We start from the raw sequence: 72,089 nt of genomic DNA, 5'->3' as shown, positions 1-72,089 counted from the left end.
GATTCACTACAAAAACGCTCACGAAATATTTCATGCTGCCGACTAATATTGTTTATGTAATCCCTACATTTATAGCAAACAGAAAATCTGTTTTATTCATAAAATATTTAGATCTATTGATTCAGAAAAAGTAAATTTCCCGTGATGAAATATCAAATCGGAACAGTTGGCAGTCCTTTGGTCACATCATGAAAAAGTAATTTCATTCACGAAAAAGTACTAACACTTAATAATATTAAATAAAAGAAATAATTCAATATTGTCATTCACATAATATTAAATAATAAATTATTTCTACATTAATAAAAATAATTTCATAAATAATTATAAAATTATATTCAATATAATATTATTGGTATATGAATGAAATTATGTTCAATATAAATAAGAATGAAAATACAGTTTGTTGAAAACATTAAGCCTGAAAACATTTCAATGTCCCACAATTTACCAAAATGAACATGAATTTTGAAGTTCCGTGTATCATATAAAAAAATAATTCGAACAGCGAAGAGATCTGAGCTAAACTAACTCCATAAGCGAAGAAATCTTCGCCACAATTATTTTCGAACTGTCCCCCGTGTACACCCCCAAACACAACAATGAGAAGCCCGCTTGTCTATCATGGAAAGACAATAACCCGTGTATGTGTAGACCAAAATTTAATTAAATGTATTTTAAATTTCCCTTTATTTCATATTATATTAAATTATTATAACTGACATGAAGCGAACAAATATTCGCTCAAATGACTTGCCGGATCAGTAGGCAGTTCTTTGTTTTGTCACATCATGCAGAAATTATATTTCATCATTGAAAAAGAAGTGTGTTTTTGTATAAAACCCTATAAAGAAATCATTTCATATCTATGGATTCAGTAAAAGTATTAAGCCCGTGATCACATGTCAAATCGGAACAGTGTGCAGTATTGATGTCACATCACAAAAAGTAATAAATATTATATTTTAATAAAGTATTTATATTATATTAAATATTTCATTACTGATAAAGTATTGTTACAATAGTGTAATGTTACCATTTTATTTTATTAAATATTATTTCTATATAGATAAGATCTTATATGTTAAGAAATAAGTATAAATTTTTATTAGATATACTATTATTTCTATATGAGCAAAATCATATCGAATATAATTTACATTTAAAATATCATGAATTAAAGAAATTCATATAATTCAATTATAGCGTCAGACCAATTTAATCAAAGACTTGCAAATGACATGCAACGAATAAATCTTCGTAAACATATTAACATTATTTTTTTTTTCAATTTTTAAACACATGAATTCATCTAATTATAGATGAAAAGAAGCGAACATATATCCGTGTTCAGTGAAAATTTGAATTTACGAGCAATAATATGAAGCGATTAAATCTTCGCTCGAATGAATTCTAAGTGGACGTACATGTGAAACACACAACCCTTACATGAGAAGACACTGTACACCGGATGTAAGTACACCAACGCTTGTATGTGAAGACCAAAATGATGAATGAATAGTGGGAGGAAAATACACGCCGCGAATATATCTTCGCTACAAACCATTTTTCAATTTCTATCCCGTTAATCACATTTATTTTTTATTTATAAATCATTACTGACATATTTTCGTACCGTATATCATATCTTAAAGTCATCATTACACATCGAATCGGACTAGTCTTCAGTATTTTAGACAGGAAAAATCATTCATAATTTATATATTGTTAATTAAAAAGTTTAGGTGCTGTTTGATCTTGGTACACTTATTATCGAAACCAAAAATTTATAGAAATAAAGGCTGAATACTCCGGTCATAAATCAAAAAATTACATTTAATATACTTAACATTATATCAAATATTAAATTATTCATACATAACAAACATTATATTTATTACATCAGTGTAAAAGTAAAATATATATATTGTTATTTATATTTGAAGAAAAATAAATGAAATTAAATTCACAGCTCAATTAAAAATGAAATTATTAAAATGAAGCGCCAAAAAATTTTGGACATGTCAATTCAACTGTCACAAAGTCTGAGGCTTTGTGACCACGGCAAGTCATTTCCACCGCTACCATCGAATCAAATGTCATTCCTTTAGATTGGATACGATCTGTTAGATTGGCAGATCGAAGATTTGTTCGCTTATTCAGCATTGAGAAGCAAATAGTTGTTCATTTTGTGGGAATTTTTTTTCAAAGAATGTGAAACAAGAAAGACATGTACTAAGCGAAGATATATTCGTACATTGCGGAGTTCTGCACGAATACATCCTCGCCTATTCTAGTATTTTTCTTTTCATAATGCATAATTACTTTTCACACTACAAGAGCGAATATCGCTTCGACTCGTACGAAGTTCATGAGAAACTCCTTATTCATGTTTGTGAAAACCGATACGGCCTCATGAAAATACATTCACACTAACAGTGCACTTTGCAAAGTAAAACATCTGAAGCCCGAATTCGGCCGTCATACACCCAGGTTATTCTACCATCTGACCTAGCGCTGTCGTCTCCGGCATTTCGACTACGAATCCATTTCTCTTCCGGTTAGTATCTTCTGCTCCAGCGAAAATGGTAAGAATTGTTTACGGTTGCATGCTTGTGTCTATTTCGTTTTCTTAGTTTAGGTCGTTCGAATATAAATGTGACTATAACATCTCAGAATCAGGATTCCGATATGCAAATAGTTCCATATACTGAATCCACGACGGAAGTGAACACACTAAGGTAATTACGCGAATGTTACAATTGTACAAATTTGACTATATTTGGATTAGGGAAGTAATCCAATTTGCTAATGATAATGTAGTGTTCACCAAAGGAAAAGAAAACCCGATGCATCAGGCACGCCCACGACACCACTGGATATTCTGGCCAACGCGGCGAATGAAGCACTTAGTGAGAACCAGGTTAAGAAGAAAAGAAGAAGGACTCGTGACCCTGATGTCGATTTCAAGAGCAAAACCTCTCCATCGTCACTTCATCACCTGATTAACAGGTTATCTGAAGAACAGAAGCAGGCTGTGAGGGACATAGGATTTGGTTCCCTTCTGTCACTTCGCATATCAAAATGCCCACTTCAATTCTCACGGTGCATTATGAGTCTATTCAATCCCAGAAGGAGGAGCCTCGTCCTACACAGTGGAGAGGAGATGCAGATTGATGAAGAGGATGTTCAATGTGTATTGAACATACCCAGAGGTGAATTAGTAGTGGCAGAGTGTTTAGGAAATCACACGGACGACAAGGTGTACAAGGACCATCTCACGGCGTGGAGAAGGAGATGGGGATTCGAGAACAGTGGAGGTCCTTCAACCTACCAAATGCCTGACAAAATTCTACAGAACACTGAAGGAGACAGTAACTTCAAGATGGACTTCGTGGTGTTTGTTGTATCTAGTTTTTTGTGGACATCCCAAAATCCACAGTGCAGGTAAACCCAAAGAACCTAGCATTGATTCTGTGATCTCATTTAGAACTTCAATATCATCTTAAATGGCTTGAGTCACTACTTTTTTATTTTCAGATTCAAAGTACTGAAATCCCTCCAGGATGTATCTAAAATCAAAGACTACAACTGGTGCAAGTTCACGTTAGACGGGCTAGTCGACAGTGTTTATAAGTGGAAAGAAAAGAAGACATCCTATTTCCATGGACCATTAACCTTTCTTTTGGTGAGTGTAGAAATCTATTTGCTGGAGGTTGTACATTCATAATTTTTTGATGAGTTTGAACGTAACATATATTTGTTCATGCTAATGTATCAGTTGTGCTACTTGGACCGTGTGGTTGAGTTCAAGGTAAACAGTCAGATCTCAAGGAGTTTTCCTATTTTAGGATGCTGGGACGAGAAGAAGATGTACGAAAGGGTTGAGTATGAGGCTGCACAGGGGGGGTTTGGACATGGTAGGGTGGTTGCTCGCATAGCCATTCCGAATGAGCAACCACCGATGCAACAAAATGTGCAGCCAACACCACCACAATCTGGAGATGACCATCCAACTGAGCATGCTCCAATTACACAAAACCTGGCATCATGTTTGAGGAAGGTTGCGGCCGCTGCAGAAGAATTGGCACAAGGGGCTAAATATCTGAATGAGATGCACCAGATAAATGCCATGGAACTTGTACAGTCTGCATTTGAGCCATTGGCCACGGTACTAAACTCCAATGCAATCCTGAGGGAAGGCTTACAGCGGAGTCTGGACCAAAAAAAAAAGCAGCAGCCTAGAGGAAGTGGCATTAACCCCAACACAGAAGCCACCACCCAAGCGAAAGGCAACACCCTTCCTACCAACAACCCTGCCAACACCAATCCAACGGCCCCATCGAACAAGAACACATTCACCCCCACCACCGAAACAAAGACAAAAGCCAACCACCCACCAACGGCGCCATCCAACAAGAGCACCCTTTCTCCCAACATCCAAAAAAATATCAACGCCGACAACCAAGCCAAATCCAACCCCCTTCCTCTAAACACCCTAGACCACACACAAACCACCCTCACACCAACACTCCAATCCCACAAGAACCCCATTCCACTCAAAACAGATACCAAAACCCCAGCCCCACCCCCTCCAATGGCACAAGCCAAAGCCAACCCCCTTCCTCCAATCAAAACCACACCCCCTCCAATGGCACAAGCCAAAGCCAACCCCATTCCTCCAATCAAAACCACACCCCCTCCAATGGCACAAGCCAAAGCCAACCCCATTCCTCCTCTCAAAACCACACCCCCTCCAATGGCACAAGCCAAAGCAAACCCCCTTCCTCCACTCAAAACCACACCCCCTCCAATGGCACAAGCCAAAGCCAACCCCATTCCTCCAATCAAAACCACACCCCCTCCAATGGCACAAGCCAAAGCCAACCCCATTCCTCCTCTCAAAACCACACCCCCTCCAATGGCACAAGCCAAAGCAAACCCCATTCCTCCACTCAAAACAACAGCCCCTCCAATGGCACAAGACTAACCCAAAGCCAACCCAATTACTCCCAAAACAGAAACCAACACGAACACCAGCACTCCAACCACCCCAGCCTTGCCTCCTACCCAAATTATCCCAAAAAAAGAGGAAGCAGGACCTTCAAAGGCCTTAAATGTCCAAAGAAAAGCCCCCCGAAATTTGAAAACTGATTGGTTAACCGATGTCATCAAAACCGAAACCAACAAAAACTCCCCTTCTTTGGCGATAGTTAAAAAGGAACCTGAAGAATGCATCTCCAGTCTACCACCGCCACTTCAAACGGCCTCTTCTTTGGAGATAGTAAAGAATGAACCTGAAGAAGGCATCTTCAGTCTACTACCGCCACTTCAAACTGGCTCTTCTCGTCCAAACATGCAAACGAAAGAATGGCTTAAAGCATTGGACTTGCCTCCAGCTTTGAAAACCCCACATTTCAATAAAATGTTTAGGGATAAAAAGAAACTAACAAACTTTCAGAAGATTTTTGTGGGTTTCGTATTTGCTGGAGGACTTGATCCAAGGTAATGTTTCCTGCAAATGCTTAATTATTCCTAAAAAATAGGAATTGTACACCATTTTGAAACATGTTTTGCTGTTTTCATGCAGTGAAATGTTATTTATTGCGGATAACCTATGTCTACACGTGACGCGCGGGGACATGCTTACAATGGATGATCAAACCTGGGTAGACAGTATGATTATTGACGTTTGGTCATACATTTTGCACGACCTTTCTAGGAAAAATGTAAAACGTCGTTACAAGAAGATTTTCTACACAACCGTGCTCACCGTAAGTTGTACTAGCACTGTTATTTATCAATTATGTTATTCTTGTGAGACTAAAGACTGCTGTAAACAGATTTTTCGTGAAGGTGGGATAACTACCCGAGACAAATTCAATGACAGGTTCTGTCTAGAAGCTCGGGCTTTCCAAATTTCGAAAATGGACCTCTTGGAAGTGGACCTCGTAAGTACATCTCTGGGTGTGATACCTTATAATATCATTTACCACTCAGTTCAAATCTAATCTTTTTTAATTCTATCCACAGTTGTTTTTCCCAATCATTGATGACAGACATTTCTACCTGGTTTGCTATAACTTCATACAAAGGCAATTTCAAGTAATTGATAACCGGCACTCACCTATGCAATCGCCCTTCGAAAGAAGATATAAGAATGCACAAATCTTGGTATGACACTACAATTAAAATTTAAAATAGTTCAATTTTGGAATTCTAGTAACAATAAAATACATTACATAATGTTGTTTGTAATGATGTATCAGGCTGACTACATTCAACAATATATGAACGACGTAGACCCCGTTCTTGCTAAAAAGTATGGCGGTTTGGAAAAGATTTGTTTGAAATTGCCATGGCAAGATTCAAAGAATTACACTGACTGCGGCATTTTTTGCATGAGACACATGGAGACGTATGAAGGTGAGGTGAAGGGGTGGAAAACTGGATTTGGCGTTAAAAGAAATGTAAGGAACCAAATAAAGACATTGAGGATGGAATATTGTTGGCGTGTCATTGGCTCGGAGCTAAACAAGGCCAGGAGCAAGGTCTACAATTCCTGCCGTAAATGGATAAGTCAATGAATTAGGAACTGTATACATATTGTGTAATTAAATTTTACAAAGAATTTTAGTTCACATGAGTACAATAATGTACTCATAGCCAGATGGGGTAATTAAACTATTCCTATAATTGTAATGATTTATTGTTACAATAAAGAATATGTTGTGTAATTTCAATTCTCAAAAATTTTTACTTCACATCTTCACACTAATAAACATGTGTACATGCAGATTATTTTTTATGAAATTTGATTTTCAAACACTTGTTCAATTATGTGTTAAATGAATAAATTAAGTGAAAGAAACATGAGCCGCATAAATATTCGTTTCAAAGACCTTTTCTTCATAAAATATATATGTGAAGCCTCGAATTTCATGAAAGAAATATGAAGAGAATAAATATTCGCCTCAAATACATATTTAGGCTGAAGCGAATACATATTTCCCTCAAATTATTGTTCATGTAAAGCCACCATCTCATCCATGAGAAGCGGGATGACTTGTCATGTCACTGCACTTACCCCGACATGTAAATACCAGTTTCAACATAAAGATCAATTTCATCAAACAAATATGAGGAGAATAAATATTCGCCCGAGACACGTGGTGAGGTTCAAGCGAACACATATTCGCCTCAGTTTTATGTTTCATTTTCTCCATTTGTAACTAAAAGGATACTTAATATTAGTTGATTGGGGGCGAATAAATATTCGATTGATTTTGGTGTTTTTAATTTTTTAGAAATGAATTAGTGTGGTCATTCATTTGGTATTTCATAAAACTTCGCATGCATACATTCGACCTTATTCTTGGTTTCAAATCCAACATACATACAATACTATATACATATCAGATTTCACATGAAACTGGAGTTCGATAGTTGAGATGACAAAAGAACAGTGAACGGAGTATTGGCGTCCATGCTGAAACTTTTGTCCCATTGTTGAGGAGTTGAGAACTGAGGAGTTGTCGTTGGCATTGCACTTGATGGCTGGAAAGGAAGATCAAATTTATTTAAAAGTATGTTATTATATGAATATTAATAACACAATTATTAGTAAAGAAGGTAAGACAGCAACTTCATACCGGAATATGTGATTCACTAGTTATTCTTATTGATTTTCTTTTTCTTGAGTTCTTCTCCAGTCCACCTTTCCTTCTCTTACCAGACTTTGTTGGCTTCTTGGTTTTGATTCCTTTCGCTTGAACAGGGGCACCCGCGGCAGAACATGATACACCGGTTGGTGGAGTTTGCATATTTATACTCTCCTGTAATTTTTTATCCACAAACGTACACTAGCTAAGCATAATTTCCCTGACATGCTTATAAGTGTCATCTCTTTCGGTTGCCTTGGTAAATAAATGCATTGACAACCCACACAAATCTCTGTATCTTATGTTATGAAGTTCACTCGGATCAACATTACTACTGTCCACGATGGGATCAGTTCCCAATATTCCATCTTTGGCGGTTCTTGTCCACCTCTTCAATATCAACGCCGGAGGAATCTTCAACACGTCAATCGTTGTGAAAATCTTTAGGATGTGAGCACACAAAATCCCTCCAAATTCAAATTTACAGCAGCTACACTCGATATTCTTATCATCATTCTTCTGAACTGTAACTGTATGAGAGCATCTCCTAGTGTGGGGTGTTACCTTATATTTTCTGTGTGTGTCGACATCCTCTAACATTTCTACACCACAATCATGCGACATAAACCATTGTTGTTCAAAGCACTTAAAGACCTCTGGGGTGTAAACTTTGCAGGCATCCTTTAAGATCAAAACTGGATAGTTAAGACTTGGTTGGCTGGTAATTGATTTGAAATCAGCCTTCAACACATCATATCTTCTTTCATCGAGTAGTCTTTCAAAGTGTTTGAAAATTTCTAAATACTTGTGTTTGTAGGAGCAGTACCTTTTCAACATACTGTTCATACTCTCACTTCTCTGTGTTGTCGTCATATCAGCACAAAACATTTGTCGTCCATAGACTAATGCCCACTTTCGCCTGATGCTAAACATGCGTTTCAACCAGTCGTTGTTTTCAAGCCCGTAGTTTGTCAACATTTGATTCCAAGCTTCAACAAACTCTATCTCTTCTTCAAAATCATATATACACGAAGAAAAATCCTTAGAAAAATCTCTGAAATTATGGAACACCGAGCTAAGATGTATGGCTGCATTTTGAAATATGTGCCAAATACAGAGACGATGATTTGTTTCGGGCCATGTAGACGCCAAGGCCTTAGCCATGGACGCGTCTTGATCTGTAAGAATGGTTTTTGGTTTTTTCTCATGCATAGCTTTGGTGAAAGTCTCAAACAACCAATCAAAAGTCATCGCAGTTTCATCGTATAATAGAGCTGCTCCAAAAAGAATTGATTGTTTGTGATGATTGACACCTACAAAAAGCGCAACTGGACGACCTTCATTATTCTTCTTGTATGTGGTGTCAAAACTGACCACGTCTCCGAAGTATGAATAATCGGACCGCATGTTGGAATCACACCAAAAAATATTCGTTATCAAATCGTCCGCATCAAGTTGAAAAGCATTATAAAAACCAGGATCATTGGATTGTTTTTTCTGCAAATATTCTAATACACCCCCTGTTTCCCCAAAATTACACTCTCTGGTTCTTTTCGTGCGCAGGTAATTTTTGTAATCCTCAGGAAGAAAACCTAGATTCTCCCTTCCACCGATTTGTTTAGACATTAGAGCATGTGATGACTTAGGAGGAATTCCCACGTTAGTGGCCATCTCGATATGTAAGCCTGCAACTGCAGAAATATTCCTATGGCATCTATACAGGTGAGTTTTCTTTGGACTTGCAAGAGGATGACTATGATCACTAATAAAATTTACCACTAGGAACTTTCCATTGTCTGCCCTCTTTATCCTCAATTTCGCTTCACAACAGAACCGAGTCACAGAACGTCTACGTTTCACATAGACATCACGTTTGTCCTTTCCCCGTTCACCCTGTGCACTACAACAAAAAACTCTATCCAGTATTTTACCCTCCTTGTCTACATGTTTTGAACTGCGCCTTATACCAAATCCTATTAGTTTAGCGTATGCTAAGTAGAATACGTAGCCTTCTTCTTCACTCTCAAATTCTCTACCTAAAAGTGGAATTAAGTTGGCTTCGATGTCCTCCAAAGGTTGGCCGTTTGCATCGAAATTCAATTGACGACGACAAGTAGCAGATTCGCTGTTCAATTTGAACACGTGGAAAATAAAGGTTCAACTAACCAGAACTTGTAGATTATTGGAAAATGAAAACAATATAAGCGAAGAAAGCTTCACTTCAACATTATGGAGATTGTAATATTAGGCGAATATAGTTTCGCTTTATAAGATATTATCTAAAAATATATTAGTGAAGAGATCTTCGCTTACATGTGCACTAAAAAAATTGGAGAAGTTAAACAATGTTACCTTAAATCATTAATATCATTCTCGTCCATATCATTCTCGCTGATACGTATTCCTTCCTGATAATCAAACAGAACAGAACATTTCATGTCGAGTATTCAAAAAACATAGAAAAGGTTGGGACGAAAAGTAAAGAAGGTATAGATGACATTCAAAAACATACCATTTTATAATTTAGGAAGATGGATTGATATTATAATGTAGTCTCCGGCGAAGGAGAGGTCGATGGTAGACAATGTAGTATAACTCCGGCGAAGAAATGGTTGTACAGGTGAGAGAGAGAAGAGTACAAACTTTGTCTAGCTTAGCAGCATGGCTTGCTGCATGCAGCATTTAATGAAAAGGTGACAGGTGTTAGGTGGCGGTGAGGTGACTTGTTAAAAAAATTATTTCATTTTAATAATTAATTGACAAAAATTATTATGAAATAAAATTAATAAATCAATCAATCAATCAGTAAGCGAAGATTTCTTCACATTATTATTTTGACAATTGTTTTAGAAATATTATTTTGACAGTAGTTTTAAAAAATATTAATTATTTATCAAATTTATACTTCAAGTTATACATTATTTCTTAATGTTTCAAGATTTAGTTAAATATAAGGCTGATGTTTTAAAAAAAAACAATTCGAAGAACAAAAAAGATAAATCTGAAATAAAATATGACATTGAATTTTCAAGAATGCAAAATATTCAAATATTCAGTAACAAATTCAACCAACACATGTCTATTACAAAAACAAAGGCTGCAAATCACAAGCAGCAATGGATTCTAGCAAGCTTGTGTGAGGAACACCAAACACATCCAAATATGTCTTTAGAGGATTCTCTGCCTCAAATACCCAAACAAGTTCATTAACATCGTGCCGAGACTTGTCGTATACAACTATAGTTTTGTCGTCCTCGGGCTCGACAAATGGATTCTCCATTTCTTTAGTTGTACCTCCTCCAGCAATTACAAACCCCATAAGATCCAGTTTGTAAGCCGGGATGAATTCCCCTGCAAATATGAAGGTGTAACTGTCGAAGAGTTTCGGCAGCTGAAAGAAAATACAAAACATTATTAGTAATCATGGACAATTGAATATCATATGGAGGAGTAGGAATAAGACAAAACTTACATTGTTCAAATACCGCATTCTGCCAGCTCTTGGACCGCCCACAGTCCCATGATTATCTCGCTGCACCTCGTATGGTTCCTCGTCCACGTAACAGTTAAATCTGATTGATGATTTTATCCCTGTATAAAAGCAATAGGTGTTTTTAGTTTCATATATGTGAAAATGAATATTGAGTTAACAGTAAAGGGTTAAGAATAACAGAGTCTCACAATCAATGGTAAGGACCCAACTCCCGTTCAATATGCCCTTCAATACTTTGATAGTGCGACCGCATCCACCATTAGAATCGGTGGATGCTATGACGTGGGTCACATCGTCTCGCCACCTCATTGTCACCGTGGCACCACATGTGTTAGCATATTGTTGCATCAAGTGCTGTTTAAGAACAATCATAAGTATTTCAGTTAAACAGGATGAAAACTTAAACAATATGGAAAAAAAAAGAAATGTCACGAAGAGTACTATCTCTTCACTTGTTAATTGATTTGGGCATAAAATCCAGTCTTTGCCAAAGTTTTGGACGGATGCTGAGGCGGTTGCCTGCACGTGCATGAAAAAAAAACGGTCTTTGTTAGTATGTACTAGGGTTTCATGGAAATAATATCCCAAAACCTAACACTAGGTAATTTTTCCTAAATAACATTGATTTACAGTGAAGGTGACATTTTGAGAGTAGGATTTCCTAAAGATTAAAGAGACAACAACATCACATAACAGAATCTAGTGTAGTAGTTGCATAATCCTAAATATGAAAAGTTACTATTCAGGAATACGTACCATTGTGGAGTCGTGAAGATGTGGATTCAGGTTCGGTCGACGGGGAGCCGGTTACGAATCGCCGTGAAAAGGAGGCAGGAAGAGAGAGAGATGAATCGGGCGGAAATGATTATAAAATAATCATATTAGGGGGTATATATATTCATGTAACCGGGGCGAACATGTCTTCTTTCGAAAAGCGACTATTCATTCCATGGAACATGACACAGGGACCAGGGGCGAATAAGTGTTCTCTCGAGAAGCGACTATTCAATCCATTTTACATGGAACATGGTCTAGGCGAACAAATATTCTCTTCCAGCAAAAAAAAATTTAAATAAAAAAAAATTAATGAATTAATTGAAGCGAATATTATATCGCTGCATGTCATTTTAAATTAATTGAATTAACAGTTATTAATAAACGGAAATAAAAAAACAAGAAAAAAACTAGCCAGTAATTGAGGCGAAGATTTGTTCGGTTGCTGCATGTCATCTTCAATTAATTGAATTAATATTTAATAAACGGAAATATAAAATCCATGTCAGTTTGGTCTTTACATAGACGGGTAAGTGTCCTTACATGGTAGGCAAGCGGTCTACTCATGGGTGGGTATGGGGGTTTTACATGAGGTTTTTATTAGAATTAATTCAAGCAAATATATCTTCGCTCATGAGGGTCTCCAGCCAAAAAAAATGAAATAAAAAAAAAAGAAAAAAACTAGCCAGTAATTGAGGCGAAGATTTGTTCGGTTGCTGCATGTCATCTTCAATTAATTGAATTAATATTTAATACATGGAAATATAAAATCCATGTCATTTTGGTCTTCACATAAACGGGTTAGTGTCTTTCCATGGCAGGCAGGCGGTCTTCTCATGGGTGGGTTGGGGGGTTTACATGAGGTTTTAATTAAAATTAATTGAAGTAAATATATCTTCGCTCATGAGGGTCTCCAGCCAAAAAAAATGAAATAAAAAAAAGAAGAAAAAACTAGCCAGTAATTGAGGCGAAGATTTGTTCGGTTGTTGCATGTCATCTTCAATTAATTGAATTAATATTTAATACATGGAAATATAAAATCCATGTCATTTTGGTCTTCACATAAACGGGTTAGTGTCTTTCCATGGCAGGCAGGCGGTCTTCTCATGGGTGGGTTGGGGGGTTTACATGAGGTTTTAATTAAAATTAATTGAAGCAAATATATCTTCGCTCATGAGGGTCTCCAGCCAAAAAAAATGAAATAAAAAAAAGAAGAAAAAACTAGCCAGTAATTGAGGCGAAGATTTGTTCGGTTGCTGCATGTCATCTTCAATTAATTGAATTAATATTTAATAAACGGAAATATAAAATCCATGTCATTTTGGTCTTTACATAGACGGGTAAGTGTCTTTACATGGTAGGCAAGCGGTCTTCTCATGGGTGGGTATGGAGGTTTTACATGAGGTTTTTATTAGAATTAATTCAAGCAAATATATCTTCGTTCATGAGGGTCTACAGCCAAAAAAAATGAAATTAAAAAAAAAAGAAAAAAATAGCCAAGTAATTGAGACGAAGATTTGTTCGGTTGCTGCATGTCATCTTCAATTAATTGAATTAATATTTAATACATGGAAATATAAAATCCATGTCATTTTGGTCTTCACATAAACGGGTTAGTGTCTTTCCATGGTAGGCAGGCGGTCTTCTCATGGGTGGGTTGGGGGGTTTACATGAGGTTTTAATTAAAATTAATTGAAGCAAATATATCTTCGCTCCAGAGAGTCTCGAGGCAAAAAAAATTAAATACAAAAATTAAATAAAAATTCCTAGAAAAAAAATGAATGAATTTATTGAAGCGAATATTATATCGCTGCATATATTTTTTAATAAATTAAATTAATATTTAATAAACGTAAATATAAAATCACTGTCATTTTGGTCTTTACATAGACGTGTAAGTGTATTTTCATGAACGGCAGGCGGTCTTCTCATGGGTGGGTATAGGGGGTTTACATGAGGGTCATTGCAACGGGCGTGTAGATCTTCGCTCCAATCGCATCTCACCCTTCCCTCGGACACGTTGCCCGGAGTGAAGATATCTTATTTGGGTATCATATGATTATTATATTATTTCCTGGCGTTAACAGGCGCTTCCGTTAACGGCGTCTTGTGTGAACCCGGGCCTAAACCCGGATTCCGGATACTCCCTCCCTCCGTCTCCTACCCAGATTGATTTATTATTAAAATAATAATGCTGCAATCTGATTGGTCCGCCACAGGGGAACACGGCAATCGGTAGCAGAAGATCTGAACTGTACTCATAGGTACACGATTTAAAATACCCGATTCTTTTTTCTCTCATTTTTTTTCTTATTTTATTTTGATTTTTGGATCTAATAAAGTATTTAGTTAAAAATCAAGGATAAACATTTATATGGTATGTTTTCGATAAATTTAACTTAATTGTAGATAAATATATTTTTAAAACTTAAGGCTGGTTCATATAAGGTTATTTAAAAATTAAGAAAGAAATAAAAATGAATTGTGATGCTTTTGAGTAGGCAGTGATTTTTTTAATAAAAAAAAAAATTAAAATGTATTCATATATATAAAGAAATAAATAAAATAATGAGTAGTGATAGGGGATCTATATATATATAATGATGTTTAATTTCAAAAGTGTCCGAATTGTCGGATCGAGAGTTATGGTTAATTTGGAAATATATATGTGAGAATAATGAATACTTGGTTCGGATTGTGGGTTGACTCGCCCATAAACTTAGAACGATTAAAAATAAAATTAAAAATGATATAGGTATGTTTTGAACTTGCAACTTAACTAGACAAGTATAACCCTTCAACTAGAGCGGTCAGACGGACCAACCCATGGCAGGGCGGGCCTACCCACCAAAACTCATCGTTTGACAGATCAACGGTGGGCCGACCCACCATCCCGGTGGGCTGAAAATTCTCAACCCACCCAACCCAAAGTGGGTTGCGGGTTAGGCAGATCAGCCTACTAGTTGTCTCACTACAAATAAAAATCATTAATAGTTCTAGAAAAGAAGAGTTAAGAACATGATCAAATAGTCATAATATACACCAAACAAGAGTCTTGTCTATCATTTCACATTAATTGTCCAAATAGTTCAACAAAGTAACTAAAATTTGAAAATTTGCATAAAATACAAATTTTAGGTAGGATAAGAAGAACCGGATATCAACTTTGTAGTGTCATTTAGACTGTTGCAGTACTGCTTGGGAGAGAAAAAAAACTAGGGTTATGCGGCATATGTTTATAAAGCTATAAATCATATTAGATTTTTTTTTGCCAACCCGCGGGCTGACCCGTGTATGCCTGCGACCCGAGCGGGCTGACCCATGTAGACCCACTTCCAAATGGGTTGCTAATATTTCAACCCAACTCGTCTAAATTGTTTGGCAGGGCGTGTCAACCCAATGGGCCTAACCCAAATTGACGACTTTACATTTAACCAACTATGCTAATAAGACTTTATATTTAAAATTCAACACCAAATTTGATGAAGCGGGACATTTTAACAATATAAGTTCAATTTTTAACTAACTAATCATATATATATAATGATGTTTAATTTCGAAAGTGTCCGAATTGTCGGGTGGAGAGTTGTGGTTAATTTGGTTATATATATATAGAGAGAGAGAAATGATTAGGTGAGGGAATGACTTGATATAATCTTATTCGCTGAATCAAATAATTTTTCTCTTTTCTCTCTTTCCTCCCACTTTTATATTTTCCAATCAATGAAGGTGATGTCAAGTCATTCACTCACCAAATTATCTCTCTCTATCACTCCTCATATATATATATATATATATATATATATATATATATATATATATATATAATATAAATGTGTGTGTGAGAGTAAATGGAAATGATTTATTTGACTGAAGTAAAGTGTAAGGTCACATATTAGAGGTCGATTATTGGGGTGGATAAATGTGGAATGAGATGGATGGTTAGCCAATGTCGGGTTGTATGTGAATGATATTGGTTAAAATTTGCAATGAAATTGGTGGGTGGGTAATTAGAGTGTTTTATGTTTTATTTAATATATTATTCGTGATTTATTAAAAAATTTAAACATTGAAATACATATTATTTTAAATAAAATATTATTAATTTATTTTTTAATATTTTTATCCGTGTGCATCGCACGAGAATCTTCATAGTTAAATTAGAGAGGGAATAGTAATTAAAATGATTGTGGTGATTTGCGATAAAAAGTGTGAAGAATCGGTCAATAAGATTGCGTCAAGGATAGAGATGACAATGGGTACCTGTATATTCGATACCCATGGGTATCCGATGGTCAGGTTTGGATATTTTAAATCGGGTTCAGGATCGGGGGATGGAGAGTGAAAATGATTACCCGATTGGGTTCGTGGTCGGGTATGCAAAGTGTGCAAAACTAAGTCTAATACCCAAAATATTAATATTAAAATATGGAAACAATACTAGATTTATCATTGAGATTGTGGTTATTTAACGACAGTTAGTTTTTGCCGATTGAAACTGATTCCATGGAGTGTTGAATCTCATCGACAACTTGAAGGTATAGTTCGATCTGACGGTTACCGTCGAAAATAGGTCTTTCACGCACCTCCTCCAATGCCGTTGAATCACACCTTAGTGTATTATCATCACGGCTGATTCCAAATTTACATCATGATGTGAAATTCCCAACGGTTGAAACACCTCCACTAGGGCTAATTCAATATTCTTCAATATAAAAGACACCAATATTTCGAAAAGAAACTTCTCCACCGGCGATGTTCTATTAGGCTTTGTATGACGACGGTGCTGATTCTGGCATTCGACTGTTGTTGTATCAGAGTTTTGGGTTTATAAGTATGACTCATGTATAAAATTATTTAAATAAAAAAAACTTACATGTATAAATGATATGGCAATAATTTAAGTCACGAACTTTTGAATAAATATAACATAATTTACAAGTTCATGGATACAGACAATAGATTTTTAAATGGTGGATAAAATTAAGAATTAGTGGAACCGCATGAATAAATTGAATAAATATAGTATTCTTGCCATTCAAATATATATATATTTATTAAAGTTTGAAATAACTTTTAAAATTCCACATTATTCCACATTTACATGAAATATATTATTTATGTTACATATACCTACACTTCAGTACTCCAACATCATTTTTTTTTATTTTTTCTATGACTCTTAATCTTTACTTTTTTACAAAATGTGTTTTTCATTATATACTCATTCTTCACTTTTTATTTCTCGTACAAAAAAAATGAATAATTTAACTCCAAGTATAAATAGTTCTTATTTTATTGACGAAATTTGAGAACTTCTTAATATCTAATTTAAATCATCGATCGTATAAGATTATTATTAGGTTGTGTTTATCAAATTTAGATTTATTTTGAATAATATATTTATTTTGTCTTCAAATTAAATTATGGAGGAGGCGAATGGGTAACAACATTGTTGTTGCCTTAATATACAAAATCTTTGTCTATAAATGGAATAGAGTAAATCGTTGTCGTTTGAGAATGAAGTTGAATAAAATAATTTTAAGGCGAAGGTAAAAATTTTGTCCGCAATAAAAATTAAAAAAATAAAAATGGTTATACCGTGTATAAGAGAAATTTGTATTTATTTTTAACTCAAATTAACGGTTTTATAATATTTTTTAATGATTTAAATATTTGTGGCGTAATTTAAAACAAAATTTAATATATAATGAGAAATTTTAAATAAAATTAAATATAGAAAGAGAAATTTCAAATAATATATGAAGATATTTCAAATTTAATTAAATATATAAGAGAACCAAAATTATACTTTGATTAAGAGTGTGAATAAATTCGATCATAAATAAATCTAAATGGATTGATAATTAAATAAAAAAGCTAAATAGAGCTCAATAGCTGGGTTGACTGGTACAAACTGTTCATAATTAAAATTTAATTTATATATATATATATTAGATTCAAGTATAATCTTTCACTTAGATTTTATCATTTCAAATGGATGATTTATGGCAACATCCGCAGCATCTCTACCACTAAAGTGGATTGATGATGTATGGCAGCATTCGCAACATCCTCTACCAACACTTTGGGTGATGTTTCAACTTGAACATCTGCAATTTGATTATCTTTGGCAACATTCGCAGCATTCTCTACCACCACTTCGAGTGATATTTCAACTCGAAGCTCTTAAGATTGAGGTTCTTCTATAGGGGGTGCCATTGTAAGTAATTGTGAATGACATCCCTGAGATATTGATTTGTGTTCATAACCTCGTACAAGACATGGATGAACGAATCAAACAGGACAGATGGGTTGACTTCCTGTTGTTATGATGATACTGCTACATTTACCAACATTTGTATTTCTTTTGCTATATTTTTTTAGATCTAGTCATGTTCTGTGCAGATCTAGTCATATTCTGTGCAGGTCTAGCAATAGTGTCTAATGCATTTTTAACGATGAAAAAGGTTAATATCTGAAACTCATCCTTTCTAATTTGATCCCCCTCCACATTATCTGTCACATAATCATCCACATGATCTGTCACATGATCATCCTCATGTTCATCCACATGATCTTCCACATGATCATCCACATCATCATCAACATGATTTGCCTGATGATGATCCACATGATCTAACACACGATCTTGCACCACATCTAGAAGTGGAATGCGTCAAACATCCCTTCCATATCTGAATTCTCCTCGTTTCATTTCCATCTGAATCATACTAAACAGCTTATTGTCATCCAACATGATAATATCGGAAATTTTCGTTCGTAAAGTAGTTGCCGTTTAGGGTCCACAACTCTATTCATGTAAAACAACTGAAACAATAAACAATATGTTAAAACATTTACATTAACATTTGAATAAAACACTGAATTAAAGTAATAACAAAAATTATTCACAATGAAAAATGTATGTGGTCCAATGAAATGACGTTTTTCATGCATCGTCCACTTCTAGCAGCTTCAACTAAGTCTTTCATTGTGGATTTGTACCAATTTATGTTTCGGATATTATAGACGTCAAAAAAAGATTTTATGATTTTAAACCTACACTGTATATTTTGTGAGGTCTATAGAAAGCTGCTAACAACATAGACTACAAAGTCTATCTTAAAATTATTGCCAGCTACTCTATTGTTTAGAACCATCTCTAGCATTACAGTTTTTCTTGGATCGGAACTATTTTGTTTCATTCCCCATCGTCTCCTCCACTGCCACAATCGTTGATCATATTCGAGGAACTCTATATCGTTTTCAACGAACTCAACAATTTTAATTACCCCTCTATGGATTCCTAGTACACAATGAACATCATCTTCTTCAATTTTGACTTTCTCGTCATTCCGTAGACTGATCGTACAATTACCGATGTCAATGTCAAATTTGAATGACCTGACAAGGTGTCGAGAGATTTTGCTTGGAAATTTTGAAATATCAAGTGTAAGAAGCACTCTGAAGCTTATGGCCTTCACAACCTCTTTTTGTTCTTTTATCAATTGTTAAATTAGTTTGAAAAGACCAAATGACAAAGTCCTAGTCAAGAAAATGTTGTGTTCAGATTTTCTTGGGGAGGAGGGAGGTGAGGGAGCGGGAGATGAGGGAGTTGACGAAGCAGGAGATGAGGGAGTTGACGAAGCTGGAGATGAGGGAGCGGGAGATCAGGGAGTTGAGGAAGCGGGAGATGAGAAAGCAGAAGATGAGAAAGCGGGGGGTGCGGTTGCACACCCTTCATCATCAGTTGTAGCAGTAATGAAAAACAATGACAAATCTGATGTCGAGGACCGACGACGGTTCCTTTTATATACTCTACAAAAAAACAAACATATAAGTGAAGCACGATTAACAGATATAAAAGTGCTGAAACTAAAATTTCAAGTTTTATTTACAATGTTAGGGACCAATTGGTCCATAACATAATTTAACTAATTCAAGTTCATAACTAAGTTCATAACTAACAAAGAGGTATCATCTTCTCCAAACATAATTCAGCTAAGCTTTCAATTTCTGAATTTCAATTATTGTATATATTTACTATACTATGTTCTAAAATGGGGTTAAGTAAGATAGATAACAAGTTTTGCAGCCTTTGTTCAGTTCATAACTTCTTAAAATAAAAATAAATAGAAGACAATAATACTTTTTGGAATACTTATTGATCCAAGACATGGCAATGTTAGGAAGACATTATTTCTGAACATCACCATGTTAGAGAGTAATTGTTCCCGAACATGATCATGTAAGGGAACAATTATTCCAGGACATGACCATGTTAGGGAATAATTATTCCAGAACATGGCCATGTTAGGAAGTAATTATTCTCAAACATGGTCATGTACGGGAATAATTGCTCAAGTTCCTAACTAAAAAGGAGGTATCATCTTCTCCAAACATAATTCATTTAAGCTTTCAATTTATGAATTTCCATTACTGTATATATTTACGGGATAAATGATAAATTTAGTACTCTTATTGAAGAGATTTTTCAAATTTAAGACTCTCTTCATTTTTTATCATTTAAAGAACTATTGTTATAATATTTTGTTATATTTAATACTTCGTAGTAACACTGATGTTAATTTATATATAATTCTGTTAAATTTCTTAAAGTTTCATTTAATATTTACTTTTATTTTAATATAATACAATCTTTTTTTCTCTCTTTTCTCCATTTCACTCTTTCAGCACTCGACAAATTCGCCCGTCCTCTCACCAAATTTAGCCACCCAATTGTGATTCTGATTTCCTCCGATGGGTTCCGATTTGGGTATCAGTATAAAACCTCGACGCTGAAAATCGACCGCCTAATCAACAGCAGAACCGAAGTTGTCCGATGTTTGATTCCAACCTTAACAATCCCGAACCACCATCAATTGTTACTGGCTTGTATCATGCCTTTCATGGAGTTATCAACAATTATTCATTCTAACACCGTTCTAGAGAGATAATTTGAGGACAAAGAGATGTTCTTGAGTGACATCAAGTTACCAATAGAGTCGGGTAATTCTCCAACGAGTTCATTTGATGAAAGATTCAAGAGTTGTAGGTTTTCTAAAAGAGTTATCGAAATGGGTATTTTACCTCTAAGCTTATTGCTAGAGAAATCAAAATGGGTAATGTTGAAATGCCATTGTTTCGAGAGAAACCCAGATAAATGCGCTTGTGAAATTGTCATATATTGGAGTTGTTTCATGTTTGCGAGAGGATGACGGTCCGTTGGAATTGACATAGACGCCGAAGGTTAAATTAGTGACATTATGTAGGCGACTTAACCCAACGTCGGTGAGTCGTTGGAAACCGTTAAAGCGTGTGAAGGAACGGAGATTGAGAGCTAGTTTGATAGGGAATTAAACAGGAGCTATGGGAGAAAGAGAAAAAAATATTATATTAAAATAAAAGTAAATATTAAATAAAATTGTAAAAAAAAATAACGGAGTTAAACGTGTTAATATGAAGTGTTAAATATAGCAAAATATTATAACAATAATTCTTTAAATAACAAAAAAATTAGGAGAGTCTTAAATTTGATAAATCTCTTCAACAAGAGTATTAAATTTATCATTTATCTCATATATTTACTATACCATGTTCTCAAATTTCCTAACTCAAAAACAGAAAATATAAACGAGAATAAAAACAGTTTTAAAATATTAAATCAAGTTTCCGAACATGGCCGTGTTCGGGACTAATTGGTCTCTAATATGACCATGTTCTAGACTAATTGGTCCCTAATCGACCATGTTTTGGACCAATTATTAGTTTTGTCTAATAAACTAATAACTCAAATTTCCTAACTCGGATATAGAAACCAGAAACACAATTAAATACAGTTTTAAATATTAAATCAAGTTCTAGAACATAGACATGTTCAGAAAAACCCTAACTATAACTAAAAGAAACTTACCTAGTGTTGGACTTGGATGTAGTTGAATGAATCTGATTCTCCTGAAAAGTAAAAGTAAAATGATTTTAGGGTTATAGTTGTTCGCTAACATTGTTGTTCGAAATTGATTTTATGACTTACCATTTTCGAAGCTCAAAGGGAATAAGAAATCGCCGAAGTCGAAAATTACAGAAGATGGAAGAAAAAATTGCCGAAGTCCGAAGTCACGAAAAAGGGAAGAAAAAATCGCCCAAGTTTCAAGTCGAAGAAGAATGAATGATTCAAAAATGGAGAAGAAATCGTCGAAGTCGAGGAGGGGAAGAAAGAAGACGACGGTTCAAAAATGGAGAGTTTTTTCTCTCTCAACCATCCACCGTTACTTTTTTTTTTTCTATCGGTGGCAGCCAGGTGTGGCATTGCTGGAATCATTCTATATGCGGAAACTTATACTAAAAATCATATATGAGATTATTCTATTTGGGCGGAGAAATTGAAGAATAAAACAAATAATAAAGAGATTACAAAATAAGAAGTGGTTTTTAATTTTATTCATCAAGTTAGGAAATTAATGAGACTAAGTTATATATATATATATATATATATAATCTAGAAAATAAAATATAATCTCGAAAATATATAATTTTTGTTCCCTAATTAAAATAAAAGGTAATCAAACTTTAATTATCTTTAATAATTAAATTAAACTTGTTTTTGACACTATAAAATAATTAATTGATTGTTAGTATAAATAAAATATTTAATTAAAAATATAAATACTAATCTCAATAATATATAATTTATTTAGAACTTATATTTGTTATTAATAATTTAATTTATTTATTTTTCAAAACAAAGTTAAGTATAATTTGGGAATGAAAATTGTGTCACTACATTATTAGTTGAAAAGGGGATAAAGAGTGAGAAGCGAGAAAATTTATTATTTTATCAACGAATTAGATTGCGCCACGTAATTCTTTCTCAAATTTCCCCACTCAAATTCTCTCCCCAATTATTTCTCAATTTATTATTTGACAATAATTTTATACAAAAGAACAAAATCGATGGAACCTTCTTTTTTTGTCTAACCATTTGAGATTTTTTTTCATCGATTTCAGTGGTTTGATTGAACATTTCGGTGTACAAATTTATCAAACCCATATATTACAACCTTAATTTTGCTTTAATATTTAAGAGTATTTTCAATTGAGTTATCCAATAAATAATGGTTAGTTATAATGGTTTTTATACACACTGAAACAAGTTAAATAAAATAATATTTTAAAATATTACTTAATTACATATACACAAATTTATTACGACATTCTTAAATTTTGAGTTCTTAACAAAAATTTGAGAATGAGAATAGTGTTTGAGCGTGAGACCATCTCCAATGATACTAAATCCATTTCTTCTCCTCCAATAGAACATTAAACTTAAACCTAAAATGGGATTATACCATCTTGTCTCTTCAAACAAAAATGGCATATTATTCATAAACGCATATATTTGAATGAAAATTCAAAATAAATCCATGAAGTTTAATAATTGTTTGATTTGGATATTTAATTTTTTCATATTACTTATTTTGAACATTTAATTTGGTCCTTTAATTTTTATATTTAGTTTTGTATATAATTTGTTTATATGATTAATTTTTTGTTTTATTTTTTATATTTATATTAATATTTTTTTATATATCATAAATTTATAATAATAAATAATATTGATAAAAAACTAAAAAAAATAAAATAAAATAATTATATTTCTTAAAAATACATACACGTAAAAATTACATTTTTTACTATAAATAAAAATACATCTCTTATAATAACTTTCTTCGTGTGATATAATTTACGTTTATTTAATAATATTTAATTTGTTTTTTTATGTGTATAAATTATTAATTTTATCATAATTTCTTTAATGATTGTGGGTTTGAGAAGGTATTAAGGTTTAATTTGTAAAATTGATAAATATATAAGTAGTTATTAAAAAAAAGTTAAAAAGTTAGTATAAAATATAATATTTTAAAATATTCTTTTTAAGTTAAAAAATTAAAAAATATTGAAAATAGATTCTTATTTGGCGTGACATTTATTTCATTTTGAGTTTGAAAATAAATATATGAATTAAAGATGGTGTCAAAAAATTATTATTTTTCTTTTGTTGTCATAACTGTTTATGACCTTCTTTAATGTTTTTTGTGTTCAAATTAGACTATTTATGACAAATAATATTATAACTTATACTAAACTATTTTATATATACATTCAAATGAATTAATGTTCTCAAATCTGGATTAAAAATGTATTTCTAAAATAGAAAACATATCTTAAGCTAATGGAATTTTCAGATCAAAAATAGAAAGTATTTACATTTTCAATACATTCTTAACTAAAGATGAATCAACAATAACAAAATGATGCAACGCTAAGAAAGATTTCATGCTTATAAACAAGCACAACAAAATTTCCAAAGAAATGGTGCAAAACTTTAGTAAAAATTACTAAAATAATACAGCTGATAAAACTTTACAATTACATCATCAACATAATAATATCTTTCACAATAGTGCAACAACTTACTAATACAAAACCTCTTCATCATCATCAAAGTTAGCAATGATCTTCCGATTGAGACTCGTAAAACTCAGTCGGGCAAGGCGACATAACCTCCTCTTCGAGAAACTGCACCACTTGTAGCATCGTCGGCCTCCCCTCAGGATTCCCATCAGTGCACCTAACCGCAATCTCAACCATTGCTTCAACCGTTTCCTCATCAACATCCAAACAATTCTTGTCCACCACATCATCCATTCTATTCTCTCGAATCATTGTGTTCATCTGAAAATTCGACAATCACATTATATTATACATAGCTACACTAAAAAAAGGAAGAAAAGTCCATTTAGCACCTACCCATCCAACAACATTGAGTCCTCGTTTGACAAACATTTGATCTGTGGGACGCTTTCCTGTCACAAGCTCCAACAACAAAACTCCAAAACTATACACATCTGTTTTTTCAGTCGCTCTTCCACTTTGTAAATATTCAGGTGCCAAATAACCGAAAGTTCCTGCAACAACAGTCGTGACATGGGCATCCTCATCAACCAAAAGCTTGGCCAACCCGAAATCAGAAACTCTAGGCTCCATATTCTCATCGAGTAATATATTGCTGGACTTCACATCTCTATGTATTATCCTCGGAGAACAATCATGATGTAAATAAGCCAACCCTCGGGCTGACCCAACAGCTATCTTTAATCGAGCATTCCAATCCAACAACTGGTCTCCTTGTCCTAAACAAAGCCAATGACAAAAAATTAAAAGGATATTCAATAAAAGACTATTCTTTTTGCATGAAACTTACCATGTAATAAATCATCCAAGCTGCCCAACACATAATAATCGTAGATTAGCAGCTTCGAAGTAGGATTTCGACAATACCCTCTCATATTCACGAGATTTATGTGTTTGATGCTTCCCAATATCTCAACTTCCCTCTCGAAAACTTGATCAGAACCTTCACGACCACGATCAATCCTTTTGACCGCAAATGTGCCACAATCATTCATGACCATCCTGTAAACTGTGCCGAACCCTCCAGACCCGACAATGTCTTCTTCACCAAGACAGTCGAGCTTTTCTATGATTTCAGACGATTCATATGGAAGGTCACCATGAAATGTAATGAGTTTGGTGCCTGTCAATCAAAACAATTCATTCAAAACACTAAAACATACATGATGTAAAGTGCATAAATTAAAAAAACATGAATCATTATCTTCTTTTTTACTTTTATCTTGATGAACTTGTTTTTTAACTTCTGTGTATTTCTTGACTGCCCTTTCTTTCTTTGACATAAACCAGAACCAAAGGAATATGATCACAACTACAAGTAAGACCGCCACTATCGATAGAACAGCAATGAATGCTCCTTTGATGAAATGTGATGGCCGCTTCGAAGACACTGTAAAATAACACAATTTTGTCAGGTTTCACAAAGATTCATATTTTTTCCAAATAGGACAATTATTTATTTAGTATACAAGATATGAAAAAGGAAAGAAAACTTTTAAGAACCTGAAGGTTCGACAGTTTCATGAGGAAGAACAGCAGGGAAACCTAACGATGTTCGACATTGTTTGAGAACTTGTCGACCGCATAGATCCACATTACCGATAAACCTAAAGCATTTGCCAAACAACATAGACAATCTTTGTAAAAAACCTTCAAACCAAAGCTAAATTATGATTGAATCGAATGGAACTTACGAATTGTCCCCAAATGTACTCAAAGCTCCTATATCAGGAACTTCACCAGAAAATGAGTTTGAAGATAAGTTCCTGAATCAAGTACTCCGACATCAATTTTAATCCTTAAACTACACAAAATCATCAATGAAAAGGAGAAAAATGAGTAATTACAGATAGCGGAGCTTTGTAAGACGCCCAAGAGACGAAGGTATTGCTCCCCTCAATGAATTGCTTGACAAGTCTCTACATAACCAAATAAGATCATGTTACAATTGTGTAATGTGAAAGATGGGAAAAATCAAAATCTTACAGAATGGTAAGTAAAGAAAGATTCCCAATAGTTGATGGTATTCCTCCTTGAAGAAAATTAGCTCTCAAATACCTACAAATTTTACAAGATCATTTCAGATAATCACCAACAAAGAGGAAGTTTAACAAGATCATTCATACTTACAGGGCTCTCAGCTCTGTACAATTAGAAATTTCATTAGGGATCACACCATGCAAGCCGTTCTGATGAAATGCCCTGTTTTTTATAACCCAAAAAGATTCAAGAACAATTGATTAAATCTAATAATGTAATGGGGAGGAGGGTTTGTGTTGTCTCTTCTTACAATCTCTGTAATCCATTCAACTTCCCAATGCTAGGAGATATAATCCCTCCAAGCTGCATGTAAGGCAAATTTCTGTACATCCACGATTCATCAATTACAAGATCTAAGTTAAGATCCAAAATCGAGTATTGAGAGAAAGAGAGAAAGAAAGAAAGAACATACATTGAGTTAACCCTTTGGCTATCAGGGTAACAAGTAATACCAGTCCACTTACAAGGAGATTCATCGGAATCTCTCCAATCACTAAGAAGATTATTGCTATCATTCAAAGAACTCTTAATTTCCAACAAGGAAATTCCTGAAAAAGGGAAATTTCAGCTAAAACACATACGCATTGTCGAAATCAAACGAGGGAAAACAGAGAAATTTACCATCTTGAGTAAGTGCGAAAGATCTGCTTAGGGATAAAACCAGAATGGGTAAGAAAATCCAACCCAATGACTCCATTTTCTTCACGAAGCTCGATCTGGCAACAGGGTTTTGCTAAAATAGAAGTGTAAATGAGAAGTTTACTTATTTTCTGGTCAGCATTTTGGAAAAAGGTGAATGAATGGAGTTTGAGTGGAACCCTGATGATGATGATGATGATTATGGAAGTAAAGAAAGATTGTAAAAATGATGCCCCAGAAGAACAGTGCATCTTCCCGCCTGGATTTAGGGCAAAATTTGAATTTTTTTATATGGAAAGTTGTGCAGGACATAGCCGTTTACAGAGAAATAATCAGACATAATGTACTGTCTAATCATTTATGGCGATTGTGAAACACTTGCTCAATTTAGAGACAGGGAGGAAAGATTTAGGCCAATGAGGAGTCGAGTATGGAGTTGTTTTGTACTCGAGGGAGAGTGTGGGAGGATTGGGGAAAACGACGAATAGGGGACACTGCCCTAGCATCTGGCTTTTTATTAGAGATCTGTTTGTTTGTTTGTTTTGTAGCTAAATACAGAACAATTTTGTTGGGTTTTTTATGGAAGAATGAACTTTTATGATGTGGGTTTTTCTTTTAATAAGAAATTATTGGGTTTTTAAGAGTATGAGTTATTGAAATTCATTTTGAAAATAAATGGAAGAGGAACTTGTTCATAAACATAATATGTTTATTAAATCTCATAAGAAAGAGTGATGGGAAATAAAAGGTAAAATGTCAATATGTTGTGAAGATTGCAATACCATGAAAAACACTAATTTTGTTTTGTTACAGGATAGAAAAATAGGAATTTGAAAATTAAAAGCAAATCAAAATGACTAGTTACTTTGAATCATGTGAAGAGTGAGACATTGTGAAAATACTAAAGTTTTGATATAAAATGGCCATGACTTGCTTAAAATGGCCAAGACAAAAGACAAACAAAAATTAATCATTAAAAAAATATATAAAATGGCTTATCCAAGCCAAGATGACTGGAACTTTCGTAATAGCTAAGTCTAGCTTTTTTCTTTTTATTTTCTCTTATCAAATTCAATCATAACTAAATATTATTTTATTAAATATATTATCAATTAATCACACAATTAATTTATTTTTTTGAAAATGATCTATATATATTTAAAATGATAAAAAAATGTTTAATCATGCGATCACAAAGCATGACATAAAAAAATTAATACTCAATAAGTTATTGAACTCGTAAGTTATCGAAAATAACGATTAACTCTCTAACTGAATCTACTGGTTTTCCAGAACGAATCTCAAAACATTATAATAATAATATTATGAATGATATGTATCGAACGACTACGATCATTGAAAATTCGACAATTTCTCTCAAACTAGATAATCCACAAAAAATAATTTGGATGATAACACAAATATGTAGGTCTATCGTATCAAGCACATCAATTCACACTTCCAAACAACTACCAATGAATGCGGGCATCACTCAATTAATCTCAGTAATACTCTATAAAAGACGTTAGATGTTAGGATTTGTATCTTCCAAATTCGACCTGTTTGAAACAATCTGTAAAAAACGTAAGGACGAAGAACACAAGAAGATATAGATTTATAGTGGTTCACTCAAATTGAGTTACGTCCACTTCAGCAGCCACCGGATTTCACTATGAAGAAGAAAAAAGAATACATGGTTTTTGCCTCACACTTTTTCTCTCTAGAATTCTGTTTTATTTTTGTAAACTCTTAATTATCACATATTTATAAGATAAACATTCAGATAATAAACCTAAATAACTCTTGGTCAGGCCCAAGCCTAAAACCAAATACAAATTCAATAAACTCTAATTAACAATGTAGAGTTTATTATAAGTATATGTTACATAACTCAACATTAGATACTAGTCACGCCTCGACAATACAATAGTAATTGAGTTGTTGATTCAACCTCTCGTGACACATACGACTAACCATAATTCAACATTTTTTCATACACATATTAAAAAGAAAGCATAATAATAGTTTCCCTACAACGAAAATGAAGAAAATACATCCTGATAAAAATTAAGAAAACATTATAATGAATATGAAGAGTTCTAAAAATGTTACTTTAAGTCTAAATCTACAAAACTATTAAAAATATGGTGAGTTTATCTTTGTCAGTTATTATGATCGTTTTGAAGTATTTGGCATATTTCTTCGAAGTTGTTGCCACGTATGAAGAGCTAAGAGCCGACGAAAGTTTTTTAATCCTCTTAGGATGTGTTCTGATTGGGGCTTCTTTTCCTACTACTAATACTTCGAGTGGTGTTTCAACTTAAACCTCGCGGGTTGAGGTTTTATGGAAACCACCACCACCTTGGGTGGCGTTTTAACTCGAACCTCTACAGGTTAAGGTTCTACGGCAACTGCCACCATCACTTCGGGTGGTGTTTCTACTCAAACTTCTACGGGTCGAGGATCTATGCCAACCACAACTTTGGGTGGTGTTTCAACTCAAAACATTGGAAGTTTTTTTATTCTTCCTCTTATGATGTTGTAATCCCCGAGAAATCCCTTCTATAGTTTAACACGTGTTTGGAGGACACATGGCAATACGGGAGAACCCAAAGTGGCTCGAGGTTCGATGGTTTAAACATTGGTTTGCATGACAGACATCTTCTTAAAATAAAACATATTATATTGAAAAGATTTTGATAGTATTTGGCAGTTTTTAAAATTAATTATGTAAAAATAATTAATTTTTATTCAAATTTTAATAATATGAGAATTTGTTATAATCAAGTGACGCTTTAATTTGAAATCCGATTTAAATTAATTTAATAAAAGTTATTTATTTGAATACAGATTCGTTAATTGATTTTTAAAAAATCAATAAAATATGTATGTGTACAAACGTATTTTACACTAGAGTTTCGTTTTTGGTTCGAAGATTGGTGATACTAAAAAAGGACTTCCGCGCTTCATCATCCATACACATATGAAGACGATATCTACTTATAAAGTTGACTTTTAAAAATCTGTTATATCACATTTTAGTTTTAACCAATTATTCTTTCGGGCCTAGTCATGTTTCTAAGTTAAGCGTTATTTAAAGTATTGAAATATCAATATTTAAATGATGGTACCTGTTGCGGATGACAACTAGGGTGGAAATACCTAAAGATATTTAAACACCAAATAAACCCTTGTTGAAATGTTTTTGTGGAAATATTCTAAAAATATTTAAAATATATTTTCGAATTTTTCGAATTTTTCGAATTTTTAGAAAATGATTTGGAGTCTCAAAATTACAAAAATAATTTTGGGTTTTAAAAAGTGGAACCAAACAGGCCTTAGGATCGAAGTCATAAGGCTTGGTTCAATTTTTATCGATCGGGTTCGGAGACCCTCGATCTAGGTTTAGAAACTCCCGGTCGAGGTGTTAAGGACTCTCAGTCCTTAGCTAATCTTACCGGTCTAGGTGTAAAAAACATACCGGTCTTGGACTAGCCTAGTGCTAGGTTTCTTGGTCCTAGACTTGTGAGCTCTTGGTCCTATGTTTGACCTCTTGGTCCTAGGTCCAAATTTTATCGGTCCTAGGTTAATTTTCTTGGTCCTTGGTCGATTTTCTTGGTCCTTGGTCTCGGTCCTCAAGAACACAAGAGTTCATTTTTTTAAATTAGTTTTTTTAGCTTTGATTTTTTTTATCCAAAAGCTTGGGTAACTTCACCAAGTTCCCAAAAACATGGTGATCGTCATCTCAAGGTATGGATCGACCTGGATAATGATCAATTTGTTCAAAACAGTTTTTGATCAAAAATCGGAATTTTAATTTTAAGGTTGTTTTGAAGTGAAAGGAGCAATCCAATATCTTTCTTATAACACATATACTTGATTGGTACAAAAAACAAGAACACTGGCGGTTTGTTTTGACCAATTTAAGAAATCAAAATTTTCATATTATTTTGAATGTTTTGATTTTGATCAAACATGATCCAAATGGTTTCCCAACATCATTACAATCATGTTGAGAAGTTTTCTAGGCTGTGATTTGATCGAATTAACCCAAGAACAACAAACCCGTTTTTCTGATTTTAAAAATTTTAATTTGAGTTTTTGTTTGTTAGACTCATTTATCAATTCTATCCTATTTAGATAGTTTCTAAATGATCCTAGAATCAATATTCAATCATAAAATCACATAAACAATAAGCATACAAGCTTCTGTAATTTTAAATATAACAATTTCAAATACAAACTGTGAATATGAATTCGAGAATGATAGGAACATTACTAAGGATTGGACAACACTCATTGATCCTTATGGAAGTTTTTTAGATACACAGATCCAAGTTTAGAGCCTTAAATAAAAATTTCGAAAAATTCAAAACTTTAAAGCCCCATTTTTACTAGTGTAAGGGTTTATTTAAAATTGATTTTTTTCACTCTTTTTTTTAGTTTTAAATTTGATCTTTTTGAATACACAAAATATTAAAATAAATATGACAAATATTTTACCAATTTTAATTAATTTCTTTTTTATATTTTTAGGTTTTAAATAAATAATTTTCTTGAGATGAAATGGATACAACAATTCATTAAAATTATTTATTTTTGTCTTTAAATTTTTCTAAAATTATTTTGAGACATCATGGGTACAATATTTATCTCAAACAATTTTATTATTTTTATTTTGGACTTAACCCTTAATAAATTTGATTAATTAATACATTAATTAATCATAATTAACTGTTTTAAATAGGTTTTTGGCCATGAGGTTAATTACTTTGATCTTATTTATTAAAAATAATTCAAAATAATTATTTTAATATTATAAATTGGGATATAAATTTTTAGTGCTTACAAAGTGCCTCTCTCGAATAAAATTTGAATACAACAAACTAGTTTTTAAAAACATTAATTCGAGTATGACATCTAACACTAAGTTATCTTGTCTAATTTATAATGAGAAAGTTAGGAAAGATAAAACCTATAACGTATTGTCGTTGGAGTGACCTACTGATGTTGTGTGTAGCAGTTGTCGAGGTACTTCCCTGTTGGGTTTTATCTTCCGGGTAAGTAAATGTGTCAAGGTTTTCTATTATGAAAACATGTTAGGGTTTTCTATTATGAAAATAGGTTAGGGTATAAATATATTTTTGGTATTTTTTTCTTAACATAGTAAGGTTGAGAGAGAGTGACAAATTTAGGGTTTTTCTAGTTCCTTATTTGTTTTTGGCTGATTTAGAGAGAGAGAGATGTTAAGGGAGTTTTTTATTGTGGAGTATTCCAATCATTCCTAGTATAATCACTTATTTCATTTGAGAGCATGGAATTAAGTTTCTATTATTGACATTTCTTTGATTTAGTGAAACTTATCCCTCCCGTTGACGTAGATCGATTTTAAACGAACCACATATATTGTGTTGTTATTGATTTGTGTGCTATTTCATTTCTTAATAAATTTGTTATTCGTCATAGACGATTTGAAAACTGATTTGTTACGAGTTTGATTTCTAAGAAGATCCGTAGTTTTAATGTTGCAAAACCTAACACTCCTAACGTTGTTTTTATGGAAATCATTTCCCTGGTGTCTTAATCCTAACAAGGATGATTTTTATGTAACCTATTTTTACAGTACTTGACAAAGTATCCGTAAAATCCATAGGATAAGGGTAATCATAGGTATTGAAACATCAATTCCTGTCTGGCATGAACATCAACAGATAATTCATGTTTTAGTCATATACAAATGGCTAAAGAGTTAATGTTATGGGATATGCAGGAAACATAAAAGTTTTAGTAACATTTCATATAAGTTACTAACAAATAACTTTTTAGGGTGATCATAAATATATGATCATGGTATCGTTAATGTTTATTGCGGAAGTTAACAAACTTTCTGTGAAGATTACTCATAAGTGAGGTTGAGAATTATCATGTATAAATGATCGTGGTGCTATCAACCGATAGGCTTTCGTATCAGGGATCAGGAACACAACATCAATGAGGTATCTATTGGAAGATAGGATTTTGAACGGAACCGGTAACATAAGAGTATTAGAGAACATTAACTTTATTGGGTACCTATCGTGAGATAGGATTTCGAACGCAACTTTGTGTGATTACCTATCCGAAGATAGGATTTGAACAAGATTATATACAAATAATCGCTGTGCTCAATAAACAAGGCTTAAATACCTATTGAGATATAGGGTTTGGAATACATATTCAGATGATAGGGTTTCTATCTGAGTACCTATCAAGAGATAGGGTTTAATTGAGTGCGCAATTAGGAAATAAGATTTGGTTACCTATCAAGTGATAGGGCTTTGTTCGAGGACCTATGGAGTGATAGAGTATGGACAAATCATATACGAAATAACACATTTTTTTTTAACACATTTTTTTTAAAATCAACACCAATTAACATTTATTTATTTTTTAAATAAATAAAAATGCCAACAACCTAGTTGTTTTATTCATAATTTCTTCAATCAGCCATTATTTTATTTTTCAAATCATCATCTTATATATTATATATATATTCTTTCTTCCTTAGTGCTTCACCTATTTCTCGTCTTCTTATTCCACTAAAATTAAGGCATGTGATCCTTAACAAATTGATTAATTAGATCTCCACAAAAAAAAAAAATTTGAAAAGTGACCTTGAAAATTAACGTAGCCCATCAAATTTTTGGCGTTGGATAATGGAATGCGATTGAGAGATAATGATGGATATTTTTGACAAATCACCAATTTATTTTTGTTAAATATGATCATGATATGTCAAGTCATAAATGTGACCTAATCTAGTTGAATAAATGTGACCCAACATTCGGTTCAAAAGATAAGAATGAAATTAAGGGTATTTTTTTTATAATAAAAATGTTATCATTTTTTCAATACCACTAACAAAAATTAGGAATAGACCCACTAAAAAGGAAATAAAAAAAAAACATTAAAAAATTTCAGAAAAGCAAAAGGACTAAAGACGTGCCTCTACTTTCTCTCCAACGTGCCCAGCCACAAAACTAAAATAAATAAAAAGAAAAGGATGAATCTTTTTTCAAAATAAAATAAAAATAAATGAATTAATTAATTAAAGAAAGCTAATAATATTATTGATACAACATGTAAATAAATAGAAAAGGAATAATACAACAGAATTGGTTCTCATTTGATTGTTAAAACTTGATCCCTAAAATCTCGAGGGCTAGTTTGATTGCTACAGAACTGTCATCGTTCAATCGCAGAAATTGAACAATAAAAGCTAACAAAAAAAACAAAAACATAAACAACAATCAAACACATCCAGCCCAACTACTATGTTGTGGATGTTTTTTGATCATATGTTACAACAAACAGGTTTCCCATGTTCTTGTAACTTGTTCCATAAACACATCATCTGTCTTGGAGATTGATAATGTGCTGTATAATATTCTTCAATACAACCAAATTGACAGAATTTCAAACTGTGTACATATTCAACTGATCTCGTCGAGTTAAACTTCTCGACCCACATTCCCATACTCACATCTTCCATCTTAAACAGCTGCAAACCGTAGTTCATCGTGATCAGTATACTGTAATTGATGTTTATATATGAAAATGGAAAATGGAAACATGTATTACCCTCAATCTATGACTTTCGTATTCGGATATAATGAAGTCTGCGATATCAGATGATACGATGTACCCCGGGCCATTTGCATAAGGAGGGTAATCTGCTTCTGGCCATTCCTAAAATTAATTCCATGTATAAACAAATATGAGTTAGGATTATTTGAAAACACCATGAGCTGGAATTGGATTTGAATGAAAAAATGTTGAAAATTTAATTGAAAACACTTCATTTTCATTGGAATCACAGCAGCCAACTTATAGCATAAATATAACGAAAAAGAAAACAGAGTAAAACTAAAGATCACCTCAAATGTCACGGCCCATTTGCCATATCGAAGAGGCTTATGATAGTAATTTATGTTTCCGACATAAAAGCTTTTTCCTTCACCTACTTTCCTTACTTCCTTAAGAACCGCACCCACTCTAACAAACGTATCATCATCGCACTTCATCACATTCTTTGCAGAGACCGTGTGAACCTGCAATAGTAAAAAATGTTAATCTATTACTCATCTGTTTCAATACCCATTATGTTTTATGATGAACAATTGATTCAACTTACACCATAATCGAAGATGGCGACAGTTTTCAGAACAACAAGGTTGTAATTATCCATGTATGGAACTATAACAACATCACCAAAGAACTCAGCTTCTCTCTTTAACTCCACATTCACTTCTTTTCTAGCATTCTAATGAAAACAAACAAATATGAAATCAGGCTACACTTTTAACTGGAAAATAAACAATCATATTTTTCAAACACTCACCAATGCTACGAAAAACCTAGCCACTACTTTAGAAGACTTAACAAGCTTATGCTGCATCCATGACTTCCTCACAGCCATTCTTTCCGCAAAATGGTTACCTGCTGAGAGTATGCCTATGAAAAGTTCAACTGATCCACGAACAATCGGAGATTGCCATCTACTAGACATTTCAAGAAACCGATGAGGGGCAAAACTTGGATGTGATGATGGTAATGAAGCAGCAAATATTGAATGAATATCTATGTCCCCATTTAATGATAATCCTGTCGCATCCTCTAACGTATAACCCTACAGAAATCAATTCCACTTTAGTTTTCAGTTTATCATTCTCATCATCATTAGTTTTTTCTTTATCAAAACTTACAGTATGATAAGGAAAGGAGGTAACATGTCTCCCATCGACATTAACATGATAACCTTCTAGACCAGCACTAAGTGTTAATACAAAAAGCTTTTCCTCTTCGAATGGAAATGGCCAATCGACAGTCGCCTTCTTCGTCTTGCCAATCAGCCTGTTCAACCACCATGTTGCTTTCTTTTGCTCAGATTGTTCTTCGTTGTCACGAATCCAGTTCTCACACTTAACATGCCCATCAACTGGAAACTTAAAATTGTCAAATCAAAAGAAACATACATACATATATACAAAAGAAGAAGAAACAAAGGTAAAATTTCACTAACCAGTATCATCATCAGCCTTGGATTTCCATCCTTCACATCGAAGAGCTGTTCCCCATTGCATTCTGTAACATGTATTCTGCTCGATTATAGGGGTTCCACTCCAATCACCTTTTAACCTAGGATTGAAGTGTAAAATCCTAGGTGGTTCTTCTCCATCGACAGTTTTCAATCCCTGCAGCTCCATCATGAACTGAGACACCATCAAGTATTGTCCATCTTTTAACAAAGAGATCTTTGGAGAATTCTCAGGATGAGATTTCCTAGGTTTCCCTACAACCGTGATATGCGATCCCAATGTTAATCCACAAGGAAGCATCATAATTCTTCCTCGTTCTGCAAATTCAGCTCCCGGGAGTGTAACCGAATTCGGGCATGATTCTGTTCTATTCTCCATACCCTTCTTACCAATTTGATCAAGGATTTTCCCCGATTTCATCTCAATCCAAACATTCTTCCCCAGTTCAAAAGCTTCCTTAGCCAATTTCTGAAAGCTGGAAAAACCATCTCCAGTATCATTTACAGAGCCCCCAACAAAACTAACCCTTGACAGAATATCCCCCTCTGAGATTCTTCGCCTACCAGGTATAAACGATTCAGACGGCTGATTCGAGGCTTTCAATGGAATTTTCATGGGTCGAATCGGTGCTTCTCTTTCCTCCATTTCATGCTCACTCTGAAGCATATCAGGTCGAGACAACGACTCACTGAAAAACCCATTAAACCCATCTTGTCAGAGCTAAATCCGTTTTTGAACACAAACGGAACTTCCAAAGTGACCATAAATATGTACAGAAACCCTACAAAGATCAAAATCTGAAGCGATCTTTGACGACTTATAGATTCAAACATGTCTAACCTACCTTTCTTCATCTTCAAAATGCTAATCTGCACAAATTGAAGATACCCAGAAGGAGAAAATACTAGATTTTCTTCCCCTAAGCTAGAAAGATCATCAAATATGGTCTGCCTCGAACATGAAAACCCACAAAAACCCACAAAATTCGTTCAACTGGTATGAATGAATGAAGTTAAACAAAGAAGATTGAAAAATACAGAAGCTTGGCTATGAAGAGAGAGAGAGAAAACTGCGGTCGGTCGGTGGCCTCAACATTCCACTTTTCAAAAAACGAATCAAACTTATCATAGTTGCTTCTTCTTCTCCTTTTTTCTTAACGGCAGTTTTGAATTGATAATCCATTTAATTATCTTAGTTACTAAATATTAAATTGTAACCTTATAAAAGGTATTAATATTAAACACCCTTTAAACTTACTTAAAATAATATTAATAAAATAAATAATTTTTTTAATTAAAAATTATTCCTTAAAATAAGTTTACACGATTTCAAAGGTAGTTATAAAAAAAATAGTGGTGTTTAAAATTATTTCATAATTTTATATTTTAATTAAATTGTTTAAGTTAATTAGTGGACTCATTTTATATTTATCAAGATAAGTGACAAAAATTCATAAGTTTAGGATTGAGTGAATTTCTATTTAAGAACATTACAAAGTTAAAGTGGTTATAATAATAGCTTTCTAAATTTAAATAATAATATAATAATTAATGGATTGTTTATATATATATATATATTTAAATATTAATGTCATTCATTTAAAAATAAAAATTATTATGTTTATAAAAATTTGGATTAATCTTAATATTTTTGTTGAAGTTATAATGATAATGACTAACAAAAATTAACTCTCTAAATAATAATAATAAATTAAAAAAATAATTAAATATGATTTTATAATTGAATGGATCGAGATTGTAATAATATACTATTTTATTTTTAACTTTAACTAAATCCATGGAGATTTTGATAATATTTTTTTTATTAATAATGTAATAACTAAATAATTTAATAGGAGAGACTTATAGTTAAGTGGTAGAATGTAAAATTGATATTCTTAAAGTTATAGATTTGAGACTTTAAACAATGTTGACCACAAAATTAAAATATTTATACAAATTAAATATTTAATTATAAAAACTTTTCTAATATATAACAAATATTATAATAAATTTTAAGTTAAAAATATGCAAGAATAACAATAGGGATAGATTAACAGATTATAACTTATAATATATAATTAATTAATTAGATAATTAAAAAAATATTATATATTCAATTTTGGGTCCGGGTGGAGTTGAGTCGGGTCAGACTTTACACTCGGACTATTTATTTACGAAAATGAATTAGTAAAATTGGAATTAATTAAATTGAAAATAATTGACTTTTAAATTTTATTTATTTTTATTAAAATTTTCATTTATAAATTTTATTAATGCATGTATTGCTAAAACCATTATTTAATAATTGTTATTACAAAAATGGTGATGCATTCGAAGGCTAAAAAAACAGGAACCGAAAGACAGATGGCACACTTGGTTGAATTCATTGAATGTTCCTTATTGGCTGTCTTGTTTGTATCGAAAGTTGAGGTCAGGTCTGAAATTCAACTTTGGCTAGATTATACTGAATTATGAGATTAATTTGAATTTTAGATTTGATTCGGATTGTGATTTTTTTAAAATTTAAAACGAGAAAAAAATAATAATTGTTGATGATTTTGAGAAGGTGATGATTATTTTTGGTAAAAAAACTTAAATGGTATTGATATATATAAATAAAATAAAAAATAATAATTTAAAATAAAGAGTATTTTAGTATTTTTTGTTAATAAAATGAGTGATGTGATGATTGAAAAATGATTGATTGAAAAAAAAATATTTAAAATTTTTTTTTTTATAAACATAAAGAGAACCGTTACATTTTTACTCTCTTGAATAAAATAAGAAAAGATAGTCTAGATTCGAAATTTAAAACAAAAATTATTTAAATTGAATATTAATTTATATATACCAAATAATATTTAAGGTTGCTATGTTTAAACTCAACATGTCTAAAAATTTTATAAAACATTTAAAAAAAAGATTTGTTAGTAATAAACCAAACAAATTCGATTTGAATAATGAAAGTGGTGTTAGTAATAATGCTAACTTCTATAGTTCAAATATCTATCTGAAATTGTTAAATTCAATTAGTCCCAATATACATGGATAACACGAAACAATTGAACTTAGTCAAGTAAAAGTAATCTATAATTTTTTGTTTTGGATAATTGGAGGGTTATTACAAAACAAAAATTATGAGAATAATTTAAATAATATAATTTAATAAAAATATATAGTAGAGTGAATATTTCTCAAATGCCAAAAAATAAATCTAATTTGAGATTTGTATTGTGGAGCAATCTAAAGGTTATTTAGATTATAAGAAAGTGTATTGTAGATTTATATAATGCTTGAGTTTCACACTATATAATATGATTCTAGATGTAATATCAATTGAAAACAAAGTATTTAATTTATTCTTTATAAGAAATAAAAAAAAAAATCTAAACAAAATTGGTTAGTACACGGGATATATGAATTTTTTTATTAGTTCAAATATATTTTTATCATCACATATTTTAACTATTAAATTGTGTTATTTATTAATTAAAATATCTCTTTTTAACTTTCTATACTTTTATTAAATAATATTAGGATTATTTTGATAAAAAAAAATCTAAAAAAAACTAAGTTATTGATAATTCCAAATCAATCTAGATATTTCATTTGATAATTCAGATTTTTTCAAAAAAATAAACTAAGATCAAACAACTATCTCAATTTTATATCAAACAAGATTTATTTATAAAAAAAAAATAGTATTTATAAACAACTTTGAAGAGAAACAATCAATTCTAGTTCAAATTTGATTGTTTGAGTAATTACTTTTTATTTTTATTTTGTTTAGGATTTTATTTTATTTTTCAAACTATGAACAAATTTAGTAAGTCTTAACTTGCTAGATATAATCAATAAGCTAGAGAGAAGACAAGGAACCATTAACCAAAATCTTGATTATTTCAGTTTAAAAAGTTACAAACAAAGTCTCCATCGAGTTAAAACCTCACATTGGTTTTAATAAAGTAACTAGTCCTTGCACTTAATAAACTTCAGTCAACATAAAACTTTATGTTAAAATAATAACTTAAACTTATCAATTTTTATAAAAGTTATAAAGTTCATACACATCTTTCAAAAACAATCGTGATCGAAGAAAGTTGAATCGTAGATAATCCAAAGCCTTTGTAAAATTATCAACAATCTGCAATTTAGTGGATATGTGCTGCAATTTTATAAAATCAGATAAAAACTTATTTCGGATTACACAACAATCAATGTTTAGATGTTTTGTTCGTTCATGAAATACATGATTTTCCGTAATATGAATGGTTGTCACATTATCACAATGTAATGTAATGGGTAATTGAAGAATATTTCAGAAATCATTAATAAGATATGAAAATCACTTAATCTCGCAAGCTGAAACTAAGCTGCGATACTCAACCTCGACTGAAGAATGAGATACAGTGGGTTGTTTGTTTGTTAAAAGATAACCAAATTTTCAAATATGATACAATAACCCGATAATGATTTTATTGTCTCTACATGAGCCCCATTCAGAGTCAGATAATGCCTTGATATGTAGTGAATTATCAAATGGAAAAAATAGTCTCAAAGAGATTGAACCCTTTAAATATTTAATCAAATGTAAAGTTGCTTTCCAATGACAATTCATTGGTTGATTATCATATTAAGACAATTGTTGTACAACAAATGTAATGTCTAATCTAATATAATTAAGATATAAAAATCTCCCAATAAACCTATTATTAAGCTAATAAAATCTTAGTAAGTAAAAATAACATAGTTTATTGAATAATAGAGTTATATAATATTATGAGTTAAGCGTTTTGTTAATATGGTTCATTTTGGGATGAAAGGACTCCACAACCATAAATATTATTAAAAATAAAAGAAATGATAGGAAAGAGAATTTTAAAAAGAATGGAAAAAGGAATGACGTTAGGAATTTATGTTGATTGACTGAAAAAATAAAATAACTTTTTTTTCTTCCCATTTTTTTTTGCACGTCATTTCTTTTACCATTATCCCTCCCAATTTTCCTTCTCTATTCTCCTTTTTTTATATATATATTTATATATATATATATATTTTAAATTGTCTTAAAAAAATAAATCTATTTTAAAAAAGAAAAACAAGGATTTAGATTAGTTGAATATGTTAAGAAAACAAAATTACATGACAATTTAGAGTGAAAAAGAAAGTAGTAAAATTTGAAAATTATTCTTAAAATTTTAGAATTTTTTTATTTTACAAAAATGAACTAAAACTTACCATTAACATTTTTTTTCACCTTCTAAAATTTTATTAGAGAAGAACAAAAATAATAACTTGTTTCATTGGCCCTCCAATAACTTCTCTAATATAGATATCAAGTTTCTTTTTTTACCACTCAAATTAGAGTTGGTGTTGTAGTTGATTCGATTAGGTATATTGTTTAGCCGAATCAGATTTGTTGTATAAATTTTTATAATATGAATAATACTCTTAATTTTTAATGAATCATTTGTTGGTCATACTTCTCAATTATTTTAGTGATAATTTTTCGAGTTTGTGTTAATTCATTTCTTAAGAGCAAATGAGATAAATTGTCAGATCTTGAGTTGTTTCTCTTTAGTTTAATAAAAAGTTATTAAAGTTAACCTTTCATGTGAAGACTCTTTTACATGTATCATTTCTCATTATTTAGACCATATATATAGATGATGAGTTATCATTTTGCAAAAAAAATTTCGACGCTATTTACCGACCCAAGAACAATGAAAATTTTCACAATCACGCAAAATATTTGGTAGATATTCTTCTAATACTGTTGATTGGTTTGTTTATTTATTCTACTTTTTCACTCATCGTCATTTTAATTTGGAGACACCCTCAATAAATTTCAAAATTGTTGAATATTCTAAATTAGAATTTTAATTTTTAAAATTTATAGTACTATTTAACCTATACATTCTTATTTAATTGTTTTAATTTTATTATGTTATTTTATATTATTTATAAATTAAATAATAATTACTTATTCAACTAAATCAACTACTGTTGTAATTAATTTTATGACTATTATTTATTATCTTATTCATTTATTTATTGGTTTTATTTTATATCTATACAATTATATATTAAATGTATATATAATCATTTATTTAAAAATTATTTCATATTATATTTATATAAAATTTGAATTAATTTGTTTGATTATTTGTTTTTTATATTTAAAGAATTTGAAGTGATAATGGTAAAGAGTGTGAAAACAATTTTTTTTAATATAAGTAGTGATTTATTTTTAATTGTTAATTATATCCATTATATATTAATAAATAAAATTATAAAAATAAATCAAGTAATAGTTAAGTGTTCATAATTCGTAATAAAAACAAAGAGTTCGAATCTCGCTAGATGTAAGTTTAAAAAAATTATAAAATTTTATATGAAGGAGTGCAAAATGCTCAAAATGTTAGTTCTATTGGAAGTAAGGGATATGTTGATCGGTTGAAATGAGAAGGTCTGTGATATGAGATATAATTTTGTAACCCCGAAAACTCTTATCCTAAAAAAACTTTAGGTTTGAGAAATTTGAACTTTGGTTTGTGTGTCAAGAACCTTTTAAATAAAATGTTATTTTAAAAAGATTTATAAAAATATGTTTTTACATTTTAAAAATAATTATAACAATAATTAATTTTTATGATCAAATTTAAATAATATTTTAAATTTAAAATAAACAAGTTATAATTTGATTTAAAAAAGTCGTATTTTAAATTAATTTAAAAGATTATTTATTTGATTAAACAGTCGATAATTGATTTTTAATTTAAAATCAATAAAATATTTGGTAAACGTATACTTGACCAAAGATTCTTTATAAGTTCGGTGTTTGGTGATACTTAAAAAATGGTTTTCTCATTATATCCTTGGTACTCGTTAAAAAATGGTTTCAACTTTACAAAATCTTGGCTTTTAAAAATTTAGTTTTATTACGTTTTATTTAACCAATTATTCTTCAAGTTCTAAGCATGCACAAGTTTTTCTACATTTAAAATTATAGAATAATATTTAAATGCTGGTACTTGCGATTGACGTCGACGATTATTGAAGAATGTACCTGAAAAATATCAGTTTAAATGCATTAGAATTTAAAAATAAATCCAAACATGCCTTTAATCAAAATATTTTTGTGAAAATATTCTAAAAATATTTTGAAATTGTTTTCCATTTTATTTATATTAAAAAAAATGATTTGGGCTTCTAGTTAAATAAAATTTCGAACAAACAAGCCCTAAGACTAGTCCTCTCGGTCGCGGGCTAAACACCCTCGATCATGGGCTAAACTCCCTCGGTCCTATGCACTGGGCTCTCGTTCGAGCGTGAGGAATCCTCGGTCGAGGCTAAGACCTCTCGGTTCGATGCGGGGAACTCACGGTTGAGGTGCAGAGAGTTCTTGGTCGGGGATAGAAATCCTCGGTCGGGTGTGAGAAACTCTCGGTCGAGGTGCAGAGAGTTCTTAGTCAAGGCTAGAAATCATTGTCCAGGTGCGAGGAGCTCTTAGTCGAGGTGCGAGGAGTTCTTGGTCGAGACTATAAATCCTCGGTTGAAAATCATGACGGGCTTATTTTCTCAGTCGAAAATGAAGCCAAAGCTAAAAATCGAGAAGAATACTATATTTATTCATGAGGTTGTAGTCATTTCTTAAATTAATCCACCATCTAAAAAATTATTGTGTGTATACATGAAGTTATAAATTGTGTCATATTTATCCAAACGGAAAAAAAATTCTAACAATTTTAATCCATATCATCTAATTTACGTGATGTTTTATCTCTTGTTCCTCCTCTTCTTCGCATTTCTCCTATCTCGTTATTCCCTCCTTTCCCATTTTCTTCTCTGACCTCCCCCTTCAATGCCTTTGTCAGCTCCTCAACTGCTTTAATTTTGTCCCGTCAATTCTTTATCAAAACCTCACTCACATCTTTCGGCGCCATCTCCGCCTTATCAATCACCTTCTCCAATTGCTTTGCCACATTCTCTGCCAAATCTCCATCTCCATAATCAAGACAACTCTTTAGTAAAATCTTCATAGAAGGAAATGAACAATAAGACATGAATATATGCATATACATTCTCCCACTCATCAATAATTCCTGATTTAATGGGGAGGGTTCGATTTTCTCAGTCAAAAATCAAACCCAAGTCGAACCCTCGGTCGGACGTCAAGAACATCAAACTTTTAGTTTGATGTTTTTGACTAAGGCCTTAATTTTTCGATCCAAGGCATGTGGAGTTTCGTCTAGTCTCAATGATCATTTATAACATCATCCCGATGTATCATCGATTAGTATGATATTCCATTTGTTCAAATAGTTTCTTGAGTAAAAAACATGTTTTTGGTTTTAAGGGTTTAATAGAGTGTGGATAGCTTGCCATTAGTTTCCTTATACCTCATAAGATCGAATGAAACCAAAACATGAACACTGGTTGTTCATCTTAACCAATTGAAAAACTAAAATTTTATTTTTATAAAAACATTAGTTTTGATCAAACATGATCGGGATTGCTTTGAATTGGTCTAGATGTACTCTTAACATCCTTAGAAACATGTCGGCACAGTTTTTGGGTCACTTTTCTTGAGTTATAACTGAATTGTAAAATATTCAATTTTAACAGTAAATGATCTTAGGATCGATTAATTCAAATTAGTTTCGATAAAAAGATTGTAAATGATCTTAGGATCAATTTCCAATCAAAAAATTGAATAATTAAGCAATATATAAAAGTAGTCGAATTGAAATGTAAAATATTCAATTTTAATCATAATTTGAATTACTACATGATTGGAAGTTTTTAGTGAGTTGAAGAATACTCCTAAACTCTTTTAGAAGCTTTGTGATTACCAGAATTGAGTTTTACAGCCTTGTATAAAATTTCAAAAATTTCAAGAAAAAATTGAAAATTTATTATGGATTTCGTACGGAAGAGATTGTGGTCTTGGGATTGTGATACTTGCCTTCAGTTTGCCTAAGGGGGTATTCATAGTTTCCTTAGGCCGGTTGAATGATTAAGTAGATCGAATTTCAGTCAAAATGTCATTAATGATTTTTGTCTGTTCTTTATCTAGTTAATCGTTATAGGGCATGATTGCTCCTATAATCGCAAGTGAAATGATCACCATGCTATGGTGATCATTTTAACTTTCGAATCACTCGATTTGATGGACTAAAGTCAGAGTTCCATATTTGAGAAATCAAATATTTCAGTTGTTCATCATGTCGTTCGTCGCGAGGTAGAAGGAAAAGCGAAGTGGAAACGACGTTCTTCGCTTCTTCCACGTTTTAGCGCGGAGGGAGTCTTAAACGACATCATTGTTGGCCAAAGCGTGGACGTCTGGGCATTCTGTTGTGTTCTATCTGCGTTGGGCATTTCGTTCGCGTTTGGATTAACGGGGTTGAGGCGCACATTAATTGATCAAGTATTGCGCGGAAACGCTTCTCTTCTATTGCAGTAGGCTACGCGGTCCTCTATTGTTCGTTGGATGCAACATGGGTACTCATCTGATGACGGTGTGATCTGCTGTACTAATTTCTCTTAATTTTGGATGCAGCAGATTACGACCCTTTTCCAGCCTTAGAGCTTGTTTGGATTTGATTTTTTTTAATTCTTTTTTGTTCCATTTTAACCTACTAGATATTTAATTTGCCTATTTTTTTATTTTTTTATTTTAGGGTTTTATAAATAATTTATTTGACATAAAATGAATACAACACTTATCCTAAATTATTTATTTTAATTTTTATTACCATTTAAAAATTAATTTGAGATAAAATGAATACAATATTTATCTTAATTTATTTTATTTATTTTTCTTGGCCTTTATTTTAATTAATTGGGATTTAATTACTATAATAATTATTCTAATTAATTATTTAATCATGTTTTGGCTTTAATTTTAGTTATTTTGAGTTTATTTATTTAAAATAATTATTTAAAAATTGATTAATTCGGTAGGTAAAATTTTAGTGGTTTCAAGTTTAGTTGCGGCTCTTGCGGGTAACAATGGATATGTTAGTTACTCGAAATTTTCGAGAGATGGTAAGAGGTCGATATTGATGAAATTTTCAGGTGAACGAGACAAATGATAATCGTGGTATTTTATACTTTAACCGGTGACACACAAATTACATGATAGTTGAATTAATATTCATATCTTATCTAATTAAACTAAAATTTGATTTTAATATAATTATGAATGAATTTAATTCAATCTAGCGATTAGTAGTCTTATCAAAAGATAATTTTGCACTCAAATTCTTAAAGTGGACTTATTATTAATTATTGTTGACGTTGTTGTCTAGTAACACCCACCCTGTCTATTACTCTGGAAAGTAAATGATTTTAGTAATCTACTAAGCTATATATATAATAATAATAATAATAATATTCTTTTTATGATTTGTTTGCAGCATGTGATATTCCTGTTTCTCTGTATCACATGACCACCAAACTATATATTATAAACTAAACAAGGAATAATATCTCATGCCCTCAAAACTCTTGAAATTGTGATTTGAATCCTCAATTCTGTATACAATATCAAATAAGTGATCACTAATTGTTGATAATTGTATGACACACCAAAATAGAAGAGCAAGCTATGTCCTGTTTTATTTGAGACATGGTTCGATTTCGATAAAACATTTTGAAAATATAAAAATACATATGATTAAATTATACCGTCGTCACAAGTTACACAAACGCATAATAAGAAATATGGAGAAATCATAATTAATGTCGAAAACGATCTCAAAAGATGAATGTTTCATCAGAAAAATCTACAAAGTCTTCTCCCAAGAGCATATCATCCACAAATGAAGGAGAAACTCTAATCCCTTCAATTGCATAATTAAGATCATGATTGATTTTACTTTGCATTTGGCTTAAGAGAGGATTAATGGAGTTTGAGAGTTCATTAACCAAGCCATCATCAACATTATTAGTACTAGCTTGTGTGAAAACGTCGTCCACAAGGAAGTCGTGCCATCCGAATTCTATGGCTTCTTCATTGTTGAATGCTTCCGGCGAGCCGAGAGTCTGCTCAACAGCTAATTCACATGGAGAAACGATATTAGACGAGTTGTAATTGTTGTTGTTATAATAATCATGATCAATTATTATAGGATTATCCGAAATTGTTGTGTAATAAGGTTGTTGTGATTGGTTGTTCGCGGTGATTAGTAAAGGATTAGGCCTCGAGTCTTGATTATTAATTAGGGTTGTGCCGATCATCCTCGTTCTAGCTCTTGGTGTGCCACCGATCTTCCTATAATCCGCAAGTATTTGGGTGAAGGGCCTATGTGTAACCGGATCAATACCCATCTCTTTGAGTTTTTTTCTCAACGTAGTGTTCCAATAATTCTTTACGTCGTTGTCTGTTTTTCCCGACAATTGTTGGGCTATTACGTTCCACCTTGATCACACAAATTCTATATTATCAGGGGAAAGAACAAATAAAAACAAACTTATATGTATTCTTCTAACACAAATATAATTTTGTTTTTGAAAATAATGATTTATACTTTGAAGAAAATTAGAACCATCATATAGAAAATTAGAAATGGTCCACACTTCAATGGGAACATTATTATAAGTAGAAATCTAACATAACAAACTTCTCATTTTGGATTCTATTAATAAATATCATAAGAATAATCTTGTTAATAACATTAAAAGTGTATGTGAAATAGAATAATGCTATAGTATTTTTCTTTTAGTGTTGGGACATACCACATTAATATTATTCACCAAAAAAAGTTGTCATTTGGAAATATATCTTAATAAATTACCTGCTTCCAATGGCTGCATGAAGCCTAATGATCATCTCCTCTTCTTGCAGAGTGAATCTTTCATTGTTGATATCTTCGGCCCACTTCAATTTACAATTCTTCCCACAACTTGTCGTTCCTACTCGTGTTCAAACGCATCTTAGTAATTGAGTTAGAGAAAAAAATAATAAGAGAATCAAATCACAAACCTGATCTCTTCGAACCCACCTTCTTCCCTTCATCTTCTCTAATGGGTAGGTTTCCTCTATCCACATTGAGCTTGGCACTATAATGTGACTTGACCATCTTTTATGAAGAGATGCAAAAAAGAGAGTTATAATGAGTGGTATGTGATGAAGAAGAAAGAGATGGAGAAATGAAGCTTTTAAAAAGGGTGCAATGAGTGTGGACAATGAAGGCAAGGAAAGCATGAAGTTTACTTTCTAATTTAACTAAATTTGCATGATGAACTTGTTGAGATGTGATCTAGCTAGGATGAAAGATGAAAAAAAAATGTAATCATCATTTTTATGCCTTGGCTACAAAGAGCATGCTTGTAAGTTAATAAATCAGGTTTAGATTAGTTAGATTATTTGGTTTTACACAAATTATAACTAAGTTAAAAGTGGCATAAATTAAGTGTGCTTTATGCTTTTAAATTCATACAAGTTTATCATTTATTTACACCATGGTAATTTAAACAAAGAGTTCATTAACAAAAATAAAACTGTCAGAGAGAAAACATCTTAAATGAAAATTGCAAAATGAAAAAAAATGAAGACTCAAACAAAGATTTGAACTTGTTTGATAGATTTTTTTTAAAATAAACCTTGATCTATTTAAAAAAATATTGATGGGTAATGATATTGAAATGTGAGTTTTTTTTTTTAAAAATATGTAAAAGATATTAATATATAATTATAATATTTTTTACAAAAATTAAAAGATATTTAAATATTTTGATTAATAAATGAATGCATTATTTGAGTGAGGTTAGTTGAATAAATAAAAAAATCATTTCACTCTATTTATATATATTACTTAATTTATTAATAAAAATATTAAATTAACATATATTTTAAACTATTACTTATTATTTTATCATTATATATTAATATTTTTTAATTTTTTTTACCAAAAATAAATTAAATCCTCAAAATTATCACCAATACTTAATTTTTTAAATAACTAACATTCAAACAATGTTTAAGTGATTAATTGATGAGAGAGTAAATAAAATGATGTTGGATTATAAATTGGGTTTATAAACGTGTACATTTCCTGTTGATGTGCCGATTGAATTTTTTTACATTAACATTGAGAAAGAAATAAAATTCCTCTTATTTAAGACTTATTTCATCGCAAATAGTATGTTCAGACGGAGCGATAAGGAAAGATCCCGTCTTTAAAGCAATGGTGTATGCTGCTTAGCTCATCTGCTAGCTCGCCTTAAAGCAACTAGTCCGTAAACATCTTGAATATGAATGTGCAGCCTATGATTGGCTTACCTAGCTCGTTGCTCTTACTTCTCAATCTGCGCTGCCTAGTCATTTATTGTGACAATAAGGCTTACGTACAACCCTAGTATTTTGGATGCTTGAAGGCCCCGCTGACCCGAATTGATTTAGAAAGATTCTTCTTTATCATGTGTCTACCCATCATTGACTTAGGTTAATTGAAACTTGATCTTCTGCATAGACTACAAATTTCATCAGTAAAATAGTATATATATAAAGGAAATCCAGCAACTACCCCGATCGAATTATTTGGGTTTACTCGTTATCAATAGAAGAGTTAATGCTAGTCTAGTCGAAAATCAAAGTGGTTTGGCGCGAAGCTCACTTGTCTGAGTAGGAGTGCTCAGCTTTCTAATTTCGTATTGACGGATCGTAATAACATAAACTTTTTTTTTGTAGTTTTGGGTCCGACAGAAGTCAAGGAAAAGTGTCGGTGGGTACAAGTTGTTGTTGCGTCTATTGCGATGCTTTGAGACGGTTTCTTATCTAGAGCTGAACTAACCTTACCTAAAATCTAAGAGTGTTATCCTCACACCCCAAATATGCACTAAGTTCATCATTCTTACATATTTATGATTTAAAATAAATATTTTAAATCTCATTAAGGTAGTTCAAGTGTTAAAGACAAAATAATTCCTAAAAATATAAATAAAAATTCAAATTCAAGACGAAAGATAAAAATGATTTTTAAAAGATTAAAAATTACAAATTTAATACCTCCTAAATTCAAAAATAAATAAATAAATGTTTACAATAACAGTAAAAATATGTTTCTTTTTATTGAGATTATTTAAATAATTCAATAATTTAATTAAATATTATTTAATTAGATCATTGACAAAAAATATATATATATATATATATTATATTTTAAATTATTAATTTTTGTATATTATATATTAATATTTTTTAAATTCTTTTTTAATTTAAAAAAATTATTAACTTAGAATTTTCGTTTATCACTACTTTTTAAATAACAAAACTGAAGACAAGCCCTATGTTTTATTTGAAAATATCAATATTGAGATTGAGTGGATGAATTCTGAGTATAAAAAAAATATTGTAAACCTAAATCCAGTTCTTGATATGCGTGTTTTGTATTTATGAAAATCAAATTTTATATTAGACAAGTTATTTGTTTTTAACATATAAGTCACAGCTTAAGATAGATCTTTAATGGAGGATGGGAGGCGATGAAGAAGAAGAAGCAAGGGACTGACAGAGTAAGATAGACGAATCAGTCATGGTGGCGATATCATTATACAGAGGAAACCTTCACAAGGTCCCCGACGTTCCTCGTCGATGGCTAATGCCAACCCCTAAAATCTCTCCCAAAGATTTCAGATTACTCCATCATCGCCGTATCAAATCCCTTAACAGTCACCGATCCACCGCTGAACTTGCTTCAACCTCTAACCCTAACCCTAACCCAGATGGCGTTATACCGATGGAAGTTGATAACGGCGGGCGGGGGTTAGAAGAAACGAAGAAGGTGGAAACTAAATCTAACGGAGGAGGAGGAGAAGAAAAATTAGGTCAAGACGCTGAAGAGAAACCGGTTTTGAAACTTGTAGAAAAGATTGGTGTAGATGAAGCAGATATCGCCAATCCTTTGGTTGTTCATGGAAAGCTGAAAGAGGTGAAGCTTGAACCTGTAAAAATCCCTAATCTTGAATCCAAGGTAATTGATTGTTTTGAATTCATTTTGTGTTTGAAATCAAAATTGAGAATGAATTGTTAGCATATCATTTGTGTTCTTTAACCTAATAACTCAGACAAGCAAGAACAAGGATGATGAGCCAAGTGAAAAGGAGAAACGAAATAAGGAAGTTGAGGAGAAATTAATTGTTCTAAATGAGAAAAAACACAAATTGGTGCAGGTTTTGAAACAGGTAAGGTAATTTCATTCTTCATGTGGGTTTTTCTTGAAAAGTTTTGTGAATTAGGGTTTGATGGATGGATTTAAACAGATTATACAAGCAGAGGAAGAATTGAAGAGACGAAATAATACCCAAGTAATAACTAATCGCCCACCTGTTCCTCCTTCCCTTCAAGTGGATACTACGAATGTAGGAAGTCCTGTAGGAAACGCAGAAAGGGCAGAAACTGATGATGCTTCAAATCATAATCTGAACTCGCGCCTTTTGCTTCGAACAAGCAGTGCTTCACCAACTTCTGAATCTCTTCAACGCAGACCACCCTTTAGTGCGGTAATATGAATCCTTTTGTTACATTTCACAATGATAAATGTCTCATTTCTTGCATAGTAGCTCATTTTGGGTCGTGTTGGCTACTTGTAAAGAGTTGGAAAGAAGTTTCTTTTACGCTTTGAACTCATAATAAGCATTCATAAATTGAGTCATTCTTTTAGGGTTACTCATAATTTCTACATTTTCTCGATGTGCAGGTTCCACATCCATCTAGAACGAGTCTGGCTGGTATGGGTAGTCCAATGAGATTCACTCCGGCAGGGCATCTTCCACCTGTTGTGTCGGTTTCGGGAACAAGTTACACTACATCTTCACCATCTCCTGCAGCATCAGGTGGAACTTCAGTGTTGAGAGATAGAAGTCCATGGAATTAGTATGTAAGTAAGTAAATGATGATGTCTGAAATTGTTTTATAGGCCATGGAATTAGGATTTGAGATGATGATGATGATGTCTTTTAAGAATGTTGGTTAGATTGTCCTGTCATATTTTTTCTGCAAAATTTTCATTAACAGAATAATCAAATGCTGTAGTTTTGTTATGTTATAAGGATTGATGATACTGTTAAAATGTATCAAAACTTGTGGAAAAGGAGAAATGAAAAATCAAATCATTAGAAGAAAAATGAATGTTGTAAGGCTGAAATTAAATATTAACTAGTTTAAGGGGATATAAAGATGCAAGGATATCATATAAGAGGAATATTTTATTCAATTTACTGACAAAATTTTATTATTATTTTTGTTAAATGAGAGTTTATTTGATTGAAGTAAGCCTTTTGTTTGTGTGTTTCTTTATGCAGAGGATTATGTCACATGATTTATTTATTTTTTTATTTGTTGAAGTTACAATAGATGGGCAAACATTTTAGTGAGGTTATATGCCCATTTGAATTGCAAGTTCTTTTGGACATCAACAAAACATACTTTTGTGACCATGATTTCTCCTTTTGTTATTGTACACAATAAGCGAAATAAGCGATGATGTATACTCCACAATAAAATAAAATAAAATTGGTTAACTGAAATTTCCGAAAAAATGGATGATCTTATTGTGGAAAGATTTTCTTTTTCTCTGAGATGAAAAGATATCCCTCCGATGGTTTCTTTTAGTATCAGAGAGTGTCGTTTTTCTTTTCACCACCTAGATTTAAGTTGTGTTTTATTTTTTTTGGTCCGACATCCTGTTTAGTTGATTTCGGATTTTATAATTTGAATTATACTCCTAATTTTTTGTGGGTCGTGTTTTTGTTACATCTGAACATCTATTTTTTCAATAAAAAGTTATTAAAACTGATATTTAAGTACCTGATTTTGACAAACAACGACAATGACAAATTTATCACTTGTTGAATTTCCGTTCGTATTTAAAGTTATCTTTAAAAATTTCAAGAGGGTTAGATCTCCAATTGAAATTTTGATTTTTTTTTTAAATAATCTTATTATTTAAGATTTAGATTCTCAATTTAGTTGTTTTAATTTTTTACCTACTAAATAATATTTAATTTCTTATTTGAATTAATAAAAAATAATTCTTTATTAAAAATAAAATATAAAAAAAATTGTGTCATTTTAAAAATAAATAAATAAATAGATAAATTAGCTAAAATAAAGTATTTAAAATTATTATATATATATATTTTTGGTTATAATTATAAACTAAATGATTTATTAATTGAGTTATAACTATAAATAAATTTTGAAATAATTTGTGGGTATTTATTTATAAAGATAAGAAAAAATGATTTAATATATAAAAGAGAAATGATTGAGTGCTTCAACGACTATTACCGATGGCCGATGGGCGGCTTACACAGTCTAGTTTCATCATCCACAATTCCTCAACTCATCTCACTCTCTCGCTCCGTTATCCTCCGCCGGCGCCGGTGCCTCTTGCCGGAATCAATCCGGTCATCGTCCTCACCAAGCTACACTATCAGCACCATGAGCAACGACAAGAACCATACTGACGATGTCTTCGCAACTGTCTCTGATCTAGATCATGTTTTCAAACAGAAGAAATCTCTCCGTTCTATTGTTAAGAAAGAACTCAAAGACATGGATCTATCTCAAAGACTGGATGAAGGTAACATATAATAGTCGAATTGGATGATGTTTATTAGGTTTTGAGCTTTGCTAAGTTATAATGCTGAAGAAGTTGTCTTGAAATATGTAATTAAATCTTTAAACACATAGTGGGTGTTGATAGAAAAAACCCTAAAATGATCATAATTGTCTCCCAAAGACCCATAAATTGGCTAATCATATTGAAAACAAAGCTATTTGTTGATTTGATTTGATGTTTGTCATGTTTATTCACTATTACAAGCTGCAAATATGCCAGGAATTTGGTCTATGTTAGCTTTCAAATTTGTTTGATTTTCAAATAAATTGCCTTGCCTTCTTCTTTGGAAGATCTATCTCGTGTCTGTTACTATGTCGAACCGATGACTCACAATTTGGAGGAGAAATAAAGAACATACAGCAGTGAATGAAAGCTTCATGTTTGCTTTATTTTGTCTATGTTAGTTTTCTATTCGAAAAAAACCTTCTTCTTTGGAAGATCTATCTGGTGTCTGGTACTATGTCGACCTGATAACTCACAATTTGGAGGAGAAATAAAGAACACACATCAGTGAATGAAAGCTTTATCTTTGCTTTATTTTGTCTACGTTAGCTTTCTATTCGAAAAAGACTCTCTTCTTTGGATGCTCTATCTCGTGTCTGGTACTATGTCATCCATATAACTCACAATTTGGAGGAGAAATAAAGAACACACATCAGTGAATGAAAGCTTTATCTTTGCTTTATTTTGTCTATGTTAGCTTTCTATTCGAAAAAGGCCTTCTTCTTTGGATGATCTATCTCGTGTCTGGTTTAACTCACAACTTAGACTCTAGATTTTTGTCTTAACTTTCTTTTTGTTCCTAAAATCATTCTCAAGGTTAATAGATGGAAATTGATGTAATCCTTTGTTTGTTGATAGAATGTCATATTTTTACTCCTATAGTGAGTCTTTTTCAGTTTTATTTTTTTTGCAGATAGATTGATACAACAGATTGTATTGGAAGCTCCTTGGTTTAAATCTTCAAAGAGATTATGTGCATATATAAGTTGTAAACCTTTAAGAGAAGTTGATACATCGATTATTCTGTCAGAGATCCTACAAAATCCATTATATGGTATGTTGTATCATCAAATTTGTATGTATTAATAGAGTTATCTCGAATTGTTTTATGATAACATAAACAATTTCTTCACCAAAACATGTGATCTGAAAGAGATGTTTATTGAACAACTCAAACATCTGAATTGTTTATCTATTTTGGTTGAAATGGAAGATATTACTTGTTTCATTGAGTAAGATTCATTTGAAACAGATTCAATTTGAGGTTTTTATTCAATAACTGCAGGGGAGAAGAAACTGTATGTTCCTCGCGTGGAGGACAAGAATAGGAATATGCGAATGCTTAATATTTCAAGCATTGATGATTTGGTTGCTAATTCAATGAACATTCTAGAACCTTTACCAATTGACGCCGAAGGAGTTGACCGTGAAGATGGTTAGAACAACTACCATACTCGCTCACTATGCATATTAACATATAAATGTTCACCTAATATTTATGTTTGTTCTAAACAGGACTTAGGATCTGAGAAATATTATGCTGAATTTGGTTCCTATTTTGAATATTGTTGCTTTTTGGCCTAAATAAACATGAACTGGATCATCCTTTTTTTGATGGTTTTGTCTATTTTAACCTGCAGTAATGCTTGCAAATGAACCGGTTGACTTGCTTCTTTTACCAGGTACATGATTTGATCTGTTCTTTAAAGTTAGCAATCACTTTCAGAGTTTTTGAGATAACTTATATGGTTTTAAAAATTGTCCTAGGGCTTGCATTTGAGAAATCTGGAAAACGGCTCGGTCGTGGTGGTGGGTAAGCTTATGAACTTTGTGGTTTCATCTTTAGTTATTGTGGAAATAGTCAAACTAGGTTTATATATATATTCCTTGGAAACGACCTGCATCATTTTGAAAAGGAAAATGGTAAATAGTAAAATAGGATTTGCTACTTCGATATTGAAACAGAAGTGACAATTGATTCAATCATACCAATAATGGTTACAATTTTTACATAGCAAGTTAACAAATTGAATAAAGCAACTCTAGAAGACTTTATCGTCTCAGCAATGTTCCGTTCTTGATAGATTAACTTTAGTGATGTTCCGTTCTTGATAGATTAACTTTAGTGATGTTCCGTTCTTGATAGATTAACTTTAGTGATGTTCCGTTCTTGATAGATTAACTTTAGTGATTTGGTTGACATCAATGCTCCGTTCTTGATAGAGAATTGAATTGTTGAAGGTATTGGGGCTAGAATAAATTAATTGAAACATTTTAGGGATTTTGATTTACCCTGATTGAGAAAAATCAGCTCAAAACTTATATAAATATGCACAAGAGTATCTATTTCTCTCCATTTTGAAAATCCCATAGTTATTATAACTTTTTTACATTTTGGGTATTGAGATTCCATGACACTAAGTTTACGGTCTTTGATTGTTGGACATGTTGAATTCACGTAAAAGCTATTACGACACCTTTCTGAGCAAATACCTGGAACGTGCAAAGGAAAACAAATGGAAGCAACCACTTCTTGGTATTTATCGTAAATGGATTTGAATAGACCACATTCGATATACATTTAGTTATTAATGCCCATGAATTGTTCTTGTAGTTGCATTGTCATATTCGCGACAGATAATGGAAGAGGGTGTTATACCGGTCACTTCGACAGATGTTTCTGTTGATGCACTTGTGACTCCAACTGGTGTTGTACCAATTAGCTCGATTGCCTTGGAGGAGATGTGTATTTGAGATGATATAAATATTGTATGTTTCAAATAACTTTTAAAGATTCATTCTCCTTAATCTATTCTCAAGAGTTTGTCCAAGGTTTGATGAACATGCCTTAATACATAGGCTTCTAAATGTTGTTTTGATTTGAAGGCATTGGATTTGCATTTTATTAACTCTTTTATGTATTATTGTGTGACAATCATCCAACAATTGATATTAGTAACAATTTTATCTAGTATATTGAACTTAGTTTATATATGGATTGTGATGAATGGTGGATAAAAAGGGAACTTCATATAGGGTAGAACTTCTCAACCCCCAAACACATTAAGTAAACAGATATAGTAGGATCGTAACCATTGAAATACTAACTTTAGGTCTTTTATCAATTGATTGAATAGATGTAAGAAGTCACTTTGAAGCGACTAGCGGTCCCGTATTTCGGCCAAATATTTATTCCAGAAACATAGGTCATCATTGAAAGGATCTCGGAGACCCCCGAGAGCCAAAATCACCCAAACATCTAGGGTATTGATAAAGTATAAATCGATATATTAAGAACAGATTGAGAACAAAACCGATCTGCCATCACCCCTACTTGGTACACTCCTTTTCAATGTTTTGAATTTCTTTTTTACCTCGGGGTGACTAGCATGACTCCACAGTTGCTTTGATTTGTATTGTGTCGAAAATAACAAAGCCGTTTCAGCCTAAAGCTTTGAGAGCTTAACAGTGTTCAATATAACTTCTTCTTTAATAAGGAAAAATGCATAAGTGGAAATATGACATTCACCCAATGTGGAGAAAATTTGTTAAGTGTTATATCAAATACAATGAATTTGAAGTAAAACTAATTTTTATGTCATACAGAATATAATAATAATACAATGAAAGCATATATATGCTCAGAATTTTACTATGGACCAACTTCCTAGATGAATTGGCCCCTCCTGATCATATAATATATAAAGAGAAATAGAGAAAGTGAATTTGCACCTTTTATCATAATATCATGTTGTTCTTCCAAAGTTGGTGCCAATCTGCATATGGAGCCATTCAGATTGAGCCGCTTCATCGAAATCTCCTCCTCTGTTCGTCGGTTGAGAACCAAACATCACTCCAGCTCCACTATCAAACGCACTTCCCCCAAGCTGATTCATCTACACCCAAATCCCAATCATGTCAATATCAAAAGCAGTACAAGTATGAATCAAGTATCAAGACTTACTTCTTTAGAAGGAAATCCTTCAATTGCAGGAGGAACCCTAGAATTGACTGCTTCAAGTTTCATTGACAAGAACTGTGTAATTCAATTTGAAATTGACAATAATAAGCTTCAAAAGATTATCCAACAGTAATATCACTTAAAGACGAGTAATTCAATTACACCTCAACTTGTCGCTGCAGTGATTGAATATAGTTAATTATCTCATCCAACACTGGCGCTTTACCAATAACCTAAACACGAATCATCATCATAATGTTATGAAATGATCAAATCCATAACAACAAATCTAAACAATCAAGTACCTTATTGCAACCAGGGACCAAATCTTGAAGAGTCTTCATCCTTTCACTGATCTTTTCCCTCCTTGCCTGCAAAATAGAGGGTTTTGTTCATTAGTATATCCAATTCCAGATTCAGAAATTAAACTAACTTGTTCTTACTCTTTCTGCTAGACTATGGCTATCAGTTGCTTGACCCCTTCTTGCTCTCACATGAATAAAATCTTGCTTAGGTTGTTCAAAAGGCTTAATTCCACCACTTGAATTTGCTTCAACTTCAGGTTTAGAAACACCATTTTCATCTTCACATATTTTAACTCTTTTTCCATTCGAATTGTTCTGTCCAAATTGATAAACCATAGATTCAGTCTATGTCAATAAAGATCAAAGATGAAGATTAAGTTAATTTGAGATCGAAGAAAGAAAACTAGAGATTCGATTAAGTCAAACAAACGATATATCATACCAGATCATTACCACTGCAGCTAGCAACAACGATCTTAGAAGATTCATCGCCAGAGTTAGCGTCAACTCTCTTTCTTCCACCGCGACTCCCAGTCTGTTCGGTAACCGTCGATTCATCTAACGAAAGATCTCGATTTAATGTCATCATATCATTGAAGCCAGTTGAACTAACCATTCTCAAACCTAAACCGCTAATCGGCTCTCCAACAACGCCGGCTCCGGAGCCGGCGATAGGAAACGGCCATATTCCGGCTAAGCTGTATGACGAAGGATTCGCGGCGGAGAATGAAGCTTCGTTGATTAGTGAAGGATCCATTGTAGATGAATGTTTGAAACCCTAAGTTGAGAGTAGGAACTGTGGAGTGTTAGTAAGCATTGATTATGGACCTACCGACGGCGACGGCGACAACGGCGACGGCAACAACGGCGACGGCACCGGCGGCGATGGCGGCTTGTTATTGAATGAAGCGTTGTAGTAGGAAAGCGACTTGGAGAAGAAGGAGATCGGACTGTAAATACTCGATTGAAGAAGGCCGTGCAATAATATGCACGCACTGCGCATTTTAGCAACTGAATCTAAAATTAGAAAGCGCGTGTGTTAGAAAGGTGAGAATACTTTTTATATTTTACTATGGTAGGAAATTGGAATAATGAATGATTCTAAAATTAGGTACTAAATATTTAAGAAAATATTTCATTTATTTCTTTTTAATGATATTTTTGTTTATGTAAAATGTTTTCTATTATAATTTTTAAATTTTAGTTTATTTTAAAAATTATTTACGATTATTTTAATAAAATTAATGTTTTTAGTAAAAATATTTAAGTAATATTAATATATAATGCTATTTTTTTTTAAAATAGAAAAAAATTTCTATTAATAAATTAAGTGATGCAATAAATTAAAATACAAATAAAAATGTTGATTATGATTAAATTTTAAAAAAATAATAAGCAAACAAGACATTATACCTAAAGACGTCAATTATAATATGTGAAACACCGTCTCTATTCTGAATTGTCCATTAGAGGTGGCTTCTCTCCAATTTGACTAGTAGTTGACTAGGGATGAGACAGTCTTGATTATACCATAAACACTAATAAATCAATTAAATATATAACATAATTAATATATATATATTTTTTTATATATTTATAAAAGTTTTAAATTTATTTTTTTATAATAATATGGATTTTTAATATATTATATTAAAAAAAATGTTGGTATAATTTTCTTATTATTTTTTTAAAATATATATAAATAGTGATCCACATATATTTTACGAAATCAAATAAGACATAAATGATAGTAAAAAATTATTTAAACTAGAAAGGGACGAAAAATGATAAACACATCCTCTATTTCTATCTGAAAAACTTTAATGATTATTAATGATAGGTGAACATTACACTATACAAACAAATTTAAATAAACTCTTCATAATTTTATTTTTTTTAACCAATCATCTTGTTTGAAATAAAGTGTTGGAATTTAATCGAGCATCAAATTATAAACTACTAATATATTTAAATTTTTATTTGATTAAAAAATAATTATTTATATTTAAGATTTAAATTTTATTAAATTTGAATAAAAAATTAAAATAAAATTGCATCATTTTGCATTTTAAATAATTATATTTTAATGTATTTTATTATTTTATAAAAATAAATAAAACATGAGACTAGAGATGGGTTGATTATTGAACAAATTAAAATGAATAAGTTTTAAAACCAAACAAGACCTTCAACATGGCGAGTATGTACGCGAGTACAATGTCCTTCTTCCTTTGCGGTTGGTAATCAATCATAATCTTTGTTTTTTTATTTAATGAGTAATTAATTTTTCTGGGATCACACGCAGATCACAGCAATTCACTTTTACAAAGAAGGGAAAGGACATTTTCACAGTTCATTTTTTAGTTTGTTTGGAAATTTGACTTTATTAATAGATAAATAAAATTAATATTTGTTTCCATGCTATAATATTTTCTTTGCATGTCTTAATATAAAATACAAACTTGCAAATTTACTGCTCATAATGTAAATCTTAAGGGTAAAATATCAATTTTTAAAATAAAAAGTTTTATTAATTTTATTGATTAAAAAAATAAAAAGTACATACCTAAATAGTGAGAGGTATTAAATTAAGATATAAGATCATTCAAAATTTTAAAATTTGAAAGATATTGAAATCAAGTGATGACAAGTCAAACCAAGAACTTGAATAAATGATAGGGAGAGTGAAGTTGGGACAGCGATTCCCCAGCGATGCCCCACATAACAGCCCTAGCGGATAAAATGACATAATGGACTAAAAAAATTAAATTAATAATATATATTTTTTAATTCCTCTCCATTTCTCTCTTCCTTTGTCTCTTCATTTTCGATGTCTCTCTTTCGTTATATTCTTCCTTCTTTTGCGACTTTGACTTTCTGCTTTTTCCTTTCGCGACTTCGAGTTTCTTCATTTGTTTTTTCCGTGACTCCAGACTTCGACAAATTCTTCTTTCTTTCGAGTATCTTCTTAAGCAATGTCGAAAATGGTAAGCCTTCATTGGCGAACACCAATGTTACCGAAAAACTCAATCCTTAAAATTATTTTACTTTTTAGGAGAATCAGTTTTTTTCAACTACATCCAAGTTCAACACTAACAAAAGGAAAGTTCTCGAACATGATCATCCTGTAGTTAAGGTTATCCCGAACATGTCCATGTTTTGGAACTTTATTTAATGTTTGGAAATTTTTTTTATTTTTTTTTTCTGATTTATGTATCGGTAAGACTGTGGCTCTGTATTCATTTACAAAACCTTAGTTACACATTTAGAAACAAAACCTAAATATTATAATAAACATACTTATACTACACATTTTAAGCAAGTTATGTTTATAGATCTGTATTCATTTACAAAAAAAACCTTAGTTTAGTAAAGGGGCTAATGAAAGTACTTTTAGTCACACATTTAGAAACAAAAACTTAAATACTAAATAGAACTACTTATACTATCAGCAAGTTAGGGTTTGTTTTGGTAATCTCTCTCTCTATATATAATGATGTTTAATTTCAAAATGTCTGGATTACCGGATCGAGAGTTGTGGTTAATTTGAATATATATGTGAGAGTAAATTGATACTTGGGTTGGATTTTGGGTTGACCCGCTCATAAAATTAAAACGGTTAAAAATAAAATTAAAAGTGTTACATGTATATTTTGAACTTGTAACTTAACAAAACAAGTACAACCATTTAACCAACTAAGCTAATAAAACTTTATTAGTTAAATTCAACACCAAATAGATGAACGCGGGATATTTTAACAATATAAGCTTAACTTTTAAACTAACTAATATATATATATATATATATAATGATGCTTAATTTCAAAGTGTCTGGATTGCCGAGTCAAGAGCTGTGGTTAATTTGTATATTTATGTGGGAGTAAATGGATACTTGTAAAAGATTTTGGGTTGACCTGCCCATAAACTTAAAACGGTTAAAAATAAAATAAAAATTATATATTTATATTTCGAATTTGCAACCTAACAAAACAAGTACAACCATTTAACCAAGTGTGATTGAGATGTGGTTTGTCGAGAGATAATAAGTCGGGATCAATTGAAAGTAGTTAAAAAATATGAATCAAATATTGTGTAAGGTCATGATACTAAATGTTAAAAAATATGAATCAAATATTTACTTGACCAAAATGAAAGTGTAAGGTCACGAGATGAGAGGTTCATTTGGAAAAAAATATGTGATGAGATATGTGAGAAGATAAGTTATTTTACCGAAATAAATAAAATATGGAATGAGATGTGGTTTTCCAAGGGATAATAGGCCGATAACAATTGAAAATGGTTAAAAAAATATGAATCAAATATTTGATTGATCAAAATATGAGGTCACGATACTAAATGTTAAAAAATATGAATCAAATATTTGATTGACCAAAGTGAAAGTGTATGGTCACGAGATGAGAGATTCATTCAGAAAAAATATATGATGAGATATGTGATAAGATAAGTTATTTTACCGAAGTGAATAAAATGTGAAATGAGAGTGTTCTATTTTTTATTTTAATATATTATTCGTGATTTATCAAGAATTTTAAACATTGAATACATATTATTATTATTATTAAAAAAATTATTTATATTTATCTGTGTGCATCATACGAGAATCTTCTTAGTTACATGTTAATGATAGTAACAAAACTGAGTTACAGTGGAGAATCTTAAATTAATTTTGTAAATCTGGCCAAAATTATCTTAAACTAATTTCTAATTTTAAACTAATTTGTTACATTTTCATTTATGTAGGTCTAGAAACGACACCAACATTGAAATTTGTTGTTATATAGGTTCTAAACATTTTAAAAAATGTTATATTTTGGCCATAATCGGGACCAATTAGTTCCAAACATGTACATGTTTGGGACCAATTCGTCGTGAACATGGTCAAGTTCAGGACCATTTTGTCCCAAATATGGTCATGTTCTGGACCATTTCGTTTAAATTTTATTAAATAATAAATTACTTGATGATATTTTTTTTATTGTTCTTTGTATTCTATATGATGACTAGATTGAGGTGTAATACTTAGTAAAAATATATATGTAGTGAAAAGGTGATCCACTGTTTACTTAGCTACAGTTTTGACCTAATGCATAATAGAGAATTAAGAACTAAACTCCTAAGCATTAAGGATTATAAACATCAAGTTAATATTTTAGTGATTGATATTGGTTGAATTGCAGTTTCACTAACCGTTGAAGTTTTATTGAATGTTTTTTATAGTATTCTTCATTGTAGGAAGAGCCAATAATAACTATGAATTGTGTTATCCTACTTAACTGACCTTCAAATAGAAAAATTTCTTCTACTTCAATCTAAATACCTTATTGAAATTGTTGTGAATCATGATAGCTTTCATTGTTAATATTCTTCATTTATCTGTTTATTTTTGTAGAGTATATAAAGGAATCGTCGTCGTCCCTCGACAACAGAATTGTCATTGCTGGCCATTACTGCTACAGTTGATGATCAAGAGTTTGTAACTCCATCAGCTCCCTTTGCTCTCTCACCTCCCTCCCCCAAAAAAATTGAACACAATATTTTCTTCACTAGGACCTCATCAAATTACATTTTCAATATACTTCAACAATTGACAAAAGAAAAAAAATAGGTTGTGAAGGTCATAGACTTCGGAGGGCTTCTTACGCTTAGCCTTTCAAAATGTTCAGGCGAACTCTCTCGACACTTCGTCAAGTCATTCAACTACGGTAATTGTGCAATCAGCCTACAAAATGGCGATGAAGTCAAAATTGATGAAGATGATGTTCATTGCGTACTAGACATCCATAAATGGGACATTGAAATTATTGAGTCAATTGGAAACGAGACAAAATATCCCAAATATGAAGAACAATTGAGGGACTAGAGGAGACGGCGGGGAATGAAACAAAATAGTTTCGGTCCTAAAAAACTGAAATAACAGAGAAGATTTTAAGTAACAGAGCAACTAACAATAATTTTAAAATAAACTTTGTAGTATATGTTGTCAACAACTTTCTCAGACCTCACAGAATCAAAAGTGCAGGTATAGAGTTACTCACAAAACTTACATTCCAAAGCATCATTAAATTATATACACTTCTCTTACCCAATTTTGTACATATAGGTTTAAAATCCTAAAATCTTTATTTGATGTCAATTATATCTGAAACTTGACTTTGTGTCAATTCACAATTAAAGGCTTAGTTGAAGTCCACCATAAGTGGAAGGCGAATGAAAGTCGTCATTTCATTGGACCGCATACATTTCTCATTGAAAGTAATTTTTGTCAGTACTTTAATTGAGTGGTTTATTTAAATGTTAATGTAAATATTCTAACATATTGTTTATTGTTTTAGTTGTTCTACATGGATAGGGTTGGGACCCTGAACTCCAACTGCCTTACGAATGACAATTTCCGATATTGTCATGTTAGAATGACAATAAGTTGCGAAGTAGGATTCAGATGGAAATGAAACAAGGCGGATTAGGATATGGAAGGGATGTTGAACGCCTTCCACTTCCAAACATTCATTAGGATAAGCATGAGACAGTGGTAAATGAGGTGGCAAATGAGGTGGAAGATCAGGTAGTAGATTAAGTGGTAGATCAACATGGACATGTTATGTACCATGTTGGGGATGAAATCAAGTTTTATAATGGAATCATATTTGTATGTATTTTTTTATTATACTGAACTTTAATTTTCCTATATACTGAACTGTAAATTTTTTTACACTAAAACAATAACGTTTTTATATTAAAAAAATTTCATACAATTACTAATTTCGTTGAATGTTGTCCCCACAAGTATTATCTTCGGGATATGATTGAGAAAACAAAAGTGATGTGAAGAAAAATTGAGTCGAGACTAGATCATTCCATTATTGTTGTTGTTATTGTATTGAATTCTGCATTATTGTCGTTGTTGTCGTATTTTCCTAATAAAAAATAATGGAGTTTGAATTTTAATGTAGTTTTTATAATAGATTACAAATATGCAAATAAAATCATATATCATAAATGTTCATAACTCATTCAATGGCAGATTGACTACGTTTGGTTGGTGGTCGACCTTTAGCTTTTACTCTCATGGGAGAGTGGATCAATTGTGTTGGTGCATAAGGTGTTAGTGTAGAAAGTGTATGTGAAGAAGGTATTGGTGCAGAATGTGTATGTGAAAAAGTTGTTGGTATAGAAGTTGATTTTATCGAATATGCAAATAACTTTTCCTTCACTTGTTTCCCCATTTTAGCCAAAAAGAAGTATTATGATCAAATTGTGTTGCAATCTATTGGAGATCTTGCATCATTGGAGTAAGATAGTTATACCGAATTTTTTTATTGTCACCCATATTAGAACCATAAATGTTATTGATACTTTGATAACTTCTTTTCAAATCTTTGCGCCAACGATCCAAGATATAATTAGCTGACACCATATTCACATTCATTCTTCTCAAAGCCGCCAAAATATGATTACACAATAGTTCTCTAAACTCAAACAGTTGACGTTAACATAGTTTAAACATTTGCTTTGCATTCGGTAGAAATACTAACATAGCGCTTTGGCATCACCATTTCCTAACTACAACCACCTAGCTTTTGAAATATATTTTTTGTAGCTTCTCTCATCAAAAATCATATTATCATATCCACCAACTTCAACTACAAGTGATTGATATGTTTTTGACAAAGAAATTCCAGCTTCGTCGTTTAAATCCAATATTCTCTTTGTAGTTGGATTTAGAATCTTGTGAGATCTAAGATGTCTCGACTTTCCTGGGCTCAAGATATGATTATGGTTATGGAAGACACTAGTTATCTCAACAACACTTTCATTCCTAACCGCAACATTTATCTTTGCTTTACAGTTCGTCTTGGTGGAAGGTCTACATTGTAAAATATTTTTCCCCTTTATAGAACATGCACAACTTTTGGCAAAAGCAATGAAGAACCACTTTTGTTTGTCATTCGGACCATTTTTTGCTCCTATCTTAGAAATGTCAAAACCATTTGATTGGGCATAGGCGTTATAAAATTCGTGAAGCTTCTTTTCGGTTTGAAAAGTCATTCCAACATTAAGAATTTAAACATCGTTGACTTGAACTTCGGAATCCATGAAACTATAAAATAAGAGAGAAACTGTATTAAGAAAAGAATAATGAATAAAAATTATATTATTTTATCCCAAACATGTCCATGTTGGGTCGAAATGGTTTAGAACATTATCATGTTATGGACCAATTGGTCCAGAACATGACCATGTTCAAGACAAAATGGTCCTGAACAAAATCATATTCGGGACTAATTTGTCCCCCAACATGGATATGTTCTGGACCATTTTGTCCATAACATGGACATGTTCTTGACCATTTTGGCCCTAATATGGAATTTTCTAGACCATTTCGTCCCCAACAGACCAATAATTTTAACATTTCACCTTAATATATAAGACATTACATTTCAAGTTTAAAACTAACATTAAATTTTAGACATTACACTTCACCTTAAAAGAATATTAAAGTTTAAGTTAAAAACAACATTACAGTTGAGTTTGGTGGTCGTCTTGTTCGCGGTCGTCTTATTCGCGGTAGCCGTCTTCTTCGCAGTGGTCTTCACAGTGGTCTTCTTCACAATAGTCGTATTTTAGGTTGTTGTCTACTTCGCAATAGTCGTATTGTTGAGGTGTTCATTGTCATTGCGTGCGATTTTTAAATTCCGGGTAAACGGGTCAGGGTTTTCTGTTATGAAAACGGGTTAGAGTATAAATACTTTTTTGGGGGTATTTTCCTCATAACACAGTAATGTTGAGATAGAGTGAACAGATCTAAGGTTTTTTTACTTCTTTTTGTTCTTTGGCTGATCTAGAGTGAGAGGTTGGGGGAGCTTATGATTGTGGAGGATTCCAATCATTTCTAGTGTAATCACTTATTTCATTTGAGAGCAGGGCATATAAGTTTCTACTATTGACATTTCTTTGATTTAGTGAAACTTATCTCTCCCGTGGACGTATGTCGATTTTGACTGAACCACGTATATTGCGTTGTTATTGCTTTGTGCTATTTCAGTTCTTGATAATCTGTTTGTCGTCATAGACGATTTGGAAACTGATTTATTACAAGTTTGATTTCTAAGAAAATTCGTAGTTTTGTTGTTGCAAAACCCAACAGTCTTCACGGTGGTCTTTTTCGCAATAGTCGTATTTTAGGTTGTTGTCTACTTCGATTTTGGTTTCTCATTAACAGATAAATTTAAAGCTCTTACTTTTTCGATCTTTTCGATGAGAGAAGACTATGATTTAATCAAAACTGAAGAAGAGCGCGCTTTATTTTTTTTCCACAGTGACTTATTTTATCCACGTGGCTGCCAGATGAAGATCATTGAGGAGTCGTTGCCCCAACGTCATTCTCTCTATTATTCCTTTTTTATTTTATAGGTTTTCAGCTTGAGCCTTATTTAATGTTATTTAAATAATTTTATTTGATATCTGATTATAAAAGGTTAAGTTATTGGTTTGAAAAAAACTAAAAGTATTAATATTTTAAAAATAAAAAATTATTTAAAAAATTAAATAATATTTTAATTGATAAATTAATTAATAATTGAGAGATAAAAGAATAAAGAATTATTTTAAATAAAAGAATAACGAATTATTTAAAATAAATCTTTCCCATGAGAGTGCGTACTTCTAACACCAATATATTTTAAAATATAAATTTTTATCATTTTTTTTTAGATATTATTTATCCAAATTATAAATTTGACACATTAAATTAACCGACCAATCCACAATTAAAAATCCATATAAAAGCTTCTTATAATTTTAGTTTGATCTAGGTTATTTTTTTTTATTATTATTAATTATTTTTTATATAAATTATCTCTATAGCATGTAGTATTATTTTAAACTATCTAATCACTCATTTTATTTATTAATTTTTTTTATTAAATTTTAAATATAAAATGACATTTTAATAATTAAACCAATTAAAATTTTAAATAATTTTTTTTAAACAAAATTAAAAAAAAATCAAGTTCAAAACAATAACTCCAAATCAAAATGAAAATTAAGATTTAACTCATTATCCATGTATAATTTATGATCATTGACACAGTTAATTACAAACTAAAACAATAAATAAATACAAACAAGGGAAATGTAAAAGAAGAAATGGATCACATCAGAAAATACCAAAGAGAGAGAAAATGAATTCAAAATTTAACTCTCCACCTATCAAAATATTTTTCTTAAAATATACATTTAAAGTTAGGACTTCATCTAAAGTTAGGACTTTGATGAATGGGTTATTGAGATAAAATTAGTTTTTATTTCAAAATCCAACCATTAAATTATTCCTCTAATCAATCTATTTATCTCTTAAAAATATCAAAAATATAATTTAAATATGAAATAAAAATATATAAAGAAATAGTAATTTGGTCAAAAATAAATAAAAACTAATATTTTCCTACTTTTAATCCAACAAAGATTTTTTTTTAAAATAATCAAACAAAACCCAAAAAAACACCCCCTCAAACAGGGAAATTTGATCAAATAACCTCGATGAGGTTATTTGATCTGATGGTAATTTATTAATTTTATTGCGCTCGTGGTAATTTTATTTTTTTTGGACGATTTTGTCCTTGTCGCGAAACGCTAAGTGACTTAGCGTTTCGCTAAGTGGATTAGGTTTAGTATAAATACTCTAATTTTTCATTTCTTTCATTTTCTTTCTCTCTCTTCTTTTGTTCTCTCTTTCACGGCGGCGACAGCGGCGACGGCGGCAACGGCGGCGACGAAGGCGACGGTGCTTATGCAGATACAGATTTGATTCATATTCAAACCTGGGTATTTAGGCGACGGTGCTTCTTTTCTTCATTTTTTCAAACCCTAACTTTAAACCTATTGTTATATAAAATAACCTGTTCTTATTTGGTTCATATTGGTTTATATTTGGTATTTGATTCATATTGGTTCATATTTGTGGTTCATATTGGTTCATATACGTCGATGATAATATTTGCAGATAATCTCGGATCATATGAGTTCCGTTTCAGGGAAGTTTCTCCAAGAACTTACCGTTTCGCTAAGTGCTTACCGTTTCGCTAAGTGCTTGCCGTTTCGCTAAGTGCTTATCGTTTCGCTAAGTGCTTACCGTTACTGTTCGTTTGGTGAATTGTGATACACTATTTGATATTCAATTATGTTAAAACTACATACATAAACATGAGTTGTCTTAGCTCAGTTGGTAGAGTGCGTTTCTTTTAAGTATGTGGTCGTGGGTTCGATTCCCACAGACGTTGTTTTTATGTTTTTTTTTTTTTTACTTTTGCATAAATCAAATTCTCATTTGTAGAGAAATGGTTATGTTTATCCAAGGACTTATCGTTTCTCTAAGTGCTCAGCATTTCGCTAAGGTGAGACTGAGCTCAGGATTCCTAAAGGCTCCAGTTAAAGCCATAAACCCTTTGATGGTTGCAAAAGCCTCAGGTGGAAAGTTTACATGTTATGTATCATGTATGTATGTAATGTAAGAAAATAAGAATAGAATTGAAATTTGTTTGTTTGATTGATTGTAGTTTCGAGAGGGATTGGAAAGATCTGAACGTGATTGGGTTTGGGTTGATCGGATGGTTAGCACCTTCCAGTATTCCGGCGATCAACGACAACAGTTTGACCGGACTCTTCTTTTCCAGCATTGGGACTGAGCTTGCTCACTTCCCAACTGGCCCTGCTCTCACTTGGCACATGAGATTGTTCTTGGCATTGACTTTTGGACAAATTTGATTCAAGAGTAGGACCGAAGATTACTTCAATAAAATAAATTAATTCTAATTAAGAAAATAATAATATGTAAAAAGTGAACTACTTTCTTTGGATATTTGTTAATGAATGTTTAATTTGCTTTTGTTTCATTTCTTTCAATACTATTTCATTTATGCAAAAGTAAAAAAAACAAACATAAAAACACCGTCTGTGGGAATCGAACCCACGACCACATACTTAAAAGAAACGCACTCTACCAACCGAGCTAAGACAACTCATGTTTATGTATGTAGTTTTAACATAATTGAATATCAAATAGTGTATCACAATTCACCAAACGAAAAGTCCTTAGCGAAACGGTAAGCACTTAGCGAAACGATAAACACTTAGCGAAACGGTAAGCACTTAGCGAAACGGCAAGCACTTAGCGAAACGGTAAGTTCTTGGAGAAACTTCCCTGAAACGGAACCCATATAATCCGAGATTATCTGCAAATATTATCATCGACGTATATGAACCAATATAAACCACAAATATGAACCAATATGAATCAAATACAAAATATAAACCAATATGAACCAAATAAGAACATGTTATTTTATATAACAATAGGTTTAAGGTTAGGGTTTGAAAAAATGAAGAAAAGAAGCATCGTCGCCTAAACACCGCACCGTCGCATAAATACCCAGGTTTGAATATGAATCAAATCTGTATCTGCATAAGCACCGTCGCCTTCGTCGCCGCCGTCGCCACCGTCGCCGCCGTGAAAGAGAGAACAAAAGAAGAGAGAGAAAGAAAATGAAAGAAATGAAAAATTAGAGTATTTATACTAAACCTAATCCACTTAGCGAAAACAAGGGCAAAATCGTCCAAAAAAAACAAAATCACCACGAGCGCAATAAAATTAATAAATTACTCTTTGAGGTTATTTGATCAAATTCCCCCTCAAACAAGCTCTAAGATATATTTATTAAGCAAAATCTGGTTCTTGACCGGGATAATATATATTGGTCACTTAAGAAGATGTTGAGAGTTAAACATATGATTAATAACTTCTTTTTTTTAAGTTAGATCCAAATGTATGAGAATCTGATCCTTTCAAATAATTCATATAACATAAATGAATTTTTTTTTATTAGGATTGTCATATAAAATAGAATTAACACATACTCAAATACAATTAATGAAACTAAATAATTTCACACAAAAAAAAAGATGAAATGAATTAAAAAATAACAAAACAAATAAAAGAAATAAAAATCAATTGTCCGGGGTAGACCTAGGTAAGCCCATCAATTATGGGCTAGTGCAGACCAACCATAAGGTAGTCTTCTAACAAATAATTAGTAAACTTAATAAAGTTAATTTTATCTAATTTATTATCTATAAAATTCAATCATTTACAAATAAAAATAATAATTTATATTGTTCAGGGAAAAGATAATGTTAAACTAAATAAAAATAATAATTAATATGTGAAGAGAAGTCAATGATTGTAGTTAAATAAAATAAATACTTTATATATTACAAAAACATATATATATATATATAATTAATATTTTAAGGTATTATTTGTATTTTTTATTGACTGTAATTTAATTCAATATTTTAAAATATCTTACTAGACCGATTGAATTGGCTAACACAACCCTCCTTAGTGTCACGGGCAGAAACTCGGTCGCCGAATATTCTCCCGTCCCGCGCGGCACTAGGCTAGATTGCCACAATCCTAACTAGTCAGCCTCTTAAAATATGCAAGAAGATGGAATACTTGAGAGAGAAAAGAGCTTGGAGAATATCTTGTTTATTGCTTACAAGAGTGAGGTATTACAAGTGTTGAGTGCTTTGAACAATGGTTGTGTTTTTTGTTGTGGAGTTGAGTCCTATGACCTAGACTTGTTTATATACATGTGGGAAGATCATTCTAGATCCTCCTAGACCTAGTGTTTTCTAGACACTTCTATTACGTAACCTAGACCCAAGAATTCCTAGATATTTCTAGAGAATTCTACTAGCACCTATACATGAGAACTCTAGAGAATTCTAGAGAGTTCTCCCAACTTACATACAAAAAGAACTTCCTAGAGAATTCTAGAAAGTTCCATGACCCTACTTACAAAAGAGGAACTCCTAGAGAATTCTAGAGAGTTCCATGACCTCATTCACAAAAAGGGGAACTCCTAGAGAAATCTAGAGAGTTCCATGACCGACCAAAATCCAGGAACTCCTAGAGGATTCTAGAGAGTTCCATAAGTGACCACAAC

General features: G+C 31.7%; 7 protein-coding genes across 7 annotated transcripts; 3 read left to right on the top strand and 4 right to left on the bottom strand.

Annotated features, from left to right (window-relative positions):
• Nucleotides 1–24,153: 24,153 nt before the first annotated feature.
• On the bottom strand, nucleotides 24,154–27,293 carry LOC124920359 (LRR receptor-like serine/threonine-protein kinase FEI 1). Its single transcript, XM_047460834.1, has 12 exons — nucleotides 27,067–27,293; nucleotides 26,858–26,993; nucleotides 26,696–26,767; nucleotides 26,536–26,607; nucleotides 26,392–26,463; nucleotides 26,253–26,324; nucleotides 26,100–26,171; nucleotides 25,909–26,012; nucleotides 25,622–25,795; nucleotides 25,196–25,528; nucleotides 24,742–25,124; nucleotides 24,154–24,666 (listed from the first exon to the last, which is right to left on the bottom strand). Exons 1-12 carry the CDS (start codon nucleotides 27,140–27,142, stop codon nucleotides 24,439–24,441), a joined length of 1,794 nt encoding a protein of 597 aa, XP_047316790.1. The 5' UTR covers nucleotides 27,143–27,293; the 3' UTR covers nucleotides 24,154–24,438.
• Nucleotides 27,294–34,156: 6,863 nt separating this feature from the next.
• Nucleotides 34,157–37,260, bottom strand: LOC124920358 (hydroxyproline O-galactosyltransferase GALT6). Its single transcript, XM_047460833.1, is given in 8 exon segments — nucleotides 34,157–34,624; nucleotides 34,705–34,812; nucleotides 35,001–35,174; nucleotides 35,258–35,386; nucleotides 35,465–35,752; nucleotides 35,829–36,061; nucleotides 36,146–36,875; nucleotides 36,878–37,260. Coding segments are annotated over 8 exon segments (2,007 nt in total). The 5' UTR covers nucleotides 37,016–37,260; the 3' UTR covers nucleotides 34,157–34,417.
• Nucleotides 37,261–43,911: 6,651 nt separating this feature from the next.
• Nucleotides 43,912–48,249, bottom strand: LOC124912647 (transcription factor MYB35-like). Its single transcript, XM_047453297.1, has 5 exons — nucleotides 48,153–48,249; nucleotides 47,965–48,082; nucleotides 46,958–47,588; nucleotides 44,091–44,199; nucleotides 43,912–44,048 (listed from the first exon to the last, which is right to left on the bottom strand). Exons 1-5 carry the CDS (start codon nucleotides 48,247–48,249, stop codon nucleotides 43,912–43,914), a joined length of 1,092 nt encoding a protein of 363 aa, XP_047309253.1.
• A 2,350-nt stretch (nucleotides 48,250–50,599) lies between these two features.
• On the top strand, nucleotides 50,600–52,383 carry LOC124917960. The gene is made up of 4 exons (XM_047458229.1): nucleotides 50,600–51,141; nucleotides 51,236–51,352; nucleotides 51,431–51,670; nucleotides 51,868–52,383. Exons 1-4 carry the CDS (start codon nucleotides 50,704–50,706, stop codon nucleotides 52,042–52,044), a joined length of 972 nt encoding a protein of 323 aa, XP_047314185.1. The 5' UTR covers nucleotides 50,600–50,703; the 3' UTR covers nucleotides 52,045–52,383.
• A 1,051-nt stretch (nucleotides 52,384–53,434) lies between these two features.
• Nucleotides 53,435–56,779, top strand: LOC124917950 (5-formyltetrahydrofolate cyclo-ligase, mitochondrial). The gene is made up of 7 exons (XM_047458218.1): nucleotides 53,435–53,754; nucleotides 54,710–54,850; nucleotides 55,082–55,231; nucleotides 55,437–55,478; nucleotides 55,564–55,609; nucleotides 56,262–56,332; nucleotides 56,411–56,779. Exons 1-7 carry the CDS (start codon nucleotides 53,469–53,471, stop codon nucleotides 56,548–56,550), a joined length of 876 nt encoding a protein of 291 aa, XP_047314174.1. The 5' UTR covers nucleotides 53,435–53,468; the 3' UTR covers nucleotides 56,551–56,779.
• Nucleotides 56,780–57,299: 520 nt separating this feature from the next.
• On the bottom strand, nucleotides 57,300–59,017 carry LOC124917940 (transcription factor bHLH79). The gene is made up of 6 exons (XM_047458209.1): nucleotides 58,505–59,017; nucleotides 58,201–58,377; nucleotides 58,063–58,128; nucleotides 57,922–57,990; nucleotides 57,761–57,832; nucleotides 57,300–57,692 (listed from the first exon to the last, which is right to left on the bottom strand). Exons 1-6 carry the CDS (start codon nucleotides 58,817–58,819, stop codon nucleotides 57,543–57,545), a joined length of 849 nt encoding a protein of 282 aa, XP_047314165.1. The 5' UTR covers nucleotides 58,820–59,017; the 3' UTR covers nucleotides 57,300–57,542.
• Nucleotides 59,018–69,419: 10,402 nt separating this feature from the next.
• LOC124912639 (photosystem I subunit O-like) lies at nucleotides 69,420–69,846 on the top strand. The gene is made up of 2 exons (XM_047453287.1): nucleotides 69,420–69,556; nucleotides 69,639–69,846. The coding sequence occupies exons 1-2, from the start codon at nucleotides 69,420–69,422 to the stop codon at nucleotides 69,844–69,846; spliced, it is 345 nt and encodes a 114-aa protein (XP_047309243.1).
• Nucleotides 69,847–72,089: the final 2,243 nt, after the last annotated feature.

The sequence above is a fragment of the Impatiens glandulifera genome, chromosome 1 (assembly GCF_907164915.1).
Source record: "Impatiens glandulifera chromosome 1, dImpGla2.1, whole genome shotgun sequence".
Lineage (NCBI taxonomy): Eukaryota > Viridiplantae > Streptophyta > Magnoliopsida > Ericales > Balsaminaceae > Impatiens > Impatiens glandulifera.
The sequence above is the reverse complement of the archived record's forward strand: the minus strand, read 5'-3'. Positions and strand labels throughout refer to the sequence as shown.

Bases quoted from the DNA above. Each gene is read 5' to 3' on its own strand.
- LOC124920359 (XM_047460834.1), bottom strand. From the start codon at position 27,142: ATGGAGTCATTGGGTTGGATTTTCTTACCCATTCTGGTTTTATCCCTA. The intron at 26,464-26,535 runs GTAAGTATGAAT...TAAAATTTGTAG, and splicing joins TGTACAGAGCTGAGAGCCCT to GTATTTGAGAGCTAATTTTC. The intron at 25,796-25,908 runs GTTCTTAAAAGT...GTTATTTTACAG, and splicing joins TGAAACTGTCGAACCTTCAG to TGTCTTCGAAGCGGCCATCA.
- LOC124912647 (XM_047453297.1), bottom strand. From the start codon at position 48,249: ATGGTCAAGTCACATTATAGTGCCAAGCTCAATGTGGATAGAGGAAAC. The intron at 47,589-47,964 runs GTAATTTATTAA...TGTGTGATCAAG, and splicing joins CATGCAGCCATTGGAAGCAG to GTGGAACGTAATAGCCCAAC. The intron at 44,049-44,090 runs GTGAGGTTTTGA...AAATTAAAGCAG, and splicing joins GATGGCGCCGAAAGATGTGA to TTGAGGAGCTGACAAAGGCA.
- LOC124917960 (XM_047458229.1), top strand. From the start codon at position 50,704: ATGGTGGCGATATCATTATACAGAGGAAACCTTCACAAGGTCCCCGAC. The intron at 51,142-51,235 runs GTAATTGATTGT...CTAATAACTCAG, and splicing joins TCCCTAATCTTGAATCCAAG to ACAAGCAAGAACAAGGATGA. The intron at 51,671-51,867 runs GTAATATGAATC...CTCGATGTGCAG, and splicing joins GCAGACCACCCTTTAGTGCG to GTTCCACATCCATCTAGAAC.
- LOC124917950 (XM_047458218.1), top strand. From the start codon at position 53,469: ATGGGCGGCTTACACAGTCTAGTTTCATCATCCACAATTCCTCAACTC. The intron at 53,755-54,709 runs GTAACATATAAT...TTTTTTTTGCAG, and splicing joins ATCTCAAAGACTGGATGAAG to ATAGATTGATACAACAGATT. The intron at 54,851-55,081 runs GTATGTTGTATC...CAATAACTGCAG, and splicing joins CCTACAAAATCCATTATATG to GGGAGAAGAAACTGTATGTT.
- LOC124917940 (XM_047458209.1), bottom strand. From the start codon at position 58,819: ATGGATCCTTCACTAATCAACGAAGCTTCATTCTCCGCCGCGAATCCT. The intron at 57,991-58,062 runs GTACTTGATTGT...ATTCGTGTTTAG, and splicing joins TGGTCCCTGGTTGCAATAAG to GTTATTGGTAAAGCGCCAGT. The intron at 57,693-57,760 runs GTAAGTCTTGAT...ATTTGGGTGTAG, and splicing joins AAGGATTTCCTTCTAAAGAA to ATGAATCAGCTTGGGGGAAG.
- LOC124912639 (XM_047453287.1), top strand. From the start codon at position 69,420: ATGGTTATGTTTATCCAAGGACTTATCGTTTCTCTAAGTGCTCAGCAT. The intron at 69,557-69,638 runs GTTTACATGTTA...GATTGATTGTAG, and splicing joins GCAAAAGCCTCAGGTGGAAA to TTTCGAGAGGGATTGGAAAG.